Source organism: Ictidomys tridecemlineatus, chromosome 2, assembly GCF_052094955.1.
Source record: "Ictidomys tridecemlineatus isolate mIctTri1 chromosome 2, mIctTri1.hap1, whole genome shotgun sequence".
NCBI lineage: Eukaryota > Metazoa > Chordata > Mammalia > Rodentia > Sciuridae > Ictidomys > Ictidomys tridecemlineatus.
In genome coordinates, this window is record NC_135478.1 from 6,300,997 (window position 1) to 6,373,085 (window position 72,089).

At 38.3% G+C, this 72,089-nt stretch overlaps 6 protein-coding genes and 1 pseudogene across 6 annotated transcripts; 6 read left to right on the forward strand and 1 right to left on the reverse strand.

The window, feature by feature from the left end:
* The first annotated feature begins 5,123 nt into the window (after positions 1-5,123).
* LOC101955367 (olfactory receptor 7D4) lies at positions 5,124-6,231 on the forward strand. Its single transcript, XM_005342131.2, has one exon. It carries the CDS (start codon positions 5,124-5,126, stop codon positions 6,060-6,062), a length of 939 nt encoding a protein of 312 aa, XP_005342188.2. The 3' UTR covers positions 6,063-6,231.
* Positions 6,232-12,115: 5,884 nt separating this feature from the next.
* On the reverse strand, positions 12,116-13,255 carry LOC101960855 (olfactory receptor 7D4). The gene has a single exon (XM_005342148.2). It carries the CDS (start codon positions 13,253-13,255, stop codon positions 12,320-12,322), a length of 936 nt encoding a protein of 311 aa, XP_005342205.2. The 3' UTR covers positions 12,116-12,319.
* Positions 13,256-25,362: 12,107 nt separating this feature from the next.
* LOC101961132 (olfactory receptor 7D4) lies at positions 25,363-28,251 on the forward strand. The gene has a single exon (XM_005342149.4). The coding sequence runs from the start codon at positions 25,549-25,551 to the stop codon at positions 26,485-26,487; it is 939 nt and encodes a 312-aa protein (XP_005342206.1). The 5' UTR covers positions 25,363-25,548; the 3' UTR covers positions 26,488-28,251.
* Positions 28,252-35,609: 7,358 nt separating this feature from the next.
* On the forward strand, positions 35,610-37,354 carry LOC101961423 (olfactory receptor 7D4). The gene has a single exon (XM_005342150.3). The coding sequence runs from the start codon at positions 36,117-36,119 to the stop codon at positions 37,053-37,055; it is 939 nt and encodes a 312-aa protein (XP_005342207.1). The 5' UTR covers positions 35,610-36,116; the 3' UTR covers positions 37,056-37,354.
* Positions 37,355-44,310: 6,956 nt separating this feature from the next.
* LOC101961699 (olfactory receptor 7D4) lies at positions 44,311-48,717 on the forward strand. The gene is made up of 2 exons (XM_021721317.3): positions 44,311-44,324; positions 47,179-48,717. The coding sequence occupies exons 1-2, from the start codon at positions 44,311-44,313 to the stop codon at positions 48,131-48,133; spliced, it is 969 nt and encodes a 322-aa protein (XP_021576992.2). The 3' UTR covers positions 48,134-48,717.
* A 4,996-nt stretch (positions 48,718-53,713) lies between these two features.
* On the forward strand, positions 53,714-54,772 carry LOC101961979 (olfactory receptor 7D4-like; annotated as a pseudogene).
* A 7,629-nt stretch (positions 54,773-62,401) lies between these two features.
* On the forward strand, positions 62,402-63,417 carry LOC144369471 (olfactory receptor 7D4-like). Its single transcript, XM_078029707.1, has one exon. It carries the CDS (start codon positions 62,402-62,404, stop codon positions 63,395-63,397), a length of 996 nt encoding a protein of 331 aa, XP_077885833.1. The 3' UTR covers positions 63,398-63,417.
* Positions 63,418-72,089: the final 8,672 nt, after the last annotated feature.

Sequence of the window (72,089 nt, forward strand, 5' to 3'; positions counted from 1 at the left end):
TTTTGCTAAGTGTATTTGTTCCCTTATCTCTTTGTTGGTGTGATGGACGGTTGCCTGTATGAGCTTTCTTATCTCTGTTAGAGTGACCCATTTTTGCCTGTACTTGCTCCTTTAGGTCATTCTTTAATTAACAGGTCATTTTATGTTCTAAAGTCCTTCTCTGACAGTTCATGTACTGCGCTGTCAGTGGATTCTGTTATTGTAGTACCTTGGTTTGTTTGGGGTACTTTCCTCCCTTGTTTTTTCATGTTGTCTATGTGTCTTCCTTTCTTGCAGTAAGGATCTGAGGTATTACAGTTTCTACCTTATAATCTTATAGTGTCCGTGCAGATTATCTGTGTCTCACCTTGGTGTTGGGCTTGCAGATCCTGCCAGTGTCCCATGATGGATGCTACTGCAACTAAAGGTGGTGGTGGCAACAGGGGAGGTAACTCAAGGTAGGCAGTGGGGGTGGCCCAAGATGGCTGCAACCACTTTCAGAGATGGGGCTGAAAGGGCCTTGTAATGGAAACATCTTCCTGTTTCAAGATGCAGCTGATTCTAGGCCCTGTCTGTTGTTGCAAGGTGGAGGCTGCTGCATGGGGAGGGATATGGCAATGGCTGCAGTGTCCCGAGATGGAGGTGGGGGAGGCCTGGGCTCCCAGGTGGGCCTGGGGGTGGTGCTGGGCCTGACCTGGACCTGGGCTCCTGTGGGGGTCTGCTGGTCAGCGGAGACAGTCCTGGGCCTGACCTGGGCCTGGGCTCCTGTGGGGGTATGTGGGTTGGCGGAGACAGTCCTGGGCTTAATCTGGGCCTGGGCTCCTGCACTGGTGGCAGGGGCTGATAATCTGTTTTTGATGTCTTCAAAATAAGTTTGATGACTTTCTTAAACACCGTTAATGGTATATAACTCACTTATTGTGATCTTACCCACTTAAAGTGGTTTTTTTTTTTTTGTATATTCTAGACATGTGGAGACATCCCAATGATTGAATGTTGGACATTTATCTCACTTCAAAGAAACTCTGTCTTATGTTTCATCTTTATCCTTTAAAAAGCATCAAATATATAAAACGAAATTAATAAAAATTTAAAATAAAGAACATGAGAAAGCTTAATAGAAAAAATTTAAAGTTATATTAGTAGGGTATAAATATTTAATGTGCATATACTACATATGACAATTTTTATAAAGTATTGCATTTGTAGGGATAAAGTCACCTTTGACTCAGAATTCTATTTACAGTTTTCTCACTAACTTGAACTCTAATAATCAGCATGAATTTAACACTATGAATGCTCAGTGGTTCATAAAAACTTCACGGATTCTCTGGAGGAGACCCGTCACAGAGGGATGATTCTTGGGTTTGCCTCCTGATAGAAATTAAACATTCCTAAGGGGACACCTTGTGATTTTTAAATCAAACCAAAGAAAAAAGAATTTTCCTGGCAAGGGATCAATCCCTCTTGCCCTCTTTCTGCCAACACACACACACACACAATATTGACTGAAAATTTTCTAATTGCTATCTACTTTGTACCCAGGGGAGCTGAATTACTTGCAAAGACACAAGAATAATAGACTTAATGAGGAGCGCTGAGAATCCAACCCTTGAGATGGTAGGAATTTTAAGCATGCCCTTCTCTCCCCTCATATACTCCTCTGCTCCAAGCTTCTGTGAAAACGCAAGTGGGCTCCCTAGGACTGGTTGTGCAGAAGGGATGTCTCCGGTGGTAGCCCTTGGAGAGAGTCAGCATGTCCAGTGTGGCTGGTGCAGCAAGAAGGGAAAAGAGAAGCTATGCACTGGATTGTACTCCAGGACAATGACCCTGGGACAGCCCAGGGAAGTCAGTCTATGAAGGCAAAGGTCCTGCATGTGCAAGGTACTTTATTTTCCACTGAATCATCTTTTCAGGCTCCCATTCTGCCTCTTTCCTTGCTCTCTGGAATTCTGAACCTTAATGCAAGAGTCTGAAATGGCCATTCCTTGAAGGCAGTGTTTTCTGGAGAGTTTCCCTATCTCCTCCTCTCCCTCCCTGGATGACAGGTCCCTATTAGATTCCCTCTTTCAATTCATTTATTTGTTAACTGCTCACTGAAGATCCCTCCTGCATGAGGTGTTGTTCAGACATAAATGGATTTTTTTTTATAATCTACCTATGCTGCTGTCAGACTGACTTAATGACGTCACTGAATAGCTGCAGATTGCGGTGATTGTCATTGTCACTATCAGTGCACTTCAGTGGCCACAACTACAGTCGTGATTATTTGTGATGTGTGGTACTCAGGCCAATTCTGATCTCATCTCAAGAAAAATATTGAATGTTCAAAGTTGGAGTACATTCTCTAGGGATGTTTATGAGGTGAACACAAATATCACAGCATTTTATTGTAGCTTTCCTATATTCTTTTTATATATTCTTTTTATTGAGTTAAAAAATTCTCCTTGGTTTCTACATGTCTGAGGATTCTTTGTCTTGCCGTTAAAAGAGCATCATAAGCTGCTGAATCTTTTCAAAGATGAAAGTGTGGGCCTCACACACTCGGTCCCTGCTGACCCTCATCCATCCCCTGCTCTCCGTCACTCCAGCCTCTCCTAACCCCTCCCAGTGTCAGCTTTCCATTGATAGGACAGCCACACCTTCTCTTCTCTCAGCCTAGATGTCTCTTCCTTCCTTCCTCTAATTACCATCACCCCCCCTTCAGCCCAGCATCCCTTTTTCAAAGAAGACTCTTCTTCCCACCTTCACAGATAAAATTAATATAAAATAACTTTTTTCTGTAGTGAATTAATTTATATTACCAGGCATTCATAATACTTATTCTTTTTCAATACTTATTTTTAAATCATCAATTTAGGTCTTTTAATTTTTCCAGGATGACTGATTTGCATAATGCTTGAATATTTGTAATAAAATCCATCAACTATAGATTTTGTTCATTAAATATGCTGATTTTAATAAAATACATCTCCAATCTGGAGCAGGGACACCGGAGCACAATCTCACACATTCTTGTGTTTCTGGTCCTGGGGATTGAATCCGAGGCACTTTTCCACTAAGCTACCTCCCAGCCCCTTTTATTTTTTATACCCAGATATGGTCTTGCTGCATTTCCCAGGCTTTGCCTGCCTTTTGGAATATTCTTGCCTCTGAATCCTCAATAGCTGGCTGCCATATGGGGGGCTCCTATCCAAGAAGCAAGGTTCAGGGCTCTGGCAGTTGAAAGAAGATCCGAGGTGCAGTTGGGATAGTAGACAGGCCTTATTCAGAGGTGGCAGCAGCCGATCCCCCCAGGCCATGTCCATAGATCTTTTTCTCTATTCAGGCCAGACAAAGAAGGCACAATGCCAATAGGTTACATTAGTGCACACATACTCACAAGAAAATGTTTATGACCTTGAGTACATAAACCGAGCCAGGGTGTTTATGACCTTGGGTACATACTAAATACACCTCCCTCCAAAAGCCTTGGAGAGGGAGCCTAATTATAGCCACCATGGGCCTGCCCAATCCTGAGTTACAAGCATGCCCCCCCTACACAGGCTTTGTACTTGAAGTTAATGGTGGTGTCTTCTCTTTCCTTCTCTTGTGTATATAGTCCACACACTGATTCCTCCTTTGGAAGCCTTCACCTGGCAGCAATTCTCTGAAAGGAGCCATAGGGAGCTTCATTGGTTTGAAGACCTGTATGCCGTTAAAAGAAACAACTCAGATGTTGTATTCATGATGATTGTAATTTCATCCTTCATGGCTGCCCCAGTGAAGAGGGGTACTGACAAACAGTAGCCAGGCAAGACAGATGTATTTCGACGTTTAAGAACAAAAGCTCATACTTACAAAATGTTCATTGCTATGTCATGGGAACTGCAGGAGAAAAATTACATGCATTATCTCTTTTAATTTCACTCTCCAACCATGTAGTGAATATTCATGATTCTTACCATAGACGTGAAGGATATCCATCTAAGAGAGTCTAAATATTTTGTCTCAAGACCACACAAATGCTAAAGTCAAGGGTCAAATTTTTTTCTGATATCTGAAATCTAGAAATAAATAAGGAATAAAAAAAGGGAATCTCATGAAAATTGAAGGGAGAACAGTAAAGCAGAGGAAGGGGATCAAGGGAGAGGAAGGAGGATGAGAAAAGGGAGGAAGAGAGGAATGAAATTGACCCAATTATGCCATCTGCCTGGGTGACTGCATCACAATAAGTCCCACGTTTGTGTGTGATTATAATGCAGAAGTTTGGAAAGGTAAAGGCATATGAGGATCAGTAAAGTAGAGGGGAAAAGTTGGGGGAGGGAAAAAAGGAGGGAAAGAGGAAGTCCTGGGGAAAGAAATAGAACACATTGTATCCTATGCATTTATGAATACACCAAAGGGAACCCCACTAGTATGTATAACTATCATGCACTAATAAAAAAATTAAAGTAAATAAATAAAAAAAAAACCACACAGAGGGTGTGTTGATAAACCAAATTCATATCAAGGGAAGTCTGACTCAAGATCCCCATTTCTAAATGTCCCTCTACCATTGGTATCTCAGAAATGTTATGCATTTGAAATAATTATCATAAAAAAGGAGCTTAACAATGAAAATGTCATATCAATAATGACAACAATGATTTTTTTTAGGTTTTACTGTCCACAAGGCATTTTAGACCTCAAAAACATAGGAATAGTAATAATCATACTTTTTTCTAAGAAAAAGATTATGCCATGGTAATTAACTCTCACAAATCTATAAAGTGTCAAGTTACGGAATAAAGGATTCTTGGATTTAAAAAAAATCTATGTTTAATCACTGTCTTAGAGGTATGTAATGAATAAGTATTAGTATCACCTGGAGCCGATCCTGAAATGTCTTTGAACAGTTTGGAAAAAAAGTTGATGTTCGAGAATGAGTGATTGATACAAAGATGGAAATTTCTTCTAACCTGAAGAAGTTAAGAAAATTGTACACATTTAAGTGGCAATGGTGGGTGACTTGGATGAGTGAGTCATAGTCACTGGTAGGACCCAACACAGGATGAAGGATGCCCTAGGGTGACGTAGAAAGGAGAAAACTTTCCCTGAGGTGCCAGTTGGCGGTTTAAATGAACACTGTGTTTCCCTCTTTCTCCAGAAGGTATACCAGCTTCATGGAAGCAGAAAACTGCACACAGGTGTCAAAATTCCTGCTCTTGGGCCTCTCAGATGATCCTGAACTGCAGCCAATGTTCTTTGGACTGTTCCTGTCCATGTGCCTGGTCACAGTGCTTGGGAACCTGCTCATCATCCTGGCTGTCAGCTCTGACTCCCACCTCCACACCCCCATGTACTTCTTCCTCTCCAACCTGTCCTTCAATGACATCTGCTTCATCTCCACCACGGTCCCCAAGATGCTAGTGAACATCCAGGCACAGAAAAAGGGCATCTCCTACATAGAGTGCCTGGCACAGGCATATTTTTTAAGTACTTTTGCTGGAATGGATAATTTCCTACTGACCATGATGGCCTATGACCGTTTTGTGGCCATCTGTCATCCATTGAGTTACACAGTCATCATGAATCCCCGGTTCTGTGTCCTTCTGATCCTGCTATCTTGGTTCATCATTTTCTGGGTGTCTCTGATTGATATTCTACTGGTGAGGAGACTGAACTTCTCCACTAGAACTGAAATCCCACATTTCTTCTGTGGATTGGCTCAGCTCCTTAATGTGGCCACCTCTGATACCCTTATCAACAATATCTTTCTGTACGTGTCGACTGCCCTGTTAGGTATGTTTCCTATGACTGGGATCCTCTTCTCTTACTCTCAGATAGTCTCCTCCTTGATGAAGATGTCCTCCGTTGCTAGCAAATATAAAGCATTTTCTACCTGTGGGTCTCACCTCTGTGTGGTCTGCTTGTTCTATGGAACAGGGCTTGTGGAATACCTCACTTCTGCTGTGACCCATTCTTCTCTGAGAACCATGATTGCCTCCATGATGTACACTGTGGTCACCCCCATGCTGAACCCCTTCATCTACAGCCTGAGGAATAAGGATGTGAAGGGGGCCCTGGGGAGACTCCTCAGCAGAGCAGCCCCTTGTCCCTGATGGACCACTGACCTCTGGATCTGAGGAACTAGAGTCTGTACCATAATGCAAATGTGAACTTGAATATCTAGGCTCTTTTTTCATCCCTAAAATACATGCTTAATTTCTTCTATTTGCTATGACTTCTCTTATGTATATTTTTGTATATATTTCCCCCCAACAACTCCTTTACTAACCTCTTTTCAGTTTTCTTCCTTATACATGGCTCATAAAGTTCCAAGATTGGTGAAATTTCTTATAGACAATTTCTGAAATTTCCCCTTTTATGGGAATGGTGAAATTAAATTGACAAAACTATCTTATGTACATATATGAATATATCACAGTGAATTTCAACTTTATATATATATATATATATATATATATATATATATATATATATATATAGAAAGGTTAATAAAATAGGTACTTGTCACTCTGTTTCTCTATATGCTTAATAAAACACTGTTGAAATCTTAAGAACTGTTTGCTAATCTTGTTCCCAGAATGTGCTGTCCCCAACTGTGGACTGTCTGCTAATCTTGTTCCCAGAAAGAGCTGTCCCCAACTGCCAAACTACAAAATGTAACTTCTCTCCCGCCCTCTCCAGGGAAAGTATATAAGCTCTGCTCAAGCTGTTCTCGGGGCTCTATCTCTCTTTGCTTTAGAGAGCTCGGACCCCAGCATGCTGGTCTCCAAATAAACCCACCCTTCTGCTGTTGCATAAGACAGTCTCTTGTGGTCGCTTACTCTGACGATTCGCGGACCCTTACAATATACATATATATATATGTAAACCATTGATTAAAAAAATCTATAAAATATAAATTTATAAAATAAACAAGGAAGACCAGTAAAAGTAAAAGACAGTGAACAGGGAGAGGGAAGATGGAAGGAAAATAGGAAATATTGGGAACCCCCCAACTATATTCTAGGCTTATATAATTATGTCCAAATTAATGACAATATTATGTCTAAGTATAATGTAATAATAAGTGAAAATTTAAAAAAATGAAGACTTTCATATCAAATGCCATCATGATTTTGTTAGAATTTATAGCTTGAATGTTGGTGTTTGTCACTTGAACTTGAATGTTATTTTTGTTTTCTCTGGAAGAAATGGAATGAAAATCATCAGAGTGCTTCTTGTATCTGTCCTGTGCTTGCTGATTTTCATATTTGATTTTACTTATTCTGAAAAGATTGCTTTGATGTATTTTCTCTCATTCACACAATTTCTGAAGGGAAGATACCCCTCAGGGGCATGAGAATGAGCCTATGCTGAGTGCAAGCCCCTGCCTTTGCTATCTTAGGTTTTGTAACAACAGTGGTTGGATTTTGAGCATGAAGGCTGGAGTCTGCCTTTGAAAGCAGTGTGCTGCTAGGACTCATGGTGGTATCAAGGGCTTTGGGTGACCCCGACATGTTGCTCTGTTCTTTGTGATCCTTGCAGTGTTTCCTTTCAAAATCCTTCTTTCTTCCTGTCTTCTCCATTCTCTCCTTCCCAACTTCCCTCCTTCCTCCTCTGGTTGTTTGGGTTAATGTTAACTATTTATCTTCTTTCTGTAACTGAGTAATTTTTCTCTTTACGTGTGCATCACTAGTTGCTTTTATATTAATCTTTTGTTGGTCTTTTAATTTCTGCCATTTTGATATTGTGAACAGTAGTGCCTAAAAGGATGTTTGTGAACATTGATTATTTGAGTATAGTCGTATGTTAAAATAATAAGCTTTGGGAGGTGACAGACGGTATATTTGATACTGGTCCCATAAGATGAGGTTGTCTAGTGACATCCTAGCCATGTGAGTTTATGTAAGTGACCTGTGATTTTGCACAACAGTGAAACTGCCAAAAGATGCATTTCCTATGGTTCAACAGTGCACGGTTATGTGGCTGTCAGTTGCTTGGGTAATATATACATAGAAGTAAGACACTGGGTGATAAGGCAATGGTGTATTCAACTTTTTAAGGAATCATCAAACTGCTGTTTTGTTGTAGCTGGTGTGTTTCACATCTAATGTGTGAAGGTTCTGGTGTCTTTACGTCATTGCCAAAACTCGTCATCTTCAATTTGATCTAAACCAAAGCTTCCTCTTGGCTGTGAAGTGGTATCTCTTCATGCTTTGGATTTGTGTTTCCTTATGACTAATCGAGCATCTTTTCAGGTGCTTGTTGTCAGTTAATAAATCTTTTGTGGGTAAATGTCGTATCGAGTCTGTGCTCCTTTCCTAATTTTGTAGATTATGTCATCATCGGGGTGTCCAAATGGGGCCCAGGTCCTTGGTGTCCCAAACAAAGAACTGAGCAAAATACACACAGGTGACAGGCAATGGTTACCTATGGGACCTGATTAGCACATTGTCCAATTTCCCCCCATTGGTCATTTTAAAGTACTTGCAAGGTACTTTATTTTCCACCAAATGATCTTCTTCTGCCTCCTTTCCTTGCTTTCCGGAATTCAGAACCTTTTCCGATAAGTCAGATTTACCCATTCCTCAAAGGTAGTACTTTCTGGAAAGTTTCCCTCTCTTCTCCATTCCCTCCCATGAATTCCAGGTCCTCATTAGATTTCCTGTTTCAATTAGCTTATTAGTAACTGCTCACCCAAGATCCATTATGCATGGGTCATTGTCCCTTTTGTGCTTGATGTGATTGGGTGTTTCTTCTGTCATCTACCTGTGCTTGCCGTCAGATGTGAGTTAATAACATCATTGAATAGTTTTGTATTTTGGTTGTTGTCATTGTCATTATCTGTTCATTTTAGTGGCCACTATATATATAATCACATAATCATTTCTATTTTTTTGGTAGTCAGGCCAATTCAGTGCTCTGGAGAATACTGAATGATTGCCATGTTTATGAGCTGACCACAAATATCTATAATATTGTATTGTAGCATTTTCTTTTTATTAGGGTTTTCCAACAATCATTTTTTCATTGAGTTAAGAAGTTATTGTAGTTTCCTCATGTCTGAGGATACTCTGGCCTGGCTGCTTAAAAATAGCATTAGCTGCTAAATCTTCTGAAGGCCATTTTTCTACTGTGATTTTTGTTATGATTTCTCTTCATTTGTCCTACTTCTTTTTTTCTGCTGTAACTGACATGCTGGTCTTAGTCTTTGTTACACATCCAAGGTTAGCATTTGTGGAACATCTACTAGGTGATAGGGACTCTGTCAATCCCTGTAAAGAAATTTGAGAGAAAACAAACTCACAAACGGTCACAAACTCAGGTCTACAGATAAGTGTAAGTTTGCCAGTGTGAGAACAACATCAAGGAGACCCCAGGATCTGTTCTGCGGACCTCACACACTCGTCCCTGCTGACCCTCACCCTCACTCTGTCCCTGCTGAGCTCTCCATCATAATGGCCTCTCTTAACCCCTCCCGATGCCACTCTCCACCTGAAAGGACAGCCCCACCTTCTCTTCTCTCAGCCCAGGATTTCTCTTCCTTCCTTTCTCCCTCTAGTTAACCACGACCCCTCCTGCCTCTCAGCCCAGAATCCCTATTTCAGAGAAGACTCTCCTTCCAACCTTTGACAGACTGAATTGGTTTAAATTTACTTTTTATGTCTTGAATTAATTCACATAGCCAGACTTTAATAACACTGTAAATATTTTTTAAAACATTTTTTAAGTTGTAGATGGACACAGTATCTTTATTTATTTTTATGTGGTGCTGAGGATGGAACCCAATGCCTCACACATGCAAGGCGGGCACTGTACCACTGAGCTACAGCCTTAGCCCCTGTAATTCTTTATTTTTAAGCCATCAATTTATCTTTTAATTTTTCCAGGATGATTAATCTATATAATGCTTAAATATTTGTAATCAAATCAATCAATTTTATATTTTGGCCGTTATCTCTGGTGATATTAATACAAAACATCTCCACTCAAAAACATGGACACATGAGCACACATACATCCTTATATTCAATTTTTCTTTCTTTTTTCTGGTACTGGGGTTTGACTCAAGGTGCTCTACCACTGAGCTACATCTCCAGCCCTTTTATGTACTGAAACAGGGTCACTAATTTGCCCATGCTGGCTTCAATTTGTGCTGCTCCTGCCCCTCCCTTTGAGTAGCTCCTTATAGGCACGGACCACCCGCAGCTGCAGCTCTGACTGCTATTGTGGTTGTTAACAGTTGTTTCCTTTCTGAGTGGTGCTGAGAATTGAGTCCAGCATATGGAGCATGTTGAGTGGGTGCTTTGCTGATGAGCTACACCCCTAGCCCACTCGGGAGAAATTTCACCTTATTCCAGCCATGACCTATCCCCCCACTACCTGGGTCTACTTGGGGCAGGTTATGTGCTAGGGACTTTTCCCTATTTTGTAATTTGAAGTATCCACTAAGGTTCAAACCTTCCTTTCATCCATCAACTTCCTGAGCCCTTACCAGGTTAAGCTGCTTCTCTGCTGGGTTATGACCAAGAATGGAAAATCCAACACCCCTCCTTTGCCTGGTGCCCAGTGGAACCTCAGTCTGTCCTGGGGACTGAGAAGAATACAGTATCAGATAGAAATTTTCAGATGCAGACAACCAAGTGAGGAGAAGACACAGGTATGGAGCCCACAGGACTTGGAACAACTAAAGGATTGGAGATACAGGCTCATTATTCTGATTATGGGACCTGGAGGGTCACTGCAGAAGCTGACAGCTAGTAGTAATATTGATCCATGTTATCATAATCTCTAAAGACTTCCGATATTAGCAGTAGAAGAAGAAGAGAACATGGATATCTACAAAAGTTTTGGGACTCTATCTCTACTCCAGAGATAGTTCATGCATACAATTCATACCACTCCTTTCTTTTATTTTTTTTTCAAGACTCATCTTTTTATTTTGTTTTTTTATTGTGGCAAAACATACAGAGCCAAATATACCACCATTGAAACTACTTAGTTGCATTTGTCCGTTGGCATTAATTATATTCACATACTTGTGTAATCATGGCTATCGTCCATCTCCAAAAATGTTTCATCCTCTGGATTCACAGGTTTGTACACATTTTAAAAATGAATTTAGAAAGAAAGGACATTTTCCCTACCATAACTTGTGAATCTGAAATGATGCCTAAAATATCCAGAGATTGTGAGCTGGAGAAACATCACAGGAGCTGGTTCTGGGGACTTTGCATACATTCTCAGTCATTCCTTCCTAACTTTTCTCCCTTATACATGGTCCATAAAGGTCCAAGTTTTTTTAAACAGGTATTCCTGAGATTTCCACCTTGACTTAAGATAGATATGGCATGAGAAAAATATCCCTAAGATGAAAGAAAAAAAATAAATGCAAATATAATACCAGCAAAATGTAGGACTATGTTTTGGTGACAGTGTCACAAAACAGACAAATGGGCTAACATTCACACAGCAGTGCATTATTCACAAGGGTGAAAAGATGTAAGTCACTCCAATGCCCATGAATGGATATACACATAAACTCCAACATACCAAACTACAATAGACTATTTCAGCCATAGAGAGGAGCAAGTGGATTTTTACCAACAAACCAGCCAAAAGACAGGAGGGAAAAAAGAAGTAAGGAATAAATGAAGGAGAAAAGGAAAGAAAGAATAAATGGAAATAAGGAATGTTCATAAAATAATAAAAAATCAGAGTTACCGAAGGCATCTTATCAGTAAGAATCATATGAACAAACCCACATTAAAAATTAGATTTCAAATTTCAGGTTGAAAATTGAAGCATTGCTCTAATGAACAGTAGGATACCAGAGTCAGTGAGGGCTCTGTGTCAGGTCCAGTATTTTGTCCAACCCAGTCTTCCTTTGGAAAATGTATGAATGAGAGCAAATATCTCAAAGTGTTTTCAAAATTAAATCAGGTCATACAGATAAAGTGACCAGCACAGTCATGATATGATGAGCACTTTGCTTTGATGATTTGTACCTTTTTTTTTGCTCCAGATAAAGTAAAACAAAATACAAAACAATAAATTAAGTGAAAGAACACGAACATTCTACCAACGATTTTTTTTTTTTTTTTAGGAAACCATGCCAACATGTGATAGACTTAAGTCAAGTTGGAAATCTCAGAAGTACCTGTGAGAAACCTTTAAAAACTTGGACCTTTATGGACCATGCATGAGGGGAAAAAGTTAGGAAAGAATTACTGAGTGTGTATGTAAAGCCGTAGATGGTTTAAGGATAGTAGACAACAAGTACATCTCTGGGGAGAAAAAGAACCAAGATCTAAAATCCACAGTATTTGTTTTGGGGAACCCAACGCTCAGTTCTGAGCTGAGTGATCCATCAGGAACAAGACACTGCTCTTTCTACGAGTTTCCGAAGGGCCCCCTTCATATCTTTGTTCCTCAGACTATAGATGAAGGGGTTCAGCATGGGGGTGACCACAGAATACATCACTGAGGTGATCATGGTTCCCTGAGAAGATTGGGTCACGGCAGAACTGAGGTAAACCCCAAGTGCTGTTCCGTAGAACAGGGTGACCACACAGAGGTGGGACCCACAGGTGGAGAATGCTTTGTACTTGCTCACAGAGGAGGACATCTTCATTAAGGAGGAGATAATCCGAAAATAAGAGAAGAGGATCCCAGTGACAGGGAACACACCCAGCAGAGCGGTGGCCATGTAAAGAAAGACTTTATTGACGAGGGTGTCAGAGCTGGCCACCCTGAGAAGCTGAGTCACTTCACAGAAGAAATGTGGGATTTCAGTGCCCATGGAGAAGGTCAGTCGATTCAACAGCAGAATATGAATCAGAGAGAACCAGAACATGATGATCCAAGACATCAGAACCAGGAGGACACAGAACCAGAGGTTCATGATGACTGCATAGTTCAAGGGGTGGCAGATGGCCACAAAGCGGTCATAGGCCATTACAGTCAGTAGGAAATTATCCATTCCAATAAAGGTATTAAAAAAATATGCCTGAGTAAGGCACTCTATGTAGGAAATGTCATTTTTGTCCTGTGCCTGGAAGTTCACTTTGGGGACTGTGGTGGAGATGAAGCAGATATCAATGAAGGACAGGTTGGAGAGGAAGAAGTACATGGGGGTGTGGAGGTGGGGGTCAGAGGAGATGGTCAGGATGATGAGCAGGTTCCCGAGCACTGTGACCAGGTACATGGACAGGAACAGTCCAAAGAGGATGGGTTGCAGGTCTGGATCCTCTGAGAGGCCCAGGAGGAAGAATTGGAATAGGCTTGTATGGTTTTTTGTTTCCATAAAGCCAGTGTATCTTCTGGAAAAAGAGAAAAGCAAGTTCAATGAACAGTCAACTGAAACCTCAGTTAGCTCTCACTTTATAATATCATCCTAGGGTGTTGGCCTTCATTCTTTATTTATTTCTGTCAGTGAGTGTGATTTATTCAGTTCAGTGGCACCCATTTCTCTTTCAAAGCATATAATCATTCATAGGGTATCACTAAGTTGCTCATGGCCTTGTTAAATTGCTGAGACTGTGGTCATTGCTATTTCCTTATTTGTTATATTTTAAATGCCCTGGTGCTGAGTAGGAGTCTGAGTAAATGAGAGTTGTCATTATTATTACCAGTGTTATTTAAGAACTCCTTTAAGATATTTTGAACATATAAATATCTCAATATGATGTGATTTAGAAATGGGATTGATTCCTGAGTCCAGAGTTTGTAGAATAGAGATTTGCCCCTCATTGTACTATCTTTGTGACCTTGAAGGTGTTATTTAAGGTCACAGTACCATTCTCCACAGCAGGAGCAGTGAGCATTCACTGCGTGGGAGGATTGAAATGTGAAATTGAATGAGATGATGTGATTTTCTACTGTGGCCCCGGTGACACACCCAGGGTGTTTAATATATGTGTTCTTCTATTCTGAGTAGGACAACCTACTCAGAAGCCTGGATGTTGAACCGAGAGAGGAAGACGGGGTCACAGTTAATAAGAGGACTTAGGAACAAAAACCATTTTCAGAGGAGAGAGAAGGATCTATGTTGGTTCTGTCAGTTGGTGAGCTTGGTGCAGGAGGGGCTTGGAGGAGCCATGTGATGAAGACAGGGCAATGGCAAGGAGGGACAGAGTGTGTGGGGCCCACAGTGGGGCTTCCTGTGCTCGTCCTTCATGACCTCACACCAGTGAACTCATGTTGATTGGTGAGTCTGAGACTGTGATAGTTTTGTCTCATCATTTGTCTCTCCAGTGACTTACACAGTGGCTGTCACATTGTAGGGTGGAACAAATGCAATCTTGGAAGTACAATAAATATGGAGAGCAGAATGTTTTCTATAACACAAAAGAGAAATTGTCCAACTAATCATATGCCTGGATACGGGCACGAAATTGGAGAGTAATGGTGAATTAAAGAACATGCATTCAAATCTATTTTTTCAGGTTTTAAAAATAGCTCTTGTTTTTTTTAAAGTTAATGTGTGCATTACAGGAAAAATAAAAACACAAGCCAAAGAACAAAGTCCTCCAGTCACAAGCAGCTTACTTGGATCTGTCCCTCTAGGTCGTGCATATACATACTCAATGTCCCATTCTGTGTGATTGAGATCGTAGTTTGTATCATGTTTTCCCACACATTATGAATGTTTTTGATAATCAAGAATACACTACACCATCTCAATTTGTTTATCCTTTCTTGGGGACAAAAATTTCACCTTCCTCTTCTCCCTCTTCACCATTCCAGTGACTACAACAGGCCCCTAGAGGACATATTGGCAGAGTTACAACTAAAACAATGCATTTTCTGAATGCTCAATTTCAAATGAGACAGAGCAACAGAATACACCAAGGTTATTTCATTACTAGATTTCTGCTTCTAAAATATTAGCCAGAATGGATGTCCCCAATGACTTAAAGTATTCCTATAGGACCGCTGGAAGATGCACACCCATCGGTGGCTCACATCACAATGTAAATCATTGTGTGCTTCCTGGTGCCCCTCTGCTGCTGGTCTGATGAGCAAATCCTGGCACACACTGCCCAGAGCTAAAATAATTCCATGTCCAAGATGCATCTTTTCTTTCAATTATAACAAAAAGATATTCACAAATTGGCTAACTCACTAGCTCTAATTTTTGTGATTCATTGTCACCTCAGAACATCTAGATAGCATAGATGGTGTGAAATAAAGCATGAAATTTGTGCACAATAAACACAAGTACTTTACCAAAAATGCACATACAGATCTATGGTTATAATCTAAACCTATCTTCCAGATGTGGAGATACTAGCAAAGAGCACTTCCCCTCACCCTTCCTCTTCTCCCTCTTCACCATTCCAGTGTCTACATTCAGGACTATGCCTAGTTCCAAGAGGTGGATTAACAAAGGTCATTCCCAGAAGACAGTTCTTCCTAAAATTTAAGAAAAGGACATTTATTTAGGGATTATTTTGCTACTTCTAACAAATTTAGGGCATCAGGATTTATCCTTTAATGCCTAGCAATATTAACCAAAATGCACATGTAACAATGGCTAGATGACTTGAACTAATCTAAGGGGCACAGGATGCTTCTCTATGCATACTTTCTCCTTCCCCCACCCACCACCTAGAGAACCTTCAGCACACTCTCCAAGACATCAATTTCAACAATTCCATTCCCCTAAATGGCAAGCATGCCTATGTAGTAACGAAAAATACTTAAAGGGCATTACTTTAATCGTCTTCTTTTACAATGTGTTGTGCACTTTTAAACATTTAGAAATACTGGATGTTTCCAACAAGGACTTAAATTTCCAACTATACATACAGTATCACTGAATAAACCACAAAAACTTACTAAATGAAGGCTACACTTTGAATCAAAACCCTTCTTTTTTTAAAGGGTAGAATTGGATAGTGTCTTCCAAACAGGAACGTTCTGGCCTAGAACCCTTCCTCTTCTAGTGTCTTATTGACCCAGGGGTCAAATCTATTTTAAAACAAAAATACAGAATGAACACGCAAAACTAATTCTGGCAATGGAAGTCAGTTTAAGAAGAACATATTTGTTAATAATCGCTGAACTAGGTCTCTTTGAAGTGAAATCATAACAAAACACAACAAGTAAAATTAATTTGAGAAAATTTAGCAGTCATTACTATGAGTAGCAGCCAGGGCTGAGACTGTTGGTAAAGGAAGAAACCAAGAATAATTCCTTCACCCAGTAAAGAATGGTTATTGTCAAACCACATCCACCAAGACAGGCTACATTATAACACTGTGGCATTTGAAAATTCATGAACAGGCCAAGACATTCTCTTCCAACTTCTACCACTTGATATTTCCCTGAACACTTAATAATGTCGATGATCAGAGAAAAGGAAATTGGACTGACTGTTGAGTGTCAGAAAATATCACATGGGGGATCTTAAGGTGAAACCATGGCTGTCGCATCACAGAACTAATAAGAGCTCTCAGTAAGTCAAAGATGCCAGTAATAAAGGTTAGGGAAAACTAAATCAAATTTAGAGAAAACCAGATAATCCCCCAGGCAATTTAGATCTTCACTGAATCATTCACACATAGATACCTGGATGCCGGGAAATCTGTCAGCAGCCTGCAATTTATAGACAAGAGTGCAGAAGAGCAGGAGAGTCTCCAGAAAAAAAAAAAAAAAAAACTTTCAGGAGAAAAGTTGTAGATTCCCAAGATCAGTAGATGGGGAAACAGAGAAACAGATGGAGGAGACAGGTCTCCATGGAAACTGAAGTGCCTTCAAAGCACAAGGACTTCACAGACTACAGAAATTTGATACAGTCCTATTCTCATTTCAGCGATAAAACATGATACCCACATTCTCTGCATTTTCATCTTACTCTTCCAGCCTGAGTGGAGCACACCAACTCTCTCCAGTCATGTTGCTGCAGTTTCCTCTTCCCAATGTCTGTCTGCAGGAAGCACCCTGGGCTGTCGCTGAGGCTGAGATCACAGAAGTGCAGGTGGGAACCCCAGGAGCATTATTAAATTTTCTGCCATCTTGGAGTTCAAATTCTCAGCGCTCCTCATTAAATAAATTGTTTTATTTTCTTTCATACTCTCCACACTATTCAGCTCTTTTGGGGTACAAAGAAAATGGCGGAGTGGAAAAGTCTCAGCCAGTTTTTTATTTGTGGAGTCGGCGGCAGGGGAACATATTTCCTTCAAGAGAAAAATCCCATTTTTTAAAAACTTTGGTTTGTTTTATAAATCATAAGCTGTTGTCCCCTATGGAAAGGATACTTTCTTTAAGGAACCGGTCTCAGGAAATAGCTCCTGTCCCATGACTCCATTTGACCATCTTTGGGGATCGTAGACATTATTTCACAATGTCATGGGAGAAAAGAATTCCCTTCTTTTTAGTTTTCTTTACCATTTTTATTATTCAAATTTATTTGTCCATTTATTTGTTTACTTAAGTTGGCATATAAAATTGTACACACACATATTCAATGTGATACTTGGAAATATTTTGTGTCATGCATCAGTTGGATCTAAAACATAACTTTTGCATCATCTTATTAGTTAACGTTGTGGTGAGAACACCTAACATTTTTCAATAATACACTGTATCATCACTAACTATAATAGTCACCATGCTGTGCAGTAAATCTCTTGAAATTATTTCTCAAATCTAAATGTGTTTGTGTAATGATGACCAACATTTTCCCAGCACATCCCCAAAGCACCAGCCTGTGGTAACTACTGCTCTGCTCTCTCTAAATCAACTTCTTAAGATCCAACAAATGAACGGGATCCTGTGCTGTTTGTTTTTTTCATGCTGAGCTTCAGTTCACATAATGTCCTTCAAGGTCGTCAGTGACAGGATCTCCTCTTTTTACGCCATGTGGTATTCACTGTGTTTGTACCATGCAGCCAACCATCCTGCCTGTCTCATGCCTCATCATTGCTTTTTCCCTCTAGTAGAGACTGGCATAAGTTCTGACCTGACGGTGATTCTCCATTGATTGGCAAGATCTAGGGGAAATTACATTACCTCCCGTCTCAATTTCCGAATTAGTAACAACAAGCATTGTATCCAAGGTTTTAATTTGTGCGGAAGAAGGTACATAAAGCCCTCCATACAGTGAAACTAGCCTATACCACTTGTTAGCCCGCTATGATTAGTGACTTCCCATTTTTTAATTTTTTTTCTGTGCTTCTCTCTGCTCACTTTGAACGAAGCCTGCGCACAGCTCCTGTCTGGGCATGCGCACCAGCACTACGGCCGCACCCTCTCCAAGTCAATCATTGGGTGAGGGAAAGGGGGAAACTAGACTCGCTTCCACCGGCTGTGTACAATTATGTGGTTAAAACAGCCTAAGGCACAGGTTAAAAGGAGTAGAAAGCTCTGTGCTCTCCTTGGCAAAATCAGAACCTCTCAGGCCCGCCCCGGCTCCACGCTAGAAGGTGAGCCTCGCCATCTGCAGCTAACAGGGGAGGGAGCACACCGCCTAGCCGACTTTTCATTGGCCCAGAGTCACAAAGGCCAGAGGCTTTCCCCCATTCCCCTCGCTGAGTGGTTGAGGCCAAAAATCAACTCCTATGATCATTGGTTGAGCCGGCTGTCAGTCATTCTGCGTCTTTGGCCGGATCTATAAGCGCAGCGTGGTACCCTAATGACGTGATTCCCTTAGGCTGGAGGAGACCTGTGACCTCTGAGAGGCCGCCCCCGAGACGAGGTGAATTGGGACGGGGAGGGAGGCCGGCTCTGAGAGGGCTGGAACATCCAGGCCTGTGCTAGGACCTAGGTTGGGTGGGAAGGCTCTCCGCTTCCACCATGGGGCGCTGGGCCTAGGTGCTTGCGGAAGCAGAGGGAGGCCTGGTCGTGCAGGGAAGGGGCCCAGACTGCCCACTCCCGCCTTTGCCCGGAGCTGCAGCACAAAGCCTCCTTGCTGGCATGGCCATTAAAATTATTATTTTTTAAAATAATTCAAATTAAAATAAAGGAGATGAAAGCCCCCAGCTGATCTCCCAGCCCCAAGTAGACATGTCTGGGAGGCCTGAATCCCACTTCTGCACATTCCCCTACGTGGCAACAGCAGAGAGAGGTAAGGTAACTGTTGAGTTCCTGTGAGGGACCTGGGCAGAGGTTACTCCCACACACTTTTAGAATACTCATTGCTGACAAGACTGGAGTAGTAACCAGGAGAGTGGAGAGAAATAAAGACTTTCCAAGATACACATAAAGGAAAAGTGGATGTCCACATGTAGAAGATTGAAGCCAGATCCCTACTGCTCACCCTGTACAAAAATCTACTTGAAATGGATCAAAGAAATTAATGTGTGAACTGACAATTTGAAAATATTAGAGGAAAATAGGCAAAACAGTTCAAGATATAGACACAAGCAATGATTTCTAGAATAGGACTCCAGGGGCTCAGGAAATAAAAGGCAGAGTTGAAAAAATCAGATTAGATCAAAATAAAAACCTTTTGCACAGCAAGGAAACATCATGATGATGGTCCTACAGAAAGGACCAAAATCTTTGCTAGCTGATCATCTGACAGAGGGTTAATATTCAAAATGTGTATAGAACTTGAAAAACAATACCAAAAGAATAAATAAACCAATTAAAAAGGGGAAATGATCTGAAAAATGCTTCTCAAGAACAGTGCAAATGGCTAATAGATATATGAAAAAATTGCTCAGCATCTTTCTCTCTATGAGAAATCAAATCAGAATTGGCTTTGAGATTCTATCTCACCCAAGTCAGAATGGGATTTATTAATGCAAAAATGAAAACAAACCCACAAATGTTGGTGAGGATGTGGGGAAACAGGAACCCTGGTAGTCTGTTGATGGGAATTTAAATAGTACAACCGCTATAGAAAACAGTATGGAGGTCCTCAAAAGACTACCATGGGATTCCCACTCCTGCATTTTGACCCAAAGAAAAGGAAGTCAGCACACATGCTGTTTTAATCAGCTTTTCATCCCTGTGACAAAATACCTGACATTAAACAACTTAAAGGAAGATAAATTTATTTCAGATCATGGTTTCAGTCCATGGTTGTTAGTTTCCATTGCTTTGGGCCTATGGTGAGGCAGAACATCAAGACTGAAGGAAGTGGCTGGGGAAAGCTCCTCAGATCAAGGTAGCCAAAACCAGAGCAGGGGAGGGATAAATTCTTCACAGGCTTGTGTGCAGAAACCTACTTCCTCCAACTAGGTCCCACTTCTAGTAGTCCATTCAGCTATTAATGGATTTAGTCACTGATGACGAAGGTAGAGTCTTCATGATGCAATCGCTTCCTAAAAGCCCCACCTCTGACTATTGGTGTGTTCAGGACCAAGCCTTCACTATGGAGACTTTGGTGAACAAACCAGAATTCCTATATACCCATGTTTATTGTGGCCCTATTCATAGGAGCCAACATATGGCATTAATGTAGGTGCCCATTAACAAATGAATGGATTGGAAAACAAACACCCCCACCCTCCACTAAACCAAGCCTTATATACATAATGGAGTAGTATTTAGCCATGGAGAAGAATGAAATCATGTCATTTTCAGGAAAATGGATGGAACTGGAGAACATCGTGTTAAGTGAAGTAAAACAGACCTAGAAAGACAAGAATTTCATGTTTTCTCTTATTTGTGGAAATAAAAAACAAACAAAAACCTTGAGAATAGAAGACTCCTATGATCAACTCCTATGATTATTGGCTGGGAAGGGGAAAAGTAGGGAAGGGGAAAAGATGGGAAGACAGTTTAGTTTGGATCTGCCTGGACATGTCAGCTCTGGGCTCATTACATCTGAACTTTTCCTACTTTCATGAAAATAGACATCTAACTTTCTGAAATAAACTATTACTGCAATATGATCCCTCTGTTGCATTACTGGACACATATCCAAGTCAATAAGATGAGCATGTTTAAGAGATGCCTACTCTCCTATGTTCTGCAGCTGAGATATGGAATCAGCCTTAGTGTCCATCAGCATAGGGTGAAAAGAGAAAATATGTATATACACAAAACCAAATACTACCTGGAAAATGGAAACAAAACTTTTTACTTTTCATGACAAAATTTACTTATGATAACTTTATCATAGAAATATGTCATAAGTAAAAATAAATAGAAAGAAATCCTGTCATTGACACAAGATATATGAATCTGGAGAACATTATATTACACCAAGCAGAAAAAGATACCACATGATCTCCCTCATTTTGGGAATTTTTAAGAAGTTGATCTTATAGAAAAAGAGCAGATCAGTAGTTACCAACAGTAAGGGCCATTGGGAGGTGGTGAGCAGAAGTGTCGGTCAAAGAGTGTTCCATGTAAGGGGCCTACTGTGTACCTCAATGACTAAATTAGTGATCATATATTCCATTGTTGAAAAATTTAGAGCTTATATTATGTATCCTCATTAAAAATGATAAGTTCCTCTTATCTGTCAATTTAAGTTGACAAATAACTTTGTAAAGTAAAAAGCTTTAAAGAGAACTAAAAAAAAATAGTCTCTTTTATTTCCATAACATTGTGAGTCCAAAATGATGTCAATAATGTCCAAAGATTGTTCAAAGGAGGCACATCAAAGGAGATGGATCCTGGGACAGATTCTTTGTAGAAAATAACCATTCATTATGGGTTATCTTATGACTTTTAAATCAAATTAAAGCAAAAAAGGATACTTTTTTCTCCCTTGGAGGAAATAAAACCATTTCTCCCTGCCACTGTTCCACAGAAAAATCAATGGAACATTTCTACCCTGCTCTCTTCTTTGCACCCCAAGGGAACCAAATTGTTTGGAGAATAGAAAATAAATAGAACAATTTCTTTAATGAGGAGCTCTGAGAATTCAAACCTGGAAATAGTAGAGAATTTAAATAATGCTCCTGGTGCCCCTCACCTATGTTTCCCTGGTCCCAGCCTTCATGAAGGCTCACATGGGCTTCCTCACAACCAGTGTGGGGAAGGGAAAGCTTCTTCGACCACCACTGGAGATTGGCAGAGTGTCCCTGTAATGCAGGAGGAATAAGAGTACAGAGAGAACGCAGGTACGGGGCTTCACCTCCAGAACAGTGAGAGCAGGCACATCCTTTTCTTTAGTCTAAGGAGGTTAAGCCCTCTCTAGTGATACTGCCGGTTATTGGTGACGAGTTCTGCTCTCTCACATGTTAAGTTTGAACATTAGAGAAGCACACCGAGACAAGCGTATAAAGCAGGGTTTATTTAAAAAGGGTTAACAGACTCCTCCCAGGAGGGAGAAAGGGACCATAGCTGGTATTCTGGTATCCCAAGAAGCAAGGGTGTTTTGATTTTTTATATGTCCTAGGCTTCCTTTATTATCCTGCTCTTTCTCCCTTCCAGCATATGTGACTAGGCCCAGGAAATGCTTGGTGGGATGGCTAAAAGGTGGGAAACAGATGGGCTGGAGGGCCACTGGAAAAGTGATCCAGGCAGGATGGGGTGTAATTAACAACAACCTGTAGGGAAGGACAATCCCTTAGACAGGTTACCTTAGCAACAGGTTGGAGCAGGGCCAGATTATCTTGATAATGGTGGAGGAAGAGCTCTGAAGGCATTAGCATTTCAGTCTCTCTCCAACTTCCCAGACCCAAATTGGCCTCCTTGATGGATCTGACTCCATTTACCTATGTATACTGACTGCCTCTTTTAGTTCTGGCTTCACTAGAGTGCTGTGAATGCACTTGAGTTTCCATTAAGAACTGTATCTTCCGGTTATTCTTCTGTTTCCTTCTCTCACTATTTGCATTCTAGAGCATCTCTCCTGAAAGTGTTATTTCCTCAGTTTCCAACTCTTCTGCACTCTTTTCTATAAATTTAGGCTGCTGTCCAACTTCCTGCATCCAATTATTTGCTAACTATTCACTAAATGTCTACTATGTACAAGATACTGCCTATTTTGTTTCAAGTTTATTGGATTCTTTTTGGAATGCTTAATTATTTTATTGGTATATCTGACTTACCAAGTACACAATAGGGTATTTGATATATCTGTATTGTAGTTTTCATCTTAACTTAAGATACACAAAATATCTACCATCAATACAGTTTTATCTCATATTCAACACTCAGTCTTACTTCCTTTTCTTTTATACAAATCTCTTCAGTTTTTGGAAAGTATTGAGTGATTGAAATTGCAGGAGACTTCCTTGGCATGTTCATGATTTTGACATAATACTGCAATGTTTAATGTAGCATCTCCTCTTGGATGTGGTTTGAAGCAACCATTTTTTATTGGGCTTGAGAACTGTCCTTTTTATCTTCCTTTACAGACAATCTCAGGCCTTAAGCATTGGCTGCCACCCCAACTAATGGCTGTTAAGTTTCCTCAAATCCTTTTCATATATTGTGCTTTTGGTTATAGTTTCACATCACTAACTTAATTTTTTTGTAATGAGTAATGTTGGCAAACTTACTTTTCTTACATTGTCTTCCATTCCCGGAATTGGTTTTACTTGTTGATCCTTAAATAATATGCCTTCATATCTATTTTAAAAGAAATATAAGGATAATTCATAACTCCACCATTTAATTCTGTGCCTATCTTTGGGGATATGAAGTTAAAAAATTTCTCTTTTGGGTCACAGGAGACGTTTTATTTATAATATTTATTATACTTCCAACATTTGCAGTTGCTTAGGACCTGTAAGGTGAGAGGCACCATGTACATCCCTGGAAAGAATCAATAAGACAAAACCATCACAAGCCGCAAAGGAAATAAATCCTGAGAGAGTCTTAAAGGAAGATTACAGAAGCTTCACTGTGGGCTTCATACACTTTGTTCCTCCTGAGTCTTGTCCCCTGCTCTCCAGCATGCTGGCTTCTCCATCCCTTGTGTACCAGCTCACCCACCAACTGGGCAAGTAGACATTCTATTCTCTTCCCTCACTTCCCATGATTAACAACGACTTATCTTTCCTCTCAGTGGAAGCATTCCTATTTCAGAGCAGACATTCTTCCCAGATTAACCTGATCCTCAGTGGATTTTATAAATGCCTCATTCTCTAGACATTTATAGCACTGATTTTTCTGTCATAGAATGTAAATATTTATTTTTAAACCTTAAGTTTATCCTTTTTATCCTGTAGGATAGATAGATTATACAACTTTTGGATATTTGTGATCAAATCCATGAATTACATTTTTTGGCCTTTAGCTGTGATCCCTGTGATACAATAAATTCCCATTCAAGAGCACAGACACATGAACGCCCATTCCCTCACATGCTTTTCTCTCCTGTTGTGGGGCTGGTCCACATGCTTTTGCCTCCTCTTGGAAGAATAACCCAGCAGGTGCTCTCTGAAAGAAGCACCCATAGGGATTGCTGTCAATTAGTAGTGCTCTATGACAGTAGAAGTGTGCAGATAGCTGTTGAGTTTACACCAATAAGAACTTCATCCCAGATGCCTGACCCAGTTTCAGAGAGAGATTGAGAAATGATAGCCATCCACGACAGATCTATTGAGATATGAAGAACAGGAGTTCACATTTATGAAATACCCACTGTATCACAGTAGAAATCACAGTAGAAAAATTGTATCATCTTATTTAATTATGCTTTTCAATCCTACCATGTAGGGAATAATTACTACTTCTGCTATAGAAGTACTGGTAGTTGAGAGAGTTTAAATAGCTTTCTCAAGGTCACAAAGATGATATGAAAGGTGATATGTTGGTGGAGCAAACTTCTGTTACTGAAAATCTGACTCAAAAATCCCATATTGGTGCTGGGGATATAGCTCAGTTGGTAGAGTGCTTGCCTTGCATGCACAAGGCCTTGGGTTCGATCGATGTACCACACACACATAAAAATAAAGAATCCCATATTTATACCATATATATGTATGTACACACATAAGATCTATACCTGTATATATCACCAAAACATAAAGCATGAGTTTTAAATAATATTAATGATAACAATGGCAACTTTATTTTACTGAGAGTACTACTGAGATGAAAAGTGTCTTAAAATCTACAGGAATAAGGGAGCAAAGGAGGGTAATAGGTGGGTATGTATGATCAAAGTGTGTTATAAACAGGTATGTAAAGTGAAACCCATTATTCTGTGTGATTGATTTAAACTAATAAAAATATCTCTAAATTGGTAATAGCAAAACCACATTTTAAGAAAGACAAAAGGCATGGAGAGAAAACTGTCATGTCATTATGGTGTATCCACTCATAAATAAAGGTAGTTGAATTAAATATTCTGTGTTTAAGATGATCATAAAGCTGTAGCATAAAGAAGTATGGAAATTACAAGGAAAACATGTTAGATGTCTTCAATTGTCTAGTCTACAGCATATGAAAAGTTAGCTTACAAACATATATTTAAAAAGAAAATTAAACTCATTAGTCAATGAAAAAAGAGATTTCTGTTAATGCAAAGAAAGCATGGATGTTCAGTGAATGTTGATTTACCTTTTTTTTTGAATTTTTGATTGTAGATGGACAAGTGCCTTTATTTTATTCATTTATTTTTATGTGGTGCTGAGGATTGAATCTAGTGTCTCACGTGTGCCAGGTAAGCACTCTATCACTGAGCTATAGCCCCAGCCCTGTGATTTTACCTTCTGAACCAGAAGACACACTATATACATGGAAGCTGAAAACCACACAGGATTATCACAGTTCCTCCTCCAGGGCTTGTCCGATGACCCTGAATTGCAGCCTGTTCTCTTTGGACTGTTCCTTTTCATGTACCTGGTCACCATCCTGGGGAACCTGCTCATTATCTTGGCCACAAGCACTGACCCCCGCCTCCACACCCCTATGTACTTCTTCCTCTCCACCCTGTCCTTCACTGATGTCTGTTTAATCTGCACCACGGTCCCAAAGATGCTGGTGAACATCCAGGCACAGAACAAGGACATTTCCTACATACAGTGCCTCACTCAGGTGTATTTTTTTCTTCTCTTTCTTGGGATGGATAATTTCCTACTGACTGTGATGGCTTTTGACCGCTTTGTGGCCATCTGCCACCCCCTGAACTACACTATCATCATGAACCCCTGGCTCTGTGTCCTACTGGTTCTCGTGTCTTGGCTCATCATGTTCTGGGTCTCCCTCATTCATGTTCTGCTCTTGAATCAACTGACCTTCTCCACAGGCACTGAAATCCCACATTTTTTCTGTGAAATGTCTCATCTTCTCAAGGTGGCCAGCTCTGACACCCTTGTCAACAACATCTTTCTGTATGTAGTGGCTGCCCTGCTGGGTGTGTTCCCTGTCACTGGGATTCTCTACTCTTACTCTCAGATTGTCTCCTCCTTAATGAGAATGTCCTCCTCTGTGAGCAAGTATAAAGCATTTTCCACCTGTGGATCTCACCTCTGTGTGGTCTCCTTGTTCTATGGAACAGGATTTGGGGTTCACCTCAGTTCTGCTGTGACCCATTCTTCTCAGAGAACCATGATGGCTTCAGTGATGTACACTGTGGTCACCCCCATGCTGAACCCCTTCATCTACAGCCTGAGGAACAGGGATATGAACAGGGCCCTGGGGAGACTCTTCAGCAAAGCAGCTTCTTCTTTTTGATGGATCACTGACCTCAGAGCTAAATGGACATTGTAGTTCCCACGGCAAATGTTGTGAATTTCAATATTGTAGTTGTGTTTCTTCCCTAAAACACGTTTAATTTCTTCTGTTTTACATAACTTTGATTTTGCATATTTTTGTACATATTTCTCTCTAACAACTATCTCAGTAATTTTTTTTTTGAATTTTCTTTCCTGTACACGGCCCATAAAGTTCTACATTATGTGACTTTTCTTGTGTAATTCCTAAGATTTCCAACTTTAAATGAAGAATGTACATCAAAGACTGACATGATTTCCTCAAAATTATTGCTTAAATGTTAAAATCCTTCATCTTAATGTTATTGCATTATTGTTTTACCTGGAAAAAACAGAATGAAAGTTTTCAGAGAAGTGTTTACCATATTAGTACTGTGCTCCTCACTTTATGTGTCTGATTCATTTATCCTGGAAAGATTTCATTCACATATTTCCTCTTAGGCACAAAATGCCTGAAGGGAAGAATTTGAAAATGTGATGCATGAAACTGGATCTTCACTGAGCACACCCTCCTATCTTTGCTATCCCACTTTTTCCTACTTTTTATAATAGCAGTAGTAGATTTTGAACATGGAAGCAGGAGTCTACCTTGGCAGCAGGCTTGTTTATGTGTTCATCATCATATAATGCCTTGTATGCTCTTTGTATATTGAACCACATTGATCCTGATAAGGAAACATTTATAGCAGGAATGAAAGATCTTCAGATGGCTCTGGGGCAATCTTAGGGGGCTTTGGTATTGAACCTGAACCCTCTAGTAGGCTTTTCTGTTTCTCAAGCAGCACAAGCCATAGGAAGAGAGGAGAATGAATTGACCAGAAAGTGGAGGATAAGAGAAGGCAAAGGAATAACAAAATGATGAATATAGGTAACGAGGAGCCAGATGTATAATGATCTAAATACAGTGGGGTCTCCTGTGGAAGAAGCTGATGATCAATCTAGTACTGTTTTGGTAAGACTATGGGAAAAGCTAAAACCTGAAGAATGCTTTTCTTTTCAGTATTGGGGATTTAACCTGTGGCACTTAACCACTGAGCAACATATACTTTATACTTTATTGTTATACTTTATTTAGAAGCAGGGTCTTGCTAAGTTGCTAAGGGCCTCACTAAGTTGCTGAGGCTGGCTTTGAACTCATGGTCCTCCTGCCTCAGCCTCCTGAGCCACGGGCATCACAGGTATGCTCCACTGTGTCTGGCTGAACAGTGGTTTTCTAAGCACTTGAGAATAGAGAAACTAAGACTATGCTTACTGCCCCGATGTGGGAGTATCCTCTTCCCACAATTGCCAACCAGGGAAAAAGTCAAGGTCTTCCAGAGAGCCCAGCTCCAGCCTTATTTGTGCATGCTGTGTTGGGAAAATAGAGGCCATGTATAGAAATAGCAATTTATTGGACAGAATAAATGAGCAAGCCATTTTAGCATTACTAGAGACAGGTACTGAATATTCTTGTATTCATGGGAATCCATCAGGTTTGAGGAGAAAGATGAATACAGGGTAAGTATGGTCAAAGTTATGCATGCATCTTGATGGACAAGACCTGACAATACCTGTGTTTCATTTTATCAATGAAATAATGTTAAAATCTAAGACTTTTCTAGACCTAGAGGAGGCAGCTCAAACAGCAGTGATGCATTTCCAAAGGAAAGGGTGTGCCATCAATACCTTATCACTCGCTCTATATAAAAATTGATGCATAATGGAATAAAGACTTAAAAAACTTTAATCTGGGCAAAGTAATTTCATAAGTAAGACATCAGGTTTAATTTATTAATGTGCCATGAAAAATCTCATGAACCCACACCAGGGCTAGTGCACTATTATTATTTTTATTATCAATATAACCATTAGGTAAGCAACTATTTTGTTTTTCCTTCTTTCTCATTTTGTAAAATATAGTAATTGCATGGGGCAGGTAATTTAAGAATTAATGCACATCTTGGTGCATCTAGTTGTAAAAAAAAAACTCATTTTTTGTTCTAATCTTGTTCTGAACTTATTAGAAGAGATTACTCCAACCTTTTCCTCTGAGTGGCTTCACTATGGAAGAGATTTGCTAAGAACCTAAGGTTCTCTTTCCTAGACCAGCCCTGGTATGCCAAAGCTGTTTCTCCTGAATTGACAACAAAAATAAAGTGCTCAAAATAAACTGAATTGCTGCAGCAGGTATTCCCATTAATTCAAAATAGTACTGGTTGACTGCAAACTTCTGGACCAATATTTTTCTTTAATGCTGAGCACTGGTACCCAAAAGACCAATGGAGGCAAATTTAGAGACTGTCATTAGAATTTCCATTGGCTCAATGCCATCTGCCAACAAATCACTGCAGCTTCAATACAAATATGAATGGTGAAAAGAAAACTTTTGACAAAAACTGAAGAATAGATGAATTGATGAAGAACTGTGGTATATATACACAATGGACACCATGCAGTCATTAAATATAAGATAATCCTGACATTTGCTAGGATGTGGATAAACCTGTAGGACATTTTGAAAAGGAAAATGAGACAGGCATAGAAGGACAAACACTGCATGAGCTGACTCATATGTGGATCTAAAAATGTAGAACTCAGAGAAACAGAGGCAACGGTGACTATAAGAGGCTCTGGGGTGGAGACTAGGGAGCTGTACTGAACAACTTTTCATATTTCTTCTTTTGAGAAGCACCTACTTGGATCTTTTGACCAGTTTCTAATCAAGTTATTCATTTTCATATAATGAATCTTTTTAGTTCTTTATGTTTTAGATATTAACCCCACATAAAATTTATAGTTTGCAAACAATATCTCCTGTTTGATTTCTATTAGTCTTTACTTATTCTTTGCTAGATAGAAGCTTTTGTGTTTGATGTAATCCTACTCATCTATCATTGCTCTCATGGTCAATGCTTTAGAGAGTAAAGATTAAGACTTTTTAGACATTTCCATTGATGTGAAGCAAAACATATAAAAAAAAACCCATTAGGCTTTAGCAACACAGAAACTCTGTCTATGGAACACAAATAGTACTAAGAAGATCAGCAAGCAGGAAGCACACAAAGGGTTGAATTGCCCATGATTCTAGGTATATACCTGAACAAGTTACATATGTGGATCATCTTCATTGAAACATAAGACTTTCTTGTTGCATATTTTTTTTTCTTTAGAAATTCCCTCTATTTAACACTTCAAATGACACAGATAATCCTGATGGAATGAACCACCTTGTTGCTGTTGTGGTTCACTGTGGAATATCCCCAACTGAGGCCACTACATTGCACTAGTAAGAGTTAGGACTTTTGGGTGGTTGCTTGATGGTGACACTGTAGAAACATACAGATGGAATCTACAAGTTTGTACTGATGATCTAAGGAGGTAATACTGAACACACTCTACGTGTTTGGTAGGTATTGAAGCACATTCACTTTTGTGAAAAATTAACATTTATTAAAATTTAGTGTCAGGAAGACAAATATGTCTTGCTTTTCTAATGAAATTTACAATAACATGTATGTGTGTGTAGGGAACAGTTGGTCAAAAATGGACTTTTGTTTCTCAAGGGGAAAGATGTTTTTGTAATTGTAATTTTTCTTTATTTATTTTACATAAAACTAGTAGAGTCTAAGTATTGACTCTGTAAGTAGATTTTAGCATATTTTTTAACTAGTTTTGTGAGGCTAAGTAGTTCTTTTTACTTGTTTCTATTTTTAAGTGAATTTTAAATTCTAAAATCACAAAAATACCTTGAGAAAAATTTCAATGAGAAGAGTTCCTCTGTTCAGGAAGAAATGCTAAATATTTGTGCTTTTATCATAGTTAATAAGTCACCTGTTTTACTCAGATTTAATGTCAGTAGAATAAAAAACTCCAAAATCCCCTATAGTTCTTGAAATGATCAAAGTAACTGTAGTGCAGTGGTGATAGATATACTGTTCTTTCAAATTCTTAAATAATCTAATGTTTCAAGTTGAGTCATACTTAGAAAAAAATCATGTCATCACAGTTTCATTATTTTCAAATGTTATTACTTTACCTTGAAAATAAGATATTTATCATTGCTCCAGCAGCCTGTGTGACATCTAGAAAGCTTTTGATGACTACATTGAGATGAAGTAGATTCTAATCTAACACACAAACTCTTTTTGTACCTTCTGACCATACAAATCTGATTGGAAGACTATTTAGAAAAATCTAAGTTCACAAATGCATTCCACTAGGGTTTTTAAGAAGTTAAATATCTAGTATAAAAGGTCTGTAAACTATTGCAGTTGACATTTCCCATGCATCGGTAAGTGTTCTGACAGCCAAATGTAACCTCCAGAAAACATTGAAAATTATGTCAGAAATAAAAGCAATCAATCATTGGGGTTCTTTATCAAACCTTTCAGGCAGCAATTTCAAAAAACAAATGTTTCCAGTTTTCTAAATTTATTTAGTAAATCTGTTGCCTATATAACAAGAATAATTCTACTGAAAAAAGAAATCAGAGAAGAATTTTCATTCACAATGGCTAAAAAAATGACTTGTGGGGGCCGGGCTGTGGCTCAGAGGTAGAGTGCCTGCCAAGCATGCATGAGGCCCTGGGCTCAGTCCTCAGCACCACATGAAAATAAAAAGTTGAGCTCATGGAAATGGAGAACAGAGCAGTGGCTACCACATGCTGGGGAAGTTGGCAGGTGGTTTGGGGAAATGCTGGTCAAAAGTTTCCCCACAGCCCCATTTAGACAGGAGGATTATGCCCAAGAGATCTCTTGTATGGTATGGCTGCTAGGCCTAGTGACAGTGCAGTGTATAATAGAAAATGTTGAGCTGGCATTAAGTATTCTCACCACAATAAGAACTCACGAGGGAATACAGGTGTTAACTTTTCAAATATAGCCATCATGCAAAACAAAATTCTTCTAAACAGCATATTGCACATAATACATATATATAATTTTATATGTCAATTTAAAGAAATACACAAATAAATTGAAAAACAGAAATGGTAAGAAAATTAAAAAGAAAGGTTTCTTGGGGCTGGGATTATGGCTCAGTGGTAGTGTGCTCGCCTAGCATGCAGGAGGCACTGGGTTCGATTCTCAGCATCACATAAAAATAAAGACAATAATGTCCATCAACAACTAAAAAAATATTAAAGAAAAGAGAAAGTTTTCCTTTTTTTCCCTACCACATTGTGAATTTGAAATGCTGTATACAAGCTCCAAAATTATGAAATGGAGACACCTCATGATATCTCCTTGTAGAAATTCACCTTTCCCTAGGGGACACCTTACTATTTTTAAGTCAAAAGGATGCAAAAAGAGTTTTTTCTTTAATAAAATCAACTCATCCTCTCTTGCCACTGCCTCCAAAGAAACAAAAATGACTGGGAATTTTCCTCTTTGCCATCTCCCTTGTACCCCAAGGGAACTGAATGGTTTGGAGAGTGGGAAGACTATAGAACAATTTATTTAATGAGGAGCTCTGAGAATCCAAACCCTGAGAGAGGAGAAAACTTAATAATGCTCCTGGTGCTCCCCACCTGAACTTCTCTAGTATCTGCCTGACTGAAAACCTAAGTCCGCTTTCTATGGACAGGCTGAAGAGGAGAGAGGCTTCAGAGAGACTCACTGGGGAGATGGTGTGTCCTGGTAAGGCTGGCAGATGAAGAAGGAAAATGGGAGACAGCGGGGATACTGGGCTTTGCCTCTAGAACAATGGAAATGGAAACAGGATTTCATATTTCTTTAGGCTGTGAAGGTGAAATCTCTGTACTTTGTAGGCACTCTAGTCCCCACTGAGATCTTTCTCTTCAGTCTATTTCTCACTCTTTGGAATCTAGATCCCCTCTCCTAAAAGAGTTAATTTCTGGACAATCTCCAACTCCTCCCGAGTCTTTCCTATAGTTCCTGTCAGGTTTCCAGCCTCCCATTATTTATCTGTTAAATGCTATTATGCATGATGTATTGATTATTTTATTCTAAATTTGATTTTTTTATGGTTACATCTCCTGATTATTTGTATTTGCATATTTGACTTACTGATAGATCTCATTATTTCTTCATCTTTATTTATTCATTCATTATTTGTGAGTCTGGAGATCTAACCTAGGAACTCACTCATGCTTAGGCAAGTGCTCTTAGTTCAATATTGCTCAAGTTATCATTTTGCCTTGAGGTAATCAGTAATCTAACATTGGCATAATTGTTTCTGATGTTCAATACTCAGTCCAATATTCTTTTCTTCTATTTATCAATCCCCTTTAATATTTAACAGATGAATTTGGAGGAGATTTTATTGGCATGCTTATGAATTTAACAAAGAGACTGTACATAAGCCAGCATCTCTTGGATGTTGTCTGAAAACAATCATTTTTTATTGGGTTAGGGACTGTGCTTGGTCTCTCATTCACCGCCAGCCTCAGCCCTGGCTGCTACCTATAGTAATGGCAGGAGGATTTTCTCAAATGCATGCATATATCGAGCTTATGTTTATGACTTCACATCATTGAAGTAATTTGTGACAGATTATTTTGTTTTAAACTGGCTTCTGTACCTGAAATCAGCATTACTTTTAGTCCTGTTTTACTGTTTAAAATAGATACGAATACATTTTATTTAACTTCGCTATTTGATTCTGTGTCTATATTCAGGTATATGAGAAATTGGAAGATTTCCCTTTTGTTTTCTGCTAGGCATTTTGATCTTGATATATACCATGAATCTATATTATGTGTTGTGTTTGTTCAGCACCTATCATGTGACAATGCCATTGAAGTCTCTGAACAAGTAATAACCCCAAATTGTCAGAGCCAAAAATGAACACCATCTGAGAGGGTTGTAAAGACCACAGAAGCTCCACAGTGGGCCTTGCACATTCTGTCCCTACTGACCTTCCTGACCCTCATCTCCTGCTCTCCCTCACACTGGCTTCCCTAATCCCTCTAGTACCGGCTCACATCTGAGAGGGTAACTGAACATTCTGTTCTCTCTACCTACAATAGTTCTTCTTTCCTTGTGTCCCCTGTTTAACAATGAATGCTTCTTCCTCTCCTGGCTCAAACATTCCTATTTCAGAGTAAACTCCCAAACCACTTCTACAGGGTAAATTGGTCCCTAGTGTATTTTTTTAAATTTATTTTTTCCTGTTTTGAACTATTGTTCCTCCTTTAGGTATTCCTAATAATGACCTTTTGTGTCATGGAACATAAACACATTTTAAAATTTTAAACTTGCCTTTTGATTTTTCTAGAATGAAAGAATTCATACAATTTTGGAATATTTTAGATCAAATTCATCAATTAAATATTTTGGCCATTAAGTCTATTGATTTTAATATATCGTCTCTCAAGAGCAAGGACACATGAGAATGCACCTCAGACCTGCCTTGGGTTAGACTGTTATGGTGGTGTGATTCCCATCCCTCACCCCCTGATCCATGTGGTCCCTATCCTTTTTCCTCTTAGAACAATTCATCCAGCAGATATTCGCTGAAAGGACCTTTAGAGATCTTCATTAATTGTGCTTTATGGCAGTCAAGAGGGAAAGAGCTGTTGAACTTACAAGAGTGAGAATTCCACCCTTGATTACTACCATAGTTTGAAGGATTTTTGCTAAATGACAGATTTATTGTCATGTTAAATACCGAAGCTGACATTTATGAGATGCCCATTTTAAGTCACAGGAAGGAAACATAGCAGAAATTTAATTACACTGTATAATTAAATTTTACTCTTCAATTTTATCATGTAGTAGACGTACATCTGCTATAGAGGTGAGGTACTTATAATTAAGATCATTTAATAACTTTCTCAAGGTCACAAAGATGGTGTGTTGACAGAGAAAACTCTACTCCTGGAAGGCTGACTTCAGAATCCCATTTTTAAATCACAGCTCTACAGGATCCACTGAGAGATGTATATATCCAAAGAATCACAAAGGAGGGGATTTTACATAATTTTTTGTAGTAACAACAATAGCTATAGTTTACTGAACTGCTCCAAAGCAGAACAGCATTTTTAACCTCACAATTGTGTAATAGCAATAACTTCATATTTAGAGGAAAAAATAAGGCACTCCAAGAGAACTATCACAGCACTATTAAATGCTGAGTCACAGAATAAAGATTGTTGAAATAAAAATCCACAACAAGCATAGATAATATAACAAAAACATGTGAAGGTCTTCAATTCCTATGGTTGGGTCACATTGAGGAAAACATTAGCTCATGTCCGTAGATTTAAAAAGGGAATTGAAAAAAGAGATAGCTAAATCCTGTGACTTGATGATAAAAGAGAATAATTTTGTTAATTTTTATTTATAAAATAATAATTATTAGTGCATATTAATCGTGCAGATTCATAGGTTTGACTGTGACATTTCCTTACATACTTGCATCGTGCATTGACCACATGCACCATCCCTGGTATCCTCTCCCCTCCTGCATGTTCCCCCCTCCTCCCCCTTGCCCTCTTACTCCTTTATTGCTAGGACTTCCTTTATTTTCAGGACTTTTCCTTTTTTTAAGTTCTACACTTGAAAGAAAATATGCAATGCTTGTCTTTCTGTCTAGCTTATTCCATTCTTCTCTGTGGCTGAGTAATTCTCCTTTGTGAGTATGGACCACATTTTCCTTCTCCACTCATCTGTGGATGGACACCTAGTCTGACTTGATAAAGTTCCTACTGTGAATAGAGTTATGATCAATATTAGGTATGCACGCACCTCTTTCGCATGCTGAGTCCAATTTCATTGGCTATACCAGGAGAGGTACAGCTGGATTATGTGGAACTCACATTTTTAGTTTTTTGAGGGACCTCCATTCTCTTTTCCATAGTGGATGTACTGATTTGCATTCCCACCGACAGTGTTTGTAGGTCTTTTCCCCGACAGCCTCACCACCATTTGTTATTTTTATTTTTCTGATAAAACCCATTCTGACTCCAGTGAGATTAGATCTCAGTGAAGTTTTGATTTGCATTTCCCTGAAGACTGTAGATGTTGAGCATTTCTTCATGTATTTATTGGTCTTTTGTAATTCTTTTGAGAAATGTCTGTAGAGTAAGATCCTGTACCCATTTATTGATTGGATCCTTTTTCTTTACTGTTAATTTTTTTTTGTTCTTTATATATCCTGGATTTTAATCCTCTGTCAGATGAATACCTAGCAGATTTGTCTCCATTCTCTGGATGTCTCTTCACTCTATTGTTTCCTTTGCTGTGCAGGTTTTAGTGTAATGTCATTGCATTTGTCAGTACTTGCTTTTGTTTCCTGAACTACTGGAGACCTATTCTGGACAGTATCTTGAACTGTATACCCCTATTTCCCAACGGTTCTTTCAAACTTTTACGACTCAATTTAGTGTCTTGGAATCTAGTTACAATTGTATACATGTGGATATCTACTTTTGATTTCTGGTAATTTAAAGAAAGTCCATGTGATTATACACTTTAAAGGAGAAATGGGCTGCCACATGGTTGAGAAAAATCACACTCACTGGCAGGAGAAACTAAGGATGAAGGATCTCCATCCTAAGGAGAGCTCATAGAGTGCTAATTAACTGGGATTCCAGATGGCTATTCATTGAAACTTACCTTTACCTGCTTCTGTAAGAGATACACCAGCAACATGGAAGCTGAGAACCACACAGTCCTGTCACAGTTCCTCCTCCTGGGCCTCTCAGATGATCCCAAACTGCAGCCCGTCCTCTTTGGGATTTTCCTGTCCATGTACCTGGTCACAGTGCTTGGGAACCTGCTCATCATCCTGGCTGTCAGCTCTGACCCCCACCTCCACACCCCCATGTACTTCTTCCTCTCCAACCTGTCCTTGGCTGACATCTGCTTCATCTCTACCACGGTCCCCAAGATGCTGGTGAACATCCAGGCACACAGCAATGACATCTCCTACACAGAGTGCCTGACTCAAGTGTATTTTTTCCTTATGTTTCTTGGAGTGGATAATTTTCTACTGACGGCGATGGCCTATGACCGCTTTGTGGCCATCTGCCACCCCCTGAACTACACAGTCATCATGAACCCTCGGCTCTGTGTCCTCCTGGTGCTGACATCTTGGCTCATCATGTTCTGGGTCTCCCTGATTCATGTTCTACTGATGAAACGACTGACCTTCTCCACAGGCACTGAAATCCCACATTTCTTCTGTGAAGTGGCTCAGCTTCTCAAGGTGGCCAGCTCTGACACCCTCGTCAATATCATCTTTTTGTATGTGTCAGCTGCTTTGCTGGGCATGATTCCTATGATAGGAATCCTCTTCTCTTACTCTCAGATTGTCTCCTCCTTAATCAGGATTTCCTCCATTGAGAGCAAGTACAAAGCATTCTCCACCTGTGGGTCCCACCTCTGTGTGGTCTTCTTGTTCTATGGAACAGGAGTTGGGGTTTACCTCAGTTCTTCTGTGACCCACTCTTCCCAGGCAAGCTCCGTTGCCTCCGTGATGTACACTGTGGTCACCCCCATGCTGAACCCCTTCATATACAGCCTGAGGAACAAGGATGTGAAGGGGGCCCTGGGGAGTTTCCTCAGCAGAGCAGCCTCTGGTCCTTAAGGAATGACTGACCTGAGAAGTGGAGGGACAGTGTGGCCTGTAGGGCAAATGTTGTGTTTCAATGTCCAGTGCCAGCCTCTGTTTCTTTCCTAAAACATGCATTTGATTTCTTCTATACCCTATGCCTTTGCTTCTGTAGATTTTTGTATACCTCCCTAACAACTCCTTCAGTGTTTTCTTTTTAATTTTCTCCTCTGTATGTAGCCCATAAGATTTCAAGTTTTGTAAGTTTTCTCACAGGCATTTCTAGATTTCCAACTTGACATGAAGAACTTATATCAAATGAAGACATGGTTTCCTGAAAAATTATGGCATGAATATTCTCCACCTTAATGTGATTTTGTTCTTTTTTCTCTGGAATAAATGAAAATCATCAGAACAAAGTGCTACCAGGCTATGCTTGTGACTCTATATTTGTGTATATATTCATTTTGGTGGGGTTTGAGATATTTTCTGTTTTTCTTTCTTCACTTGATTTCTGAAGAGAAGCAACATATTGGATGGACTAAAACAGCAAGCTAAAAATGAGCACACCCTAATGCCCTTGTTTTCCTGCTTTTTGTAGCAGCAGTGACTGAATTTTGAATATGAAGGATACAATCCAGCCTTAAAAGAGCATGTGTTTCTCTGTTACACAGTAATATAATGCCTATGATATTCTGAAAGATTGTTTCATTCTTTTTTGGGGGGAGGGGTACTTGGGATTGAACTCAGGGGCACTCAATCACTGAGCCACATCCCCAGCCCTATTTTGTATTTTATTTACAGACAGGGTCTCATTGGGTTGCTTAGCACCTCACTTTTGCTGAAATAGGCGTTGAACTCACGATCTTCCTGTCTCAACCTCCCAAAGCCACTGGGATTACATATCCAACTGCTTAATTATTTTTGATCTATAATTTCCCCTTTCTTCCTTCTTATCTTCATATTTTCTCCTTTTTTCATTCCCTCCTTCCTTAGTTTCCTCATTTCTTTGGGCTCTTTTGTAGGTTAAAGTTAACTATCTTCTTTACTATGGCTAAAGATCGACTTTAAGTATATACCACAAATTGTTTATCCATTGATGGACACGTGGGTTATTTCCACCCTTTACTATTGGTAAATTACTGCTCTGGTTATGCACAATTGGTATTCTTTGTGTTGCATTAATAATGCTTTGGTGAATGACAGGCTGTCTGTGTAATGGTGATCCCATAAAACTGGATTGCCTAGTGGTGTCACAGTCATGGTAGTTTATGTAAGTGCACTGCAGGATGATTGAACACTGATAAGATTGCCTAATGTTGCATTTCTCAGAATATATTCTCATTGTTAAACAGTTTGTGACTACTTGGTTCTCATTTTACCATAATGTATATAGGGATGAGACAGCTTGATTGTGTGGTATTTCACTTAGCAGAATTACCATGTAGGTTTTCGTTGTGGCCAGCAAATTTTATATTTTAATGTATGGAGGTTCTGTTATCTTGCATCCTTGCTAATATTAGTGACATATAATTTTATAAAAGGTATGCCATTCTTGTCTCTGAAGTAGCACCTCATTTGCTTTTGATTTGTGTTTCCCTATGAGTCATTGAGCATCTTTTCAGGTGCTTCTTTGACGTTAATGCATCTTCTATGCAGAAATGCCTTATTAAATATTAGCTCATTTAGCAATTGTGTAGATTATACTTTTTTCCTGTTAAAATTTCATTATTTTGTCAGGATACTTGACCCTTATCAGATGAATGTTTTAATAATATTTTTCCATTCTGTATGCTAGTATTCTCTTTTCCTCAAACATAGAGTTTAATGTTAATTATGCCCACCTTGATGTGCAAGAAATCTATTGAAGTTATTTCTGTCTAATGGAAGCTTTGTGTCATTGGACCAACATCATGTTGCTTATAATGCCATTTAAGGCTCCTTTTTCTCCATATACTCACCAGCCCTTGTTGTCATCTGTGTTTTTGACAATATCTCCTCTAATGTGTGAGGTGATGTCTCCTTGCAGTTTACTTCGCATTAAACTAATGAATAGTGACAGTGAGCATTTTCTTCATATACTTGTTAAATATTTGTGCCTGTCTGTCTGTCTATCTATCTATCTATCTATCTATCTATCTATCTATCTATCTATCTATCTATCCAGACACATTCAAATACATATAGGCGAGTAATCATTGTCTCAACCAATATCATAGTGTTTTCTCTAGTTGTCTTCTAATAGTTTTATAATTTCAGGACTTACATTAGAATCTCAAATTTTTAGTCATTTTTATGTTCATGTTGTCACAAAGGGTCTATGTTCATTTTTTCTGTATGTGGATATCCAGTTTTCCTAGAATCATTGACTGTGCCCATTTCTCCTCCCCCAACCATGTGTTCTTGACATTATTGTCAAAATGGTTTAATTATGAATTGATCCATAAACTGGTGCATTCATTTCTGGGCTTGCTATCCTGTTCCATTGTCTTTATGTCCATTTTATGCCTCTGTTAGGCTCCATTTCCTTGATAGTATGTCTTGGTGTGTATAAATTTTTGAATTTATTTAAGAGCAACATAACTTTTTTGTTGTTTTGTTTGTTTGTTTTTTGCTTTTTTTAACTAATGAATTTGGGTCATTTCAAAAATCCAAGGTGAAGATGTAATATTCAGGTCTATTTAAAAGATTTATGATTTTACCCAGAACACTTAAACTATTGGATTTTTGGGGTTATATATGGTGTGAGCTAGGTCTCCAAATTACTTTCTTTTTATTAAATTCATTCCTAGAAATTTCACTAGATATGTTTGTGAATCACATCATTAAATATATCTATTTGGCAGTGAAACATGACACTCAAGTGTTCTCCTTATCTAAAAGGCATTGCAAGGAAGGCAATTATGTTTATAGAGAAATAGGTGAGAAAGTAATGATTATGGTTGATGGAGCCCTAGTCATGGTTTTTGAGTTCTCATACTTAAGGCAAGTCTTCCCCAAATTCTAATGCATATTCATGATGAATAAGCTCTCGTGGGTCACTGTTCTTATTGGCATTTATGTTTCCAGGAAGCCAACTTGGAAACTAGGGCACTTGTTCCTGAAATGTCTTGGAGAATGTGATTGGAACAAATATCTGTGTAGAGAATTTAAACAGATTTCACTATTCCAATAACTATAGGAAAAGACCTGTAAAAGGCTTAAGTAAACCAGATAAGACATCACAGTCATATCCATCAAGTGGTGATCAGGAAAGGGTTCTTCTTCCTCAGTGTTAAAGAATTAACACTCAAGAAATGCCGAGGCAAGGGGAGCGAGCATGTTTTATTTAGGAAAGGGATAGAGATAGACTTCTCCAAAGAGAAGGGGGACTCGAGCTGAAAACCCACGAGAGAGGGTGTGATTTAATTTCTTATAACCCTGGAATCCCCCTCTTTAATCATTGTCTTCTCTTTTTTCCATGCATAAGTGAATGTCAGCAAGAGTGTAGGGGTTAACCATTAGCAACACATTGTTCTCTCTTCAATAACCTGTCATCACCCTCTCAACCCCCATCATTGATTACTGCACTGACTGCCTGACTTACCTCTGTCTCATTCCTCACTCAAGAACTTTGGGTCCTTAAATCTTCTTAAGGCATTTGGGTGCCAACTCATTTTGACTACTTCCTGCTGAAAGTGGGTGGGTTTTGGAGAATGAAACCTGAAGTCTTTACTCTCTATCAGGCGGGGCATGGAGAGTTAAGAGTATTTAGCATTATTAGGACAGTCCAGAGGGCCATGATGATTGTTGTTGGTGACTGATGAGGTTTACATAGGGTGAGATCATGCTAAGATAATAATAAATAAACAGCAAACATTATTTTTTTTGCAAACAATTAGCATGAAAGCAATCAGTATTATTGGCTAGTCTCTGGAAACCATGAAGATGTTAACTCATTGAAACTCTAAGTGGGATCCACATGCCTCTGGTCTGTGAGTGGAGGCCAGTTAAGGATTTGGAAACATTAGCAGAGTTGTTAGAGACATATACATAACATTTAGTTTTTTATAATGTCACAGATATCCTCATGAACTCTATTTAAGATATTTAATACCATCTTATTTTTTGTAAAATATCTTTCTATTGGCATTACCTCTATGTTTAGTAGAGATCACTTTATCTCTGTCACTTAGGACTTTCTTGGTAAAGTTAATTAGTACTTTTATGTGCCATATTATATTATTTAGACCAATATGAGGGATAAATATTGGGGCTAGATGCCATACTAGTAAACACACACCAAGCCTGCTTACGTGGAATGTTAGGAATATCAAATTGATTCAAAATAGCTTGTGATTCTGACAGTCTCTTTTGATAGTTATCAGACAACTCCTGTCTAAAAACCCTTCGTTTAAAACCTCCAGCTTTACTTACTTTTGGCAGAGCTGATACAAGTGTACATCTTAAATTACATTCAAAAACTATTGTCTTTCCTTTTAAATACCCAGGTATGTCTATATTTTAGTTATAACTTTCTTACTAGATGTTTAAGACCAAGTTAGTCAAATTGACCTTGTTTCTATCTACTGTTAAGAGTCAACTAAGATTCTTCAGGGAATCACTCTTGGGAACTTGAAAGAAGCCTCTTAAATTCTCTAGTGCCATCTGCCAGGATGGGTCAGGTTCTTGCTGACCACATGGAAGCATCGGGGATATTTTGCCCTCCAATGACCCTCCTTTTTGCAGAATGTGCACTGGTTGGCTTCCTGGTTTCCATGATCCCATTGATCCCCCTGATTGGGAGGTCATGGGACCAGAGTTGCAAGGCCCTTAGTGAAGGCCCCTGGGTCCACACTGACCTCAAAGAGCAAGAGCCAAATATTGGCTATTTTCCTTGGCCCTTTTATTTTCTTAACTTTGGTCTCCAAGTTTTAGTTTTAAACAGGCCAATGTCACCAATCTTGAAGTAGGAGTACTGGGTTTTAACTTTAATGTTTATAATTTTACAAGAACTTACCTCCTTCCATTTAACTGGGGTCAGTATTAGTACTGGAAGTCAGTCATATATCCTGTCTGTCTTATAGGTGATGGCTGAAACTTGTTTAATTTGTCGAATTAACCCATGTTGTTTTATGAGATGTGTACATCTGCAAAGCGCCAACAGACAATAGATATGAAATTTTACAAGGAAAATACAAAATGGAATTAACAAGTGCAGAGACATAATCAGTGTGTATAATAACTATGAACCAAGAAACATATTTTTTATAATCCCAAACCTTAGTTAGTTATATACTATATCCCCTGTTTATTTTGAGATCACAGTAATTTTTATAACAAAAATCTATATGTAGAACTTAAATTTAAATGAACTTAAGTTTAGCCTAATTTAGAGTTATTCTACCTTTTGACAAATCTTAGGTAAAGTGTTTTATTTATGAACCTGATCTTTGCCTCTTTCTTAAATATTATTTTACAAAGTTCTCATATATTTTAAGTCTACTAGAAAAGTCTAATAGTTCCCTTAAACAATAAAACCTAATGTATTCAAGAAATTATTTTGATAGATAAGAGCAGATTAGTGTTTTAAGAAACCATTGTTACTTTAACACATAGAGAATTTTAATAAATTTAATAAATAAATTCTTGTTTATATCATTATATTATTTTTGACCTTAGGAAAAAAGCTTTAAATAACTTTCACTGATAATGCTAATTATACTCAACTTAATTAGACACAAACCTTTTTGTGATTTCTGAGATTTATCCTCTGAAAACCTTGTGTAACAGACACACTACAACTTGTTTAATTTGTCATAACAAAAGACTTCCTTCCTCATCCAGAAACACTTCTTTTTACTTCTAATTTCCATATTAAATATATTTTAATACCTAGAACTTTTTTATATCTATTTCCTAGTTGCTGTCCCTTTTTAAAATTTATATTCTGAAAAATCCTTACAGGATTTCGGAATTTAGACAAATTACTCAATTTTAGTAAGATGAGATACTTTGTGCTTTTTATAGTACTTTAATTGAAACACAAGTAAAAACTTTTACACTTTTTGTACATAGAATTATACTTGATATTATATTAACTCTTAGTAACCTTGATTTTAGTGAAGACCCAGAAACAAAGCAATCTTTTTTTTTTTTTTGGAGGGTGGGCACTGGGGATTAACTCAGGGGCACTCAACTACTGAGCCACATCCCCAGCCCTATCTTGTGTTTATTTAGAGACAGGGTCCCTATGTGATGCCCAGTGATTAAAAAAAAAAAAAAAAGAAACGGGCCTGCAGTAGGTCTCACTAAATTGCTTAGTTCCTCACTTTTGCTGAGGCTAGTTTTGAACTCATGATCTTCCTTTCTCGTCTTCCTAAACCACTGGGATTACAGGTGTGCACTATCATGCCCAGCACAAAGCAATCTTAAACTCCTTTTTTTTTATTTACAAGAATTCCCTCAATACAAACCCTCTTATAGAGAAGCATGGCTATCAGAGGGAAATATAAATTTTTAATACCAGTATTTGTGGTCATGGAATTCTAGCCCAGTACCTTGATTGATGGCTGGCTGAAACTGGCCAATGACCTTCACAAGAAATAGGAGAACAATAGAAAAGGAAAAAAAAAATTTCATTTTCAGTTTTGATCAAACTGAAGAGATGCAGCTAGATTGCTTCTCTGTGGTCCCCACTGAATTGGTTAAAGTTTACAGAAACAAAATCGGAGTCTATACCTATGTAGATCTAGCTAGGCTATGTTAGAGAAAGTATCAGTGGTGCCCCTCCACAGCAAGGGGTCATTTTATTCCCAGCATGAGGAAGTTCCGGAGCTGTCTGATTCACCATTGCTGGGTAGAATCCAAGTAAATAAAATGAGTATCTTGAAAAGATATCTGCTTTTCAAGATTTTCAAAATAGCCAAGGTATGTAATCAATCTAACTGTCCATCAACAGGGGAGTGGATAAAGAAAATGTAGTATGTAAACACAATGAATTCTAATTTCCATACTAAAATATATTTCCATACCTAGAACTTTTTTTATATCTATTTTCTAGTTGCTGACCCTTTTTAAAATTTATATTCTGAAAAGTCCTTATGGGATTTCTGAATTAGAAAAGGAAATCATCTACAACCACATGGATAAACCTGGAGAACCTTATAGGAATCGAAGTCACCTAGGCTAACTGAGATAAATACTACATGACCGCTCATTTGTGGAAAATTTTAGAAGGTGATATAAAAGAAATAGAATGAGGAAGAGTGGTCACCACAGGCTGGGCATTGGGAAGGTAACACTGGGGGAAATGTTGGACAAAGGGTAAGAATTCCTTTTAAATATGAGGAACAATTCAAGAGACCTATGGCCTAGCAATTCAACTAGTTAGTGATGATGTATTGTATTCTTAAAAAATGTTGAGCTGATGTGAAATATTCTCACCCTAAAACAGATATTAATGAGGTAATGCACATGCTGATTTTTAGTTCTCACCATTGCATAATGCAAAATAATTCTAGATTTCTTGTTGTACCCATACATATCTATAATTTTATCTGTCAATTTGAATAAATATTCAATAAATAGACATGTAAACATGAAAAATAAAAGAGCTATGGAAAATTAAAAAGAAAGGACTCCTTCCCCACCCAACTTTGTGAGTCTGAAATGATTTTTACAATTTCCAAAGATTGTTAAAAGCAGGCATATTGAGGGGGTTGGCTGGTTCATGGGACTAGTTCCTTGTGAAAATTAATCATTTCCTTTTAGCACATACTATGACTTTTAAACCAAAACAAAGAAAAAAGAGATTTTTCTTGGATTACATAAATCTATTCCTCCCACTATATAAACACAAAACTGACTGAAAAATTTCCATCCTGCCATCTCCTTTGTCCCTCAAGGGAGGTGAACTGTTTGCAGAGTGGAAAGACAATAGGACAATTTGCTTAATGAGGAGATCTGAGAATTCAAACCTGAGACAGTAGAAACTTTAAGCTCAACTTGTCTCTCTGGCCCCTCGCCTGCACCTCTCTGGTCTCAGCCTCTGTGAAGAGTCAAGTGAGCTTCCCAGGGACAGATGGTGGAGAAGAATAAGCTTCAATGACAATATCTGAGAGAGCTGGTGTCCCTGTAAGGCTAGCAGAGGAAGAAGGAAAGAGGAGATGGCGTGGGTACTGGGTTTTACCTCTAGAATAGTAAGAATATGAATGATCCATGTTTATGGAGTCTATGAGGAACGAGTGTGGAGTACCTGTGTAGTTTGGAGGCACTTCAGTTTCCATTAGGACCTCTCTTCCAGGTGTTCTGTTTCCTTTTCTCACTCTTTGGGATCTAGAGCTTCTCTCTATGATAGGATTTTTTTTAATGAACCTCCAATTGTTCACTAGTATTATAGGTTCTTCTAAGATTTCCTCCATCCAATTATTTATTGTTAACTACTCACTGAAGATCTTTTATGGATGAGGTATGACTTATTTTGTTTCAAAGTTGAATGTATTTTACCATTATATTTCCTCACTATTTTTTACTGGCCTAATTGATAGCTCTTATTAGTTCTCTATTGTTCTAGTTATCATTTCACTTCAAGGTCCACACTATATACACTGTTAGTTTAATTGTTTCTGATGCTCAACACTTAGTACAATTTTCTTTTCTCATATTACCAACCCAGTATGTTTTGGAAAATATTTAAAGCTGAGGTTGGTGGTGACTGCCTTGGCAGGTTCATGAATTTTGCACAAATACTGTAGTGTTTTAATGTAAGTACATTGTGTTGAATGTAGAGTAGACTCTCCTGTCTGCCTTCATAGACAAAATTTGTCCTCAGTCATTTTTTTCCAGTCTTTATATTTATTCCTTGGGCATTCACAAAGCTGACCCTTTTTGTCATGGAGAATAGAAATATTCATTTTTTAAATCTTAAATTTGCCTTTTACTTTTCTAGAATGAATGATTTTATATCATATTTGATTTTGTAGTCAAATCTATTAGATATATTTTGATTATTAACTATGATGGATTTTAATATAATATGCCCCATCCAAGAGCCCCACACAGAAGCACACACTATTACAAGTACCTTATATTTGATTTTAAAAGTGGTGTGGGCTACATGCTGCTTCTTCTTCTTCTTCTTGGAAGAGTTTACTCAGCAGACATTCTCTGAACGAAGGAACCATGGGGGTCTTCATTAATTAGAAATGCAGATGGTAGTCAAAGAAGCACCCAAAATGCTCTTTTATAAGGAACAGAATTCATCCATGATGATGAATTCAGTTTCAGAGGGAGAATGCCAAATGATAGCAATGAATCCTGTTGTACTGATATGTGAAGAAGAAAAGCTCCTGTGTAGTAAATGACCATCGGGTACCACAGGAATCACAAGTAGAAATATTACATACCATGGGGTGAACACTGACTACCTCAGCTGTAGAGGTGAGGTAAAGGTAGGTAAAGAGTTTGTGTGCCTTGTTCAACATCACAGCGAAGGAATGCTGGTGGAGCAAAACTCTACTCCAGGAATTCTGACTCCAGAATACCGTTTTAAAGCCACGGTTATATCATGTATATCGGTAAACTTACACACATAAAACATCATAAAGGAGGAGTTTTAAAGTAACATTAACATAATAATTACAGCATTTATTTACAGCAAGCATTACTGAGACTCCTACTGAGCACAAAAGAACTTGTAATCCTCATAAATAGGTCATAGAAATAACTACATATGTAGAAAGAAAATAAGGGAGAGAACTACCACATCACTATCAAGTCTCATGTCATAGCATAAAGTCTAGATAGAGTAAAAATCCATGATTAATCATGATTATAGAGATATAGCATGAAGAATTATGAACATTTCCAAGAAAAGGATGAGAAATTTCTGTAATTCTTATGGAGGGATTTCATTGAGGAGGCATGAACTCATGTGTATAAATTTTTAAAAATGAGAATTAAAACTTGCAAGTAGATGAGAAAAGACACTTTTGCTAATTTAAAGAAAGTCTGATCATACCTCTAAAAGAGAAATGGAATTTCTCTTGGGTGAGTAAGTCATTCTCCTTGGCAGACTCACAAGGAATGAAGGACACTCCCAAGGGTGATACGTGAGGTGAGGACTAGCTGAGCTTCTAGCTGAGTGATCATTGAATATTGCTTTTACCTTCTTCTGCAGAAATTACACCCACTGCATTGAAGAAGTGAACCATACATGTGTATCACAGTTCCTCCTCCTGGGCCTCTCAGATGATCCTGAACTGCAGCCTGTTCTCTTTGGACTGTTCCTGTCCATGTACCTGGTCACAGTGCTTGGAAACCTGCTCATCATCCTGGCTGTCAGCTCTGACTCCCACCTCCACACCCCCATGTACTTCTTCCTCTCCAACCTGTCCTTTGTTGACATCTGTTTCATCTCCACCACGGTCCCAAAGATGCTGGTGAATATCCAGGTGCAGAGAAAAGACATCTCCTACATAGAGTGCTTCACTCAAGTGTATTTTTTGATTATTTTTATTGGAATGGATAATTTCCTCTTATCTGTGATGGCCTTTGACCGCTTTGTGGCCATCTGCCACCCTCTGAATTACACCGTCATCATGAACACCTGGCTCTGTGTCCTCCTGGTTCTGTTGTGTTGGTTCATCATGTTCTGGGTCTCCCTGATTCATATTCTACTGGTGAAGCGACTGACCTTCTCCGTAGGCACTGAAATCCCACATTTCTTCTGTGAGCTGACTCAGCTTCTCGATGTAGCCAGCTCTGATACTCATGTCAATTACGTTGTTATGCATGTGTTGTCTGCCTTGCTGGGTGTGATTCCTATGACTGGGATCCTCTACTCTTACTCTCAGATTATCTCCTCCTTATTGAAGATGTCCTCCATTGTGAACAAATACAAAGCATTTTCCACCTGTGGGTCTCACCTCTGTGTGGTTTCCTTGTTTTATGGAACAGCATTTGGGGTTTATCTCAGTTCTGCCGTGACCCATGCTTCCCAGAGACGTTTGATCACCTCAGTGATGTATAGTGTGATCACCCCCATGCTGAACCCCTTCATCTACAGCCTGAGGAACAAGGATGTGAAGGGGGCCCTCGGGAGACTCCTCAGCAGAGCAGCCTCTGGTCTTTGAGACCTCAGAAATAAAGGGACTTTCTTATGCTGAAACACAAATGTTTTTAAATATCATTGTTCATGTGTGAGTGCAGTCACATGTTGTATTCTTGACGATTTGTGTAAAGGATAGATTGTCTATGATTGTGGTCATAACATTGGATTGCTTAGTGATGTCACAGCCATGGTAGTTAACATCGTGCACGTTATGGTGTTTGCACAAAGGAACTTTGCTCATTTAGAAATTATACACACTGTACTTTTCTTGTGCTAAAAATTGATTGCTTTGTCTGGCTACTTGACACTTCTTACATATGTGTTTGCAAATAATTTTCAAGCTGTATGTTATTCTTTCTTTTTTATCAAGTATGCAGTTCATTGTGATTCATTACTTATATTCATTGTGATGTAAAAGTGATTTCTTGGCATTCTTCATTCTGACTGGAATTTTGTGCCCTTGACCAAAATGTATCTAACCTTCAACCCCGCACCTCTGATAGTCACCGTTCTACTCTGTCTACAAATTCTACTTCTTCAGACTTACATATCAGTGAGCAAGTTAGCTCATTGGTCATTGGTATTTTTCATCATAAGTCTGGTTTATTCCACTTGACATAATGTCACAGAGGTTCATCCATGTAGCAGCAAATGCTAAGATTTCTTTTTTTCTTTCTTTCTTCCTTCCTTCCTTCCTTCCTTCCTTCCTTCCTTCCTTCCTTCCTTCCTTCCTTCCTTCCTTCTTTCCTTCCTTCCTTCCTTCCTTCCTTCCTTTCCTGGGGATTGAATACAGAGGTACTTAATCATGGAACCACATCCCCAGCCTTTTCTTTTCATTTTATTTTAAAACAGGGTCTCGCTAAGTTATTGAGGTGGCATTGAACCTGGGATCCTCCTGCCTCAGACACCCAAGGCACTGCAATTACAGGGGTGTGCCACCATGTCTGGCTAGGATCACCTGTTTCTTAGCATGACTACTGTTCCATTTTGTGTATATAATGAGCCACATTTTCAATCTATTCATCTGATAGTAAACACTTGACTGTTGTGAATAATGCTGCCATGATAATGGGAATATACATTTATTTTGACATATTGATTTCATGTCCTCTGGATAAACATGCAGCAATGGTATTGGTGGATATGATAGGAGTACTATTTTAATTTTTCTAAATCCCTGCACACTTTCTTCCATAATTACTATACTGATTTACATTTCAGACAACAGAATTTAATGGTCCCTTTTATCAGTATCCTCGCCAAAAACAGTAACTTCTGTGCTTTTGATAATAGTTATTTTAATACATGTGAGGTGATGTCTCCTAGCAGATTTATACGTGTTATGCTAATGATCAGTGATGCTGAGCATTTTTAAATTTTTTTTTCAGTACCATGGATTGAACCTATGGGTGCTTAAACACTAAGATACATCCCCAGCCCTGTTTTTATATTATTTTATTTTTGAGGCAGGGTCTCACTAAGTGGCATAGGGCCTTGCTAATTTGATGAGTCTGGCTTCGAAAACCTGCCTCAGCCTCTAGAGTTGTTGGGATTACAGGCATATACCACCTTTCCCCACTACAATGGAAAATATTTCTAGCTATCATATTGTACATAATAAATATTTACAATATTACCTGTCAGTTTAAATAATTAAATAAATAGGCAAACACATGAAAATGAAAAATAGGTAAGCACTTGAACATAAAAATAAAAGAGGAAAAATACAAAAGAAAGAACTTCATTTGTCTATAACATCATAAATTCGAAATAATTTCTAAAATCTCCAAAGATCATTCAAAGAAGGCACATCAGAGGAGATGGCACCTGAAACCTGTTCTTTACAGGAATGAACTGTTCCTTATGACTGTGAAATCAAACCAAGAAAAAATATTTTTTTCTTAGAAGATACACACCCATTTTCCCCTGCCACTTTCTCCAGAAATGCAAAGCTGATGAAAAATCTCCACTGTTCTTTCTCCTTTGTATCCCAGGGGAGTTGACTAGTTTGGAGAGTGAAAAGATACAAGAACAATTTGCTAAATGATGAGCTTTGAGGATTCATGCCTTGAGACTAGGAACTTTAAAACATGCCTCTCTGGCGCCTCACTGCTGTACTGCGTAATCTTGGCCTCCATGAATAAGTAAGAGGGCTTTCTGGGAACAGATTGTGGAGAAGATAAAGCTTCAGTGGCAGCCACTGGAGACAGTAGGTGTGTCCCAGTGAGGCGGATGGAGGAAGAAGGAAAAGGGGAGAGAATGTGGGACTGGGCTTTCCCTCCGACACTGAGAACAGGAATGCTCCATATTTCTTTGGGCTGAGAAGGTGAAGTCCCTGATCTGTGAGTTCACTTTTGTTTCCATTGAGACCTGCCTCCTCCTATCCTCTGTTTATCCTCTCACTCTGGAATCTAGAACCTTTCTCTGGAAAGAGTGATATCGTGGGCAGTCTAATTCTTTTACAATCTTTCTGACGAATTGTATGCTACTGCCAGATTTTCTGCATCCAATTACTTATTTACTAACTATTCATACTCTCTCTCTCTCTCTCTCTCTCTCTCTATATATATATATATATATATATATATATATATATATATATATATAAAATTCAAGGCATGAATCCTCAAAGCTCATCATTTAGCAAATTGTTCTCCACTGTGGGCTTCATACACACACACACACACACACACACACACACACACACATCTATATGGGGGGGAGAGAGAGAGAGAGAGAGAGAGAGAGAGAGAGAGAGAGAGAGAGAGAGAGAGAGAGAGAGACAGGGATTGCAACTGAGGTGCTTAATTACTGAGCCATATTTCCAGCTCTTTTTAAATTTTAAATTTTAAAAAATTTTCAGGCAGGGTCACACTAAGTTGCTAAGGACCTTGTTATGTTGCTTATGCTGGCTTTGAACTTGTGATTCTCCTGCCTCATACTTCAGGGTCACTGGGATTATAGGCATGTGCCTTCATGTTCAGTTCTCTGAAGACCTATTATGCACAAAGTATTGTTTATTTTGTTTCACACTTGGTTGAATTTTCTGTTGTTTTCTCCCATCTTACCTTGCTGTGTTACTAATCAGTAGCTACTATTAATTCAATTTTTTTGTCATTATTGTTTAACTTTAGGGTCCATAGTCTATCTACTTTTAATGAGATTATTTCTGATGTTTAACATTCAGTCCAATTCCCTCTTCTCATTTTACCAACCCTTTGAAAAGTGCTAATGGTTGAATGTGGAGTATATTGCCTTGGAATGTTCATAAATTTAAGCACAAACATTGTAATGTTTTATATGGCTTGAAAACAGTCACTCTATATCATCGATCACAGCCTTGCTTGCTACACACAGTAAGGCTTATAAATATTCTCAAGTACATTACAGAAGCTGAGGTTGTTGTTATGATATTGCTTCACTGATCTAGTTTTTGATGAAGTTTTTAAACACAATTAATCTGGCTTTCATTCCCAGAATTGCTATTGCTGGCTAGTACTGCATTATTCCTTTAAAATAATCATGAATGCTTTTATTTAATTTAATTTTTAAATTCTGTGCCAATATTCAACCATATGACCAGTTGGAAGATTTCCTCTCTGTTATACTAGATGTAGCATCATATTTATTATACATCCAACATTGAATTTCTTCAGCACTTTCAAGGTGACACACACCATGGAATTCTCAAAAAAGGCAAACAAGAAGAAAACTCTTTGTAACCTTAAACTCACAAATGTACTTGTATTTACCAGTGTCATTGGGACATAACGGAAGGTGACAGAGGCTCCACTGTGGGCCTCACACCCCTGCTCTCTGTCACACTGCCCTCTCAAATCTCTTCTATACCAAGCTCCACTGTCTGATAGGGCCACTGCATATTCCTGCTCACTGATCCTAGAAGGCTTCTTCCTTCATTACTGGTGAACAATGACCCAACCTTCCTTTCTCAGATCCAACATTTCTGTTTCAGAATAGTCTCCTATCAAACTTTACAGACTAAGTTGTTTCTCAAGGATTTTTTTCTTATTTGCTGTTTTTGTGTATTCCCTAGGAATGCATACTTATTGACAATGTAAAATAAATATTTAAAAATAAACTTAACTTTTTTACTTTTTATTTTTATTTTTTTTTCTGCAATTCAACTCGGGGGTACTTGAACACTGAGGCACTCCCCAGCCCTGTTTTGTATTTTATTTGGAGACAGGTTCTTACTAGTTGCTTAAGGCTTCACTTTTGCTGAGGTTGGCTTTAAACTCAAAATCCTCCTGCCTCAGCCTCCCGAGCTACTGGGATTACAGGTGTGAGCCACCGCACCCAGCTTACTTTTTATTTTTTAACTCATGAATTCCCCTTTAAGGAATGAATGAATTCATGATTCGAATATTTTATTCACATCTATCAATTGTGCATTTTGGCCATTGACTGCTGATTTTAATATCAGACAGCCCCACTGAAGTGTATGGCTATAGGAGCACATGCAGTCAGAAGGCCTTCTGCTTGTCCCTAATGGTGGTCTGATGTTTCCCCTTTTCTGTGTGTGATCCACATACTTTTTGCTTTTAGAAGTACTCACTCAGCAGGAATTCTCTGAATGAAGGAACTGTAGAAATCTTCATTAATTGGAGGTGTTGTATGGCAGACAAGGGGGTAAACAACTCTTCTATTGTATGTGATCAGGATTCCATTTATGATGGCTAACAGAGATTAAGTGGCATATGTGCTAAGTTATTCCCATGCAAGATAAATTTACCGATATGTTAAGTACACAAGTTCTCATTGTGAAATGCTCACAATATGTCATAAGAAGCTCCATAGAAAAATTGCATCATCTCATATAAAATGTTATCCTTTAATTCTTTAAATTTTCAGGTAGTAAACATTTACTACCTCTGCTGTGGATGCAATGTACTGGGGCTAGAGAGTTCAAATAATCTTTCAAGGTGTGTTGTTGGAGTGAACTCTACTACAGGAACTGAGTATCACTTTCTCCTGTCCATTTTACTGACTCAGTAACCCTATTTTAACATCACAGATCTTTACTGTCCACTAGGACAGATATATGCATCTGAAATATCATAAGTGAATATTTGTAAAATACTAATAAAATTAATAATAATTATCATTTACTAATAATCTTACAACACACACAGACATTTTAAACTTTTCAGATAAGACCAATGACTGTATATTTAGCAAAAAGAATGTCATTGAAAAACATCTATCATATCAGTATGACATGTTCAGTGAAAGAATAAAGGTTGTTGGGAACAAAAATCCATATTAATCACTATTATACGGCTGCAGCGTAAAGTAATAGGGACACTGTCAAGGAAAATGTGAAATATCTTCGATTCTATGGACAGGTCACATCAAGGAAATATTAGATCATATTTATAGATTTAAAAGTAAGAATCGGTTAAAAGAATTGATTTTAAAGTGAGTTGATTATAGAACACAGAGAGAGATTTGTTAAAGAAAGTTCACATATTTGACCACTTTAAGAGAAGTGGATGTCATTTGGCTGAGTAAATGACACTCCTTGGCAGCAATCACTACAGGATGAAGAAGCTGCATCCAGTGGAGTTATTCTGAAATGATGACTAAGTGAGGTACCCTTTGCTGGTCATTGAATGCTGCTTTTCTTCCCTTCCCAGAAATCATAACAGGTTGATGGATGCACAGAATGATTCAGCCACATCCCAATTCCTCCTCCTGGGACTCTCAGAGGATCCAGACCTGCAGCCCTTTCTCTTTGGGCTGTTCCTGTCCATGTACCTGGTCACAGTGCTTGAGAACCTGCTCATCATCCTGGCTGTCAGCTCTGACTCCCACCTCCACACCCCCATGTACTTCTTCCTCTCCAACCTGTCCTTTATTGACATCTGTTTCACCTCCACCACGGTCCCAAAGATGCTGGTGAATATCCAGGCACATAGCAAAGGTATCTCCTACATAGAGTGCCTCACTCAGGTGTATTTTTTAATTATTTTTCTTGGAATGGATAATTTTCTACTGACTGTGATGGCATATGACCGCTTTGTGGCCATCTGCCACCCTCTGAACTACACAGTCATCATGAACCCCCGGTTCTGTGGACTGCTGGTTCTGATGTCTTGGCTCATCATGTTCTTGGTGTCCCTGATTGATATTCTACTAATGACGTGACTGACCTTCTCCACTGGCACTAAAATCCCACATTTCTTCTGTGAACTGGCTCAGATTCTCAATGCAGCCAAATCTGATACCCTTATCAATAATATTATTCTGACTGCCCTCCTGGGTATGATTGCTATGACAGGGATCCTGTTCTCTTACTCTCAGATTGTCTCTTCCTTATTGAGGATGTCCTCCATTGCTAGCAAATATAAAGCACTCTCCACCTGTGGGTCCCACCTCTGTGTGGTCTCCTTGTTCTATGGAACGGTGCTTGGGGTTTACCTCAGTTCTTCTGTGACCCACTCTTCCCAGGCAAGCTCCGTTGCCTCAGTGATGTACACTGTGGTCACCCCCATGCTGAACCCCTTCATCTACAGCCTGAGGAACAAGGATGTGAAGGGGGCCCTCGGGAGACTCGTCGGTAGAGCAGCCTCTAGTCCTTGAGGGATCACTGACCTTGGAATTAAGGGTACATTGACCTGGACATGGTAAACTGTCTCCTCCTCCCTAGTCCCTGGGAACACAGGCATGCACCACCAAATTCCAGCTATCGAACATTTCTTTTACATAGACTTGTTGAATATTTGTATATTCTTTTTGAGAAATGACTGTTCAGGTCTTTTGTTTATTTGTTGTCATGTTATTTGTATTCTTACTGTTGGATTGAAAGAGGTCCAAATATTTTGGATGTTGACATCTTATCCAATGTATGGTGTCTAAATATATTCCTCAGTTTTCCATTGTCTCTTTTCTTTGTAGGTTTCCATCAAGCTTGAAACAATCTTTTTATTTTCTTATTTACTTTTGGTTCCTGTGCTTGCCCAAACCTATATCATCGCACTTTCTCCTATCTCCCTCTTATAATTTCAGGATTTATACTGATATGCTCAACCCATTCTTCTCTATTTTTATGTGCATTATGTGACAAACAGGTTTCAGTTCATTCTTCTGCATGTGCGTGTCCAGCTTTCCTGGCATCATTGACTGAAGAGAGACTTTCACACATCAGGTGTTCTTGATAACATAGTCACAAATCCCCTGGCCATTAATTGGTTCATGAATTTGTTAATTTTTTTTCTGGGTTCTCTATAATGTGATGATGTGGAAAGTGTTTTATTTGTTGAAGAGTCATATAACTGTCTGTGCTTTTTTGCTCATTTGTTTGGTGTCATTCAAAAACAAAGGTTAATTAGAAATTCTTCAGTTCTCTTCCAAAAGAATTATTACTTTTCCCATTATATTTAAACTACTGATTCTTTTCTGAACTATATATTGTGTAAGCTAAATCTTCAACTTCCTTTCTTTGTGTTGAGTTTATTCTTGGAAAGTTCACTAACTGCACCTGTGACTTGCACCATTATTTTATCCACTTGGCAGTGAAACGTGCTACTGAGCTGTTCTGTCTGTAAATAGCACTGCAAGGAAAGCAATTAGGTCTATAGTGATACACAACAGGAAGTGGTGATTGAGGTTGATGGATCCCTGCTTGTTCTCTTTCATTTTTCAGTTTAGAGCTCCTTCTTAAGGAAAGTCCTTTCTAATTTTGAGGCCATGCATAAAGAACAAGCTCCCATGGGACTCTGCACTTTGGCTAGTCATGTTCTCTAGGAAGCAGACTCTAAGGACAGGGCCTAGGTGCTTGAATATTCATGAGCAAATGGACTTGGAATAAACATCTGTGTGGAGAGTTTGAACAAATTTCATATTTTTAATAACCATTTGCACAGGAAAATACCTGGAAAAAGTTAAATAAACAGGTAAGATCACAGTACCAGGTTGTATCATTATATTAATAATAGCTGATAACAAGTAAAAGACGTTTCATCTAACCCACATCCAATAAATCTTGGCAGTTCAGGACACAAAGAGTGCAGGAGCCATCATTCACATTGGGAAAACAGATGGAAATAAACAGAGTACTGTGGGCCCTCACACTAGCCCTACAATGTTAAACAGAAATGAGCCACATCCCCCGACTACAAGATGGTGCCCACAGACTGCATCCCCTTATATACCCTAGACCCAGTCATGAATCTGTTACCTTGAAAGGCAGACTTGAGATCAACACTTGAGATCAACACTTCACATCTATGCCAGATGACTCCATTGGCTTTGGGTTCCTGACAAACCTCCGTGACAAACAAGCCCCAGGGACTGTGGGTACAGGGCCTTCCCCAGAACCATGCCAGCCTCACTGGCTCTGAAACTTCATGCATGCCCCAGTACTGCTGCCACCTCAAGGGCCACGGAATTCCTACCTGACTCCTTGTTGCCAGCAGTTGTACCAAGCTAAGAGTACCCCAATATTGACTTAGCCATCATGGTCCCAGACTTAGGGACTATATATCATCTGCTCAGACTCTCTGAACTGGCTTACTCTTGTTATGGGCCAGGCCTTATGGGTAATGACCAAACAGACTCCATTTTACCCTGAGACTCCATGCCATATAAGAAATGCTTCTGCCATGGGGAAACCCTGCCTCTGTACCCATCAACAGTTGCTTAGCCTAGTATATTGGCAACACAAAATGACAAAATTGATCTTTCTATTCTTACACACTGTATTTGTGCAATGTATCCTAATCGCTTAGAATGCTAACATTTTTCTAGATGTTAGTAACCATTCTTTAATGTGTACTAAAATAGGGTCATTTGGGCCCATTTCCCCTTCTGCTTATGATTTTAAATCTCATGATTTTTGTTTGTGGTTTTGAATTACAACAATAGTCACTTATGATTAATTGTACTGACATGCTTTACTTATGGTATGAAAGGCATCCTCTAACCCCTGGAGTGGGCCGAAGATTGCAGACTTGCAGGCTGCCGTTGTCCCGCCAGCTGGTGAATAAAGATGATTCCATCTCCCGCTTTAAGACTGACTTGGTGATTTATTGAAGTCTCACTGTAACACTCTGAAAGTCCTTCCCAAACAAAGCTAGTCTATGTAGAGTATAATTACACAGTTCTTCAAATATATTTGCAGACATTGACATGTGACCTTGAAGATCCTTGACAATCAGGGAACCATGACATAACAAGGGAGAAAAAAGCAGTGCTGGGAACAACCGTGGAGAGATTACAGTTCATATACTTCCCAGCAAAAATATAAATGACTGTCTTAAGGAGGCCCAGCAAATTTAATAAAATTGAAGAATCATTCAGCAAAAGACAAAAACAATATTAAGGTGCATGTACCTAAGAAGAAGTTGTCCTGGAGTTTAATATATATATATATATATATATATATATATATATATATATATATATATATCAAAAAGAAGTAGTGCTAGAGCTAAAAATGCAGTATCATGGAAAATGGAATAAAAGTATGAATTGCAGAATTGATATCGCTGATGAGAGATTCATGATCTGGGAGGTAGGAAAAGTCATTGGAGACAGGGTGGAAGATGCTAAAATGGAAAAAAGGAAATCTTAAAGGATTTTTGAGAGAGTTTCAAAAGAACAAATATTCAAGTCACTGCAGTTCAATACGGAAAAAAATTATAATCATAAAAAAATTGTATTTAAAGCCAGATACTGTGGTGCACATCTATAATCCCAGCAGCTCTGGAGGCTGAGACAGGAAGATTACATTCAAAGCGAGCTTCAGCAAAAGTGAGGTGCTAAGCAACTCAGTGAGCCCCTGTCTCTAAATAAAATACAAAATAGGGCTGGAGATGTGGCTTAGTGTTCGAGTGCACATGAGTTCAACCCATGGCGAACCTTCCCCTCATCAAAAAAAAAAAAGATATTGTATTTAAAGATATAATAGCATAAAATAAAATAAAATAACAATATAGTGGTGAAATCAATTCATACCCTGAAAAACATAAATATACAAGAAAAGTAGGTCCATATTCTCCAATCAGGTTCAATCTACATAAGACAATCCCATGATATATTGTAATGAAACCATAAATGATCAAATAAAAAGAAAGGATAATGAAACAACAAGGAAAAGAAGAAAATTTTTTTTCAAGTATCTGCAGTAGGCCTCATAGCACAAATCTTACAAGTCAGGGCAGAGTGGGAGGATATACCCAGTATGCTGAAATAAAAAACTGCCCACCATGACGGTTCCCTGGCAAAGCCGTTTTTTCATAAATGAAGAGAGATAAAGACTTTTCCAAACAAGCTGTGGGGAGTTCATCTCTACCAGGCTGTCCTTCAGGAAATGCTGAATGAGCCCTTCAAGCTGGTGGAATAGGATTTTAAAGAGTAATAGAAAAACATGAGAGTGTGTTAATTAGACTCATTGGTCATAGTAAGCAAGCAGTTCCAGGATAATGTCACTCTGGTGCACAATTAATATCTCAAGTTGGACAGTGAGAAGAAAAGCTGTTCCAATGATCATCTTTTTAAATGATTTTATAGGAATAATCACATCTAAAATGAAAAGATGTCAAGTAAACAACCTAATGTTGCGCATATGGATGTACAGAAATAAGAATAAACTGAGTCCCAAATTAACAGAATGAAGGCAATAATAAAGTTCAGAATAAAAATAAATGAAACAGAATAGAAAAACAAGAGAAAAATCAATGAAATAGAGGTCATTTTTGAAAAAAAGTATTGACAAATTGTCAGATTAACAACAAAGAAGATGAGAAGACTGATATAAAATATTTCTAAGCACCATATTTACATAATATATGCACAATTTTGTCTCCTAATTTAAAGAAATAAATACATAATTAAATACACATGGAAAATAAAGAGGTTAAAAAATTACAAACACTATTTTTTAAAATAGCATTATGAATCTGAAATGAGGTCTAAAATATCCAGATTGTCAAAATGAGGCATATCACAGGAGATAATTCCTGGGACAGGTTCCTTATAGAAATTAACCTTCCACTGGCAGACACCTTATGACTTTTAAATTAAACCAAAGAAAAAAAAAGAAATATATTTTTTAAGGAAAAAATCCATTTTCCCCTGCCACTTCTGCCACAGATGCAAAATTGGCTGAAATTTTTCTGCTCTTCTTTGTATCCCAAGGGGTTTGAATTGTTTGGACAATTGAAAGACAGTGAAATAATTTATTTAATTAGGAGCTTTGAGAACACTAGCTTGGAGACTGCAGAAAATTTAACAACACTCCTGGCGTCCCTCTCTCATCCTTCTCTGTTCTCAGCCCTCCTGAAAACCTAAGCTGGCTTCCTATGGACAGGTCAGGGGGAAGAGGAAGTTCAGTGACAGCCTTCAGACACAGTCGGTGTTTTGCAGTAAGAGGACAACAGAATAGGACTTGGGTGCTGGGTTTACCTGTAGGATAATGGGAAAGGGAATGTTCCACAGTTCTTGAGTCATGAAGGTGAAGCGCCTGCACTTTGAAGGCACTGTAGTGTCTGTTGGAACTTGTCTCTTCACCTCTATTGCTTTGCTTCCTTCTGTCTTTGAAATCTAGAGCCTCTCTCCCAAATTGTTGTTTCCTGAGAGTCTGCAACTCTTCTCCACTCTTTCTAAATTATAGGCTCCTGTCAGATTTGCTGCACCTAGGTATTCGTTATCTACCACTAAAGATCTATTACATACAAGGAATTGTCTTTTTTGTTCTATATTTGATTGAATTTTTTCCATTACATTTTCTATTTTTACCTTAATATTTCACCTTCATATTTGACTTAATATTTGTAGTTATCAATTCACCTTACAGTACACAATATATCTTCTACTAGTATAATTACTTCTGATGTTCACACTCAGTCCAGTATACTTTTATGGCATTATTATTTCTTTTAAAAGTTCAGGAAAATATCAAATGGTTGAAATTGGAGGAGATTATCCTGGCAAGTTTATGAGTTCAAATCAAATACTGTAGTGTGTATCTATTTTTCTAGTCCTGGAGATGAATCTAGGGCCTCATGCTTGCTAGGCAAGTGCTAGATCACTGAGCTACATTCCTAGCACTCCCTATTTTTATTTCTTTTGAGACAGGCCTTGCTAAATTGCTCAGGGTACCATGTCTAGCAAAGGTTTGTTTTCAGTTACTGGGCTGTATTGTTACAATGTAGCACCTCTTGTTGGGTGTAATCTAAACAGTGCTTCTTGGTTGGGTGAGCAAATGTCAACGTTCATAGTGGATGTGTGGATCCATGAGCATCTCCACAGGAATGCCTGTTAAATATCCTCAAATGCTTTTACCATATTGTGCTTATTATTTTTATTTTATTGGCCTAGTTTTGTGATAAAATATGTAAGCAAATGTATTTATCTTAAATTGACTCCATTCCTGGAATTGCTATTATTATGTATTAATCCTGTGTTGTTCTTTTAAAACAGATATAAATGCATATCCTTCAACTTCACTTCTACATTTTGTTCCCATATTCAGGCATGATACACTGGAACACTTATCTTTTGTATCATAGTAGAAATTTTGGTCTTCAGCATCCCTAATGTTACAGACACCTTGTTAAGTTCATGATGAAATAAAACTGTCACAATTTCAGACTCACAAATGAACATGAATTTGCCAATAGGAGAGGGTGCTAAGGAAACATCATAGTGAGCTCATATACCCCGTCCCTCCTGACCCTTGTCCCCTGATCTCCATCACCCTCTGTACCAAGCTCACCATCTGATGGGCAATGCACATTCTGCTCTCTCAGCCTGGGCTGTTCCTTCCTCCCTTCCTTCTCCTGATTAACAATAACCCAACCTTCCTCTCTCAAGCATTTCTATTTCAGGGTGAAATCTCCTACCCACCTCCACACACTAAATCAGTGTTCAGTGATTTTTTTGCCTGTCTTGAATTTAGGTTCATGGTCAAGGCATTCAAAATACTGACTTTTCCTATAACAGAATCTAAACACTTATTTCTGAAACTTAAATTCTTTCACTTCTTATAGGATGAGTGATTTATGTAGTTTTGAATTCTTTAGATTGAACTTATATTTTGGCTACTAACTATAATGATTTTAATATAATACATCCTCACTCAAGCGCATGGACAGGTGACTTGTGTTTAATGTTAATGGTGGCTCCGTTTTCCACCTTTATTTATTTAGTTATTTGCTATGGAATCCCCATGTGTTTCATCTTCCTGGAAGAATTCACTGGACAGAAGTTCTCTGAAAGAAGTCTCCATAGGGAACTCCTTGGGGTAGAAGTGCTCTGTGGCACTTAGAAGAGGTAACAGACTTGTCGATATTACTGATAATAATTCTACTCTTAATAGTTTAGGAGGGATATTGTGAAATGCTAGTCATGAACAACAAATTTATCAAAATGTTAAGAACACAAGCTCACATTTGTGTAACACCCATATAAGTTACAGAAACCATAGTAGAAAAATTTTATCAGCTCACTTATTTTCACTCCTGGATCCTACCCTATTGTGAATACTACATGGTCTGCTGTAGAGGAGCAGTGCTTTAGTTAAGCAAGTTTGAAGAACTTTCTCAAACTTAAAAGATGGTATGTTGGTGGAGCATATGTTGGTGGAGCACATTCTACTCCAGGAAATTTGGCTCAAGCATCCCATTTTTGAATCACAGGTCTATTATGTACATTGGAAATTTTATTTAAAAATGTCATTAAGGACACATTTTGAAGGAAGGTTAATAATAGCAATGAGAGTTATTTTTCTGAGACTCCTATTAAGAAAACAAAAGCATTTCAACTTCACAAATCAAGTGATAGCAATCATCACATTTACAGCAACAACAACAAAAATGGGGACTGATAAAGCTCTCATGGCACTGTGAAATCTCACATCACAGAATGAAGGTTGTTTAAATTAAAAATTTATATTTAATCACTATTAAAGAGCTTTAGACTGAGACAGTCTGGAAATTAACAAGAAACTGTGAAATGTCTTCACTTCTTGCACATGGGTTATATCATGAAAACATTAGATCTCAGGGATAGATTTTAAAAGGAGAATTAAAATTAGGAAGTTGATGATAAAGGAGATGTTGTGGGTGATTTAAAGAGAACCTGAAGGATTATACACTAGAAGTTAGATATGGGCTGGCACTTGGCTGAGCCCTTGTTCTCCTGGACAGGTATCAACACAGGATGAGCCATGCTGATCCAAGTGGGTAAATAACAACTCACTCGAGGATTCACTTGCGTGTTCCTTAATTGTTCTTTTACCTCCTTCCCCAGAACATACACCAGGTACATGGAAGCAGAGAACCACACAGTCCTATCCCACTTCCTCCTCCTAGGCCTCTCAGAGGATCCAGACCTGCAGCCCATCCTCTTTGTCCTGTTCCTGTGCATGTACCTGGTCACGGTGCTTGGGAACCTGCTCATCATCCTGGCTGTCAGCTCAGACTCCCACCTCCACACCCCCATGTACTTCTTCCTCTCCAACCTGTCCTTGGCTGACATCTGCTTCATCTCCACCACAGTCCCTAAGATGCTGGTGAACATTCAAGCACATAGCAAAGACATCTCCTACCTAGAATGCCTTGCACAAGCATATTTTTTTATTATTTATGGTGGAGTGGATAATTTCCTACTGACTATAATGGCCTTTGACCGCTTTGTGGCCATCTGTCATCCCCTGCATTACACAGTCATCATGAACCCCCGACTCTGTGTCCGCCTGGTTCTGATGTCTTGGTTCATCATGTTCTGGGTCTCCCTGATTCATGTTCTACTGCTGAATCATCTGACCTTCTCCACAGGCACTGAAATCCCACATTTCTTCTGTGAACTGGCTCAGCTACTCAAGGTGGCCGGCTCGGATACCATCATCAATGACATCTTTCTGTATGTGGTGGCTGCCCTGCTGGGTGTGGTTCCTGTCACTGGGATCCTCTTCTCCTACTCTCAGATCGTCTCCTCCTTACTGAGGATGTCCTCCTCTGTGGGCAAGTATAAAGCCTTCTCCACCTGTGGGTCTCACCTCTGTGTGGTCTCCTTGTTCTTTGGAACAGCTTTTGGGGTTTATCTCAGTTCTGCTGGGACCCAGTCTTCCTCAAGAACCATGATCGCCTCAGTGATGTACACTGTGGTCACCCCCATGCTGAACCCCTTCATCTACAGCCTGAGGAACAACGATGTCAAGGGGGCCTTGAGGAGATGCCTCAGCAGAGCAGCCTTTGGTCCTTCTTGGATCACTGACCTCAGAACTAAGCTGACTCTGCAGAACCTTAAGCTATTGCTATGAATTCATATAACCTGGTTCATTTCCCCCTGAAAGGATGTGGGTAATTTCCTTTATTCACCAAGCTCCTGCAACTTGGTATTTTTAAATATATGCATTTATCTTTCTTCCTTGTACATTGTCCTCAAAGTTCCAAGTTTGTTGAACTTTTTCAAGTGTTTTTTTTTAATACTTGTTTTTTATATATATACATGACCATAGGGTGTATTTTCACATATTATACGTATTATATACACATGGGTGGCAACCCATCACCATTTTCATCACATTCTTGTGGTTGAACATGCTGTGGAGTTAAACTGGTTGTGAATTCAATTTTGAGCATAGGAAAATTATGACCCATTCATTCTAATGTCTTTCCTATTCCCAACCCTTCTCCCTTCCCTTCATTCCCCTTTGTCAAATACAACAAACTTCTATACTATCCCTGCTTACCCTCCATTGTTATGGGTTAGCATCCACATGTCAGAGAGAATATTTAACCTTTAATTTTGAGGGACTGGCTTATTTCACTTAGCATGACATTCCACAGTTCCATCCATAGATTTACCTGCTAATGCCATAATTTCATTCTTCCTTATTTCTAACTAGTATTCCATGTGTATCATACCACATTTTCTTGACCCATTCATCTGTTGAAGGGCACCTAGGTTGATTCTGTAGCCTTGGATATTGTGAATTAACTGCTATAAACATTGATGTGGATGTGTCACTCTAGTATGCTGATTTTATGTCCTTTGGGTATAAGCTGAGGAGTGGACAACTGGGTCAAATAGTGGTTCCATTCCAGATCTTCTAAGGAATCTCCATACTGCTTTCCAGAGTGGTTACACCGATTTTGGACTCCCACCAGCAGTGTATAAGTGAACCTTTTCTTCCGACAACTCACAAACATTTATTGTAACTTGTATTCTTAATAATTGCCCTTCTGGAGTGAGATGGAATCTCATTGTAGTTTTTAATTTGTGTTCTTCAGTTGCTAGAGATGTTGAACATTCTTTTATATATTTTTTGACCATTCATATTTCTTCTTCTGTGAAGTGCCTATTCAGTTCCTTTATCCCCAAAACCCACAAGTTTTTCCAGGTATATGCAGTAGGCCTCACAGCACACTTCTCTGCATAAATATTACAAGCCAAGTCAGAGTGGGAGCATGCACTCAGTATGCTGAAATAAAAAAAACTGCCCATTGTGACTGCTCTCTAGCAAAGCTGTTTTTTTCATAAATGAAGGCGAGGTAAAGATTTTTCCAAAACAAGCTGTGGGGAGTTCATCTCCACCAGACTGGCCTTCAGGAAATGCTGAAGGGAGTAGGTGGAGTAGGATTTTAAAAAGTAATACAAAATTATGGGAGTGTGTTAATTAAACTCATTGGTCAAAGTAAGCAAGCTGTTTCAGGATAATGTCACCCTGGTACACAACTTAAGTTCTCATGTTTGATAGTGAGAAGAAACAGCTATTCCAAAGATCATCTTTTTTATGAATAAGAAATAATCACCTACATGAAAAGTGAAAATATATCAAGCAAACAAATTAATGTATAGTAAGGATGCCCAGAAATAAGAATAAACTGAGTCTCAAATTATTAGAATCAAGGAAATAATAAAGATCAGAGTAGAAATAAATGAAACAGACTAGAAAAATGAGAAAATTTAATGAAACAGAGATTTTTTTAAAGAACCATATTGACAACGTCAGATTAACACAAAAAAGAGAAGCCTCATATAACATATTTCTAAGTACCATATGTGCATAATATATGTACAATTTTGTCTGCCAATTTAAAGTAATAAATACATAATTAAATACACATGAAAATTAGAAGGTTAAAGAAAATTACAAATAGTTATTTTTTAAGAGCATTGTGTATCTGAAATGATATCTAAAATCTCTAGATTGTTAAAGGTGGCATATCACAGGAGACAATTTCTGTGAATTTTCCATGTAGATATATTTTCATTGGCAGACACCTTATGACTTTTAAATCAAACCAAAGGAAAAAAAAAGAGATCTTTTTGAAGGAAATAAATCCATCTCCCACTGCCACTTCCTCCACAGATGCAAAATTGGCTGAAAATGTCTGTTAAACTTCTTTGTATTCCAAGGGGGTTGAATTGCTTAGACAATGGAAAGACTGTGAATTTATTTAATTAGAAACATTGAGAATTCAATCTTGGAGGCTGCAGAAAATTTAACAACACTCCTGGCGCCCCTCCCTCATCCTTCTCTGTTCTCAGCCCTCCTCAAATCCTAAGCTGGCTTCCTATGGACAGGTCAGGGGGAAGTGGAAGTTCAGTGACAGGCTTCAGACACAGTCGGTGTTTTGCAGTAAGAAGGACAACAGGAGAGGACATGGGTGTTGGGTTTACTTGTAGGATAATGGGAAAGGGAATGTTCCACAGTTCTTGAGCCGTGAAGGTGAAGCGCCTGCACTTTGAAGGCACTGTAGTGTCTGTTGGAACCTGTCTCTTCCACCTCTATTGCTTTGCTTCCTTCTGTCTTTGAAATCTAGAGCCTCTCTCCCAAATTGTTGTTTCCTGAGAGTCTGCAACTCTTCTCCACTCTTTCTAAATTATAGGCTCCTGTTAGATTTTGTGCCCCTAAGTACTTGTTATTACCACTGGAGATCTATTACACACAAGCTATTGTCTGTTTTGTTCCATATCTGACTGGATTTTTCTATTATATTCTCTACTTTTACCTTCATATTTGACTTAATGATAACTTTGATTGATTCCATATGTTTATAGTAATCAATTTACCTTATGGTATACAATATAATCATTTATATAATTATTTCTGATATTCAACACTGAGTCCAATATACTTTTTTTAAAAACTAAGAACAGTGATGTTGTCGATGAACCTTTATTTTTATTTACTTATTTATATGTGGTGCTGAGAATCAAACCCAGTGCCTCACACATGTGAGGCAAGCACTCTACCACTAAGCTACGATTCCAATATACTTTTATCACATTATCTATTCCTTTAAAAATTGACAAAAATATCAATGGTTGATATTGCAGGAGACTGCCTTGGCATGTTCATGAGTTCAAATTGAATACTGTAGTGTGTGTTTGTTTTTGTAGTACTGGGAATGAACCCAGGGCCTCATGCTTGCTAGGAAAGTGCTACACCACTGAGCTATATTTCCCGTACTTCTTATTTTTCTTTATTTTAAGATAGGCCTTACAAAAAATGTTCAACATCTCTAGCAATTAGAGAAATGCAAATCAAAACCACTCTAAGATTTCATCTCACTCTAGTCAGAATGGAAGCTATTATGAATACAAACAACAATAAGGGTGGAGAGGATGTGGGGAAAAGGTACACTCATACTTGGTGGTGGGACTGCAGATTTGTGCAGCCAATATGGAAAGCAGTACAGAGATTTCTTACAAAATTGGGAATGGAACCACCATTTGACATAGCTATCCCTCTCTATATTTGGTATATACCCAAAGGACTTAAAAACAGCATACTACAGGGACACAGCCACATCAAGGTTTATAGCAGCACAATTCACAATAGCTAAACTGTGGAACCACCCTAGATGCCCTTCAATAGATGAATGGATTAAAACAATGTGGCATATATACACAATGGAATATTACTCAGCAATAAAAGAGAATAAAATCCTGGCATTTGCAGGTAAATGGATGGAGTTAGAGAAGATAATGCTAAGTGAAGTTAGCCAATCCCAAAGAATAAAATGCCAAATATTTTCTCTGATATAAGGAGGCTGATTCATAGTGGGGTAGGGACGGGGAGCATGGGAGGAATAGATGAACTCTAGATAAGGCAGAGGGATGGGAGGGCAAGGGAGCGGGGCATGGAGTTAGAAATGATGGTGGAATGTGATGGTCATCATTATCCAAAGTACACGTATGAAGACACTAATTGGTGTGAATATATTTTGTATCCATCCAGAAATGAAAAATGGTGCTCTATATGTGTAATAAGAATTGCAATGCATTCCACGGTCTATATAAATTTTAAAAAATTAATTAAAAAAAGAAATATTTGACAATTAATTGAAAAGAAAATGACAAAAGAGGCTTTATAAGTCACTGATGAAATTCTGAAATTCAGTCTAATTATTTCTATACAGCAATATTTTTTTCCACAGAACCATAAAGATTTGCCTCTTCAAACAAACAAACAAACAAAAAACAAACATCAAAGAAAGATAGGCCTTGCTCTCTTGCTCAAGGTATCCATGGTTCCAAGCATGAGCCTCCACATCTAGTAAAACTTGTTTGTGTGCTTATCTTCAGTTACTGAGCTGTAGTGTTACAATGTGGTAGTTTTAGTAGTTAAGAGAGTTTTTTTTAAAAAAATGCCTGAGACAGGCATTCTATATAGGAGATGTTATTTTTCTGTGCCTGGATGTTCACCAGCATCTTTGGGACCGTGATGGAGATGAAGCCAATGTCAACCAAGGACAGGTTGGAGAGGAAGAAGTACATGGGGGTGTGGAGGTGGGAGTCTGAGCTGACAGCCAGGATGATGAGCAGGTTCTAAAGCAGAATGACCATCATGGACATCAACAGCCCAAATAGGATGGGCTACAGGTCTGGATCCTCTGAGAGGCCCAGGAAAAGGAATTGTGATAGGACTGTGTGGTTCTCTGCTTCCATGTACCTGGTGTATATTCTGGGGAAGGAGGTAAAAGAACAATTAAGGAACACGAAAGTGAATCCTCAAGTGAGGATGTGGATGATTTTCTTTATTCTAAAAACACCTGTAACTTGATACTTATAAATATCTATATTTATATCTCTCCCTTGTACATTGTCCACAAATTACAAATTTGTTAAACTTTTAATGGCATTTCTCAGAATTCCAACATGATATCAAGAATTTATATTACATGCTGACATGGTTCCCTGAAAAATCATTGCTTAAATGTTACTGTTTTCCACATTAATTTAATTGTATTTTTTGTTCTTTTCTGGAGGAAACATAATAAAAAATCATCACATTTAAATGCCCACCTTGTCATGACTTTGCTGGTTATTGGTTTTTTTTTTCTCAAAAAACTTTTCTTAGAATATTTTTTATCATTCACACTTTCTTCAAGAGAGAGGAAGATTGGGAAGAAAAGTCCTGTAGACATGACATTGAGCCTTCCCTCCAAACTTTGCTCTTCTGTTTCTATATGAGCAGTACTTTATTTTCACCCTGAAAGCTGGGATCTGCCTTTTATTTCAGGTTTGTTCCTATATTCATACTGATGTGTTGCCTTTGGAAACTCCATTTTTTTGTTTTTCATTTTGTGAAAAATATTTTTATTTTCTTTATCCCTTTCTTCCCTCATTTCTATTTTTCTTCATGCTTTTGACTGATTTATTAGTAAATATTAACTTGTTCTACTTCCTCAATGGGTGAGTAATAGTTCATCCTGTTTATACACATGAGGTATTTATCCCTGAATCTGCTGATTGTCATCTGAGCAATTTCCATTTTTTGGCTATTATGAAGAGTGCTCTTACAGAAATTCATGCACATGTGTTTCCTTGAGTAAATTTATGAACTTCATAAGGTCATTTCAATCAATGATGGACAGCATAAATGACATTGGTCCTATGATATGTATCACATAGTGACATTGTAGCCATCCTAGTTTGTTCCAGTGTGAGTTACTATGTTCACACAATGATGAAATCAGCTAGCAATGTGCTCCTTACAACCTATGCCCATCATTGAACACTGGCTATATTGGTTTCCAGTTATTTGGATTAGGCATACAAGAGTGAGACTGCTTGGTCATATAGTAATGGCATATTTAAGTGTTTGGGAAACAGCCCAATTGTACTTCATAGTAGCTGGTTCATTTTACATTATGAGGGTCCTGATATCCTCACCACTTTGCCAATAATTTTTGTCTTCAATTTCCTGAAAGTTATAGCCCCCCATGGATTAAGAATTGGTTCTCGTACTTTTGATTTACATTTCTCTATGACTCATTGAAGATCTTTTCATGTGCTTTTGCAGTGTATAAATATGTTGAGGAATGTCTTTTTAAATTGGGTTTATTTGGAAGCTTTGTTTTGATAGTATTTTTATTTCTTATCTGCAAAATCTCTTATATATTCTGGATATGAGGCCCTTATCAGATACACATTTTGCAAATATTTTCTCCATTCCATATGGTGTCTTTCCATTTTTTAAATTTGTACATTTATTACCTATATTCAGTATAATACATATCTTGAAGCTGTTCATCCTAACTAAAATTTTGTGTCCTCTGATAAACATCTCTCCATTCCACCACCCCAGAGACTATGCCAGTCAGCATTTTACTGTTTCCATGAGTTTGACTTTTTTCTTATTTCAGAGCTTCCCCCCCCCTCTTTGCACATTTTTATTGGTACATTGGTCATAATGATGGGATTCATTGTTACATGTTTTTTCAACAGTACAGTTTGGCCAATAATACTCCCCAGCAGTCCCCCCCCCCTCACCCTCTGGACCGTTTCCTCCACTGATCTCTTTTGATTTTCATGAAATTCCAATGAGTTTGACATTTTAGATTACACATAGAAGTGAGGTCATGTGGTGTTTGTCTTTCTATGCCTGGCTCATTTGTCTTAACCGGATTTTATACAGGTTCATCTGCTTAGCAGAAAATGATGGAATTTCCTTCTTTTCATGCTTAAGTAGTATTCTATTGTGTATTTGACCACATTACTTTATCGATGGTTCTCACTATGGATTCTTATGTTGAATCCATAAGAGTGACTAATGTTTCCTTGAAAATTGGAGTTCATATATCTTTTGACATATTCATTTCATATCTTTTTAATCTATACTCAGTCCTGGAATTGCTACAGAATATGGTTGTTGTATTTTTAATTTTTGATGGGGCTCCATAGCATTTTCCATATGTCTGCACTTATCTATATTCCTAATAATAGCATTCAATAGTCCCTTTTCCAAATCTTCACCTACACTTATTATTATTATTATTTTTTAAGACAGTCGTTCCAATGGGTGTGAAGTGACATTGTGATTTAAGTTTTCATTTCCATGAAGGTTAATGATACCGAACATTAATGTTTTTTTTTTTTTTTTTGAGAGAGAGAGAGAGAGAGAGAGAGAGAGAGAGAGAGAGAGAGAGAGAGAGAGAGAGAATTTTTTAATATTTATTTTTTAGTTTTCCGCAGACACAACATCTTTATTATGTGGTGTTGAGGATCGAACCCATCTCCGTGTGCATGCCAGGCGAGGGTGCTACCGCTTGAGCCACATCCCCAGCCCAACATTAATGTTTTCATATACTTCATAGCCATTTGAAAGATGTCTTTGAAAATGTCAATTAAGATTCAATGAATTATTTATCTCTTTAAATTTATTTTATCGATACAGAAAAACACAAAGATTATACATATTAATAGGGTAATGTTATATTTCAATACATATAAATGTATACATTTGTAAAGGTTGGGCTAGCGTCAGAGGAAGAGACCACCAAGAGACTGTCTCATGCAACAGCAAAGGGTTTATTGGGGGTCCAGCTTGCTGGGGCTCAGAGCTCACTTGAATAGAGCAAAGAGCCCTGAGAACAGCTTAAGCAGAGCTTATATACTTTCCTTGGAGAGGGCAGGGAGGGAAGTTACATTCTGCAGTTGGCACATTCTGGGAACAAGATTAGCAAACAGTTCTTAAGATTTTAACAGTGTTTTGTTAAGCATACAGAAAAACGGAGTGACAAGTACCTATTTTATTAAACTTTCACATTCATAGTAGATGTAGAGTAGCTTTTAAAATTTTTATTGATACATGATAATTATACATAGTGACATATGTATACATAATGTATACATCAATATACATTATACTTCATTGTGACATGTATGATGTCACAATGACATATACTTGCACCTAATATAATATGATGAAGTCAATTCCTTAGTACCTCCCTTTTCCCTTCCATCCTCCATCCTCCTGATACATTTACTCTACCCTAACAGTCTCCCTTCTATTTTCATTATAGAGAGAAAAAATGAAAAGTAACTTCTACGTCAGTTTAAACACATCTGTCTATTTAAAGATTTATCAATTTTTTATGGTCAAGACTTTTACAATCCTTTTTTATGGCTTTTAAAAATGTACAAGAGGTTATTGTTAGTGTTCAAATAATACAGTGTGTTTATAAATATTTTATATCAAAGGAATATATTTCATTGTCTTGGTATAAAAAAAACTAAATAAACTGACTCAATTTCTTTTAATCAGAAAATTCTTTTCTCAAAGTGGGAAAGATGCTTTTAATTGTCTTTTTTTTTCCTTAAATGAGTAGACTATATTTTACTATGAACATGCCCTTGTTATCTCTAATGTTCTTGGTCTTCTAACATTGTTCAGTTGAGAGGCTATAAATCGGAAGTATACTGTAGCAAGTGAATCATACAGAAACCAATAATGAAAGATTTTTAGAAATATCAAAATGGTCACAAATAAGAAATATTACTAAAGGTATATGGATTTCAAGTGTGGACTTGTGAATTATTAAATATATACAGAATGTAGGATGCATGTTTGCTTGTTTCATTTTTCCAATTCTCTTTTCTTTTGCAAATTGTGTCCAAGTGATATATAACCACAAATCTTAGTCCATGTCTCAGAATTCCATCTCCTGGGACTCTCAGAGTATCCAAAATGCAGTCTGTCATCCTTGGATTATTTC

Bases quoted from the DNA above. Each gene is read 5' to 3' on its own strand.
- LOC101955367 (XM_005342131.2), top strand. From the start codon at position 5,124: ATGGAAGCAGAAAACTGCACACAGGTGTCAAAATTCCTGCTCTTGGGC.
- LOC101961423 (XM_005342150.3), top strand. From the start codon at position 36,117: ATGGAAGCTGAGAACCACACAGTCCTGTCACAGTTCCTCCTCCTGGGC.
- LOC144369471 (XM_078029707.1), top strand. From the start codon at position 62,402: ATGGAAGCAGAGAACCACACAGTCCTATCCCACTTCCTCCTCCTAGGC.
- LOC101960855 (XM_005342148.2), bottom strand. From the start codon at position 13,255: ATGGAAACAAAAAACCATACAAGCCTATTCCAATTCTTCCTCCTGGGC.
- LOC101961132 (XM_005342149.4), top strand. From the start codon at position 25,549: ATGGAAGCTGAAAACCACACAGGATTATCACAGTTCCTCCTCCAGGGC.